At 49.2% G+C, this 70,739-nt stretch overlaps 1 protein-coding gene across 6 annotated transcripts; it reads left to right on the forward strand.

Annotated features, from left to right (window-relative positions):
* Positions 1-1,870: 1,870 nt before the first annotated feature.
* TSPAN15 (tetraspanin 15) lies at positions 1,871-51,275 on the forward strand. 6 transcript variants are annotated; one of them, XM_060126066.1, is made up of 8 exons: positions 1,871-2,068; positions 30,643-30,828; positions 32,083-32,157; positions 41,006-41,101; positions 43,687-43,803; positions 48,375-48,422; positions 49,935-50,051; positions 50,451-51,275. In XM_060126066.1, exons 1-8 carry the CDS (start codon positions 1,973-1,975, stop codon positions 50,598-50,600), a joined length of 885 nt encoding a protein of 294 aa, XP_059982049.1. In that variant the 5' UTR covers positions 1,871-1,972; the 3' UTR covers positions 50,601-51,275. The 6 variants fall into 6 exon arrangements, with proteins under 6 accessions (XP_059982049.1, XP_059982048.1, XP_059982054.1 ...); XM_060126065.1 differs by having other exon boundaries at positions 48,379-48,422; positions 49,765-50,051; XM_060126071.1 differs by having other exon boundaries at positions 48,379-48,422; positions 50,451-50,588.
* Positions 51,276-70,739: the final 19,464 nt, after the last annotated feature.

Consider the following 70,739-nt stretch of genomic DNA (forward strand, 5'->3'; position numbering starts at 1 on the left):
GCTTGGATATCAGGATACATTTGAAGATCACCACGTGGTTCGAAGCTGCAGCCAGGGTCATACTCCCACCTCTGTGTCATACTATTTATGCCACATATTCTAACAAAGTTAATGGCAAAGCCAGGCTTGGCACCAGGCCTGCTGACCCCCAGCCCAGAGGTCCTGGCAAAAGGAGAGAAAAATTGAAAATAGGTCATTACTTCTTCTGAGATTTCAGTATTTGCAGATGTGTCTGAGGAGCAGCGCATAGTGCTTGGGGTCAGGTTGGGGGTGGGAGGAACAACGAAGTTGCCCAGGAGCCCGGGAAAGGCTGTGCTAGCCCCAAAGAGCTCCAGGCTCCCTCTGCGGGGGTGTCTCAGCCTCATCCCTCAGGGCGTCATCGTTTAGGGGCTCAGGGAGAGCTGAGAGGGACCACTCAGATGTGTGTGTGTCACTAGGGAAGATTTGAAAGAGGAGAGCGTGCAGCTAGCTTGAGAGGTCAGGACTAAGGCGGGGGCAACTGAAAGAAAACCGGAGTGGGGAAGGAGGCTAGGAGGCGAACCCACAGGGAGAGGGAGACAGACAACCCCTCCTGGGGATGGAGATGAGCACCTCCATGAGTGGGTGTAAGCCTGGCTCTGTGGGGCTGGTGAGGGAAGGTAGTCCTGCAAAGAGGGGTAAAGATTTAATCTCTTCCTCCTTAAAGGACAGAAAGGATGACTTCTAATCTTGGGGTAGGATGCCTTCTTAGCCCCTGGTTATGCATTTGAAGGTGACCCTCAGCAGTTCCTGGTTCCAAGTCTCTACCCAACCTTGCAAGGCTCGCTTCCTAGTACCAGGAAGCTGGCTTCCTTTTAACTCCCTGGGCAGGGCATTGCCTCCCTCCCCACCCCCACCTTACTTTCTTCTTTCTATGGCAGAGCCCTGAGGGCTGGGACAGCCTGGTCTCTGTTTCTCTCTGGGAGGCTTGGGAGTCCAGGGCAGGGGACTGGGACAAGTGTGCCATTCCTGCAGTCACCACCAGGGACCCCACCTAGCGCTGCCGTGAGCTCACAACCTCTGGGCCACACATTTAATTCCTGAATGGCACAAACACTGATTGCCGGCCTGCCAAGTCCCAGGCTGAGCTAGGCCTGCAGGGAAAGGAAATAGCAGTGAGTCAAGCAGGGGCCGTGGGAGACAGACTCACAGACAGGAAGACAGATTCTGACCCCGGGCAGGGGAAAGGCTGGGTGCGAAGAAGCTGGGTCAGAGCTGGGCTGAGTGTGTGCAAGGGAGGGGGCTCCTGAGTTGGGGTGAGGGGGTGAGGGCTTCTCAGAGGAGGAGGCCACTGGGGCAGGGTTGGGATCTCACCTGGCCGCAGAGAAGGGGAATCTCAGAGACCTGGGGAAAAGCCTCCAAACTGTTACAAGAGGAAACTGCGGGCCTCAGCTCCACGAGGGCCCCTACCCGCACCCTCGTCTGCAGCACCTTCCTAGATGCGGCTCTCCCACCCCCCTTAGGCTGAGGAACTCCACTTCCTTATTCCATTCATGCCTTGCACACTCATTTGCACACTTTAACACCTTAGCCATAAATTCCTGCTCTTTTCCCATAGTCTTCTCTCTTGACAACAGTGGAAAGCGAGCATTTCTGTGTACCCCGAATGAAGCACTCTAGCTGTCTCCCTAGCGCCCCTCTGCACACACTCTCCCACGGCCCCCAAAGTGCCTGAGCATAGGCGCTTCCACAGCTGCACGCGACCTCTTTCGCAAAACCCTCGCCCCTGCCCCTCCCTCGGCCTCCTCTGGGTCCAGGCCGCTGCCCCGCCCCAGGCCCGCCCCCTCCCAGAGCGCCCATTGGCCCTGGGGCTGGGTGGGCCCGGGCCGGGGCTGTGATTGCGGCTCGCCGGTGTCAGTCCCCGAGTGAGCGCCGGTGGCGGGGCGGGGAGCCGGGCAGGCAGCCTCAGGTGGGGCTGCTGGCAGCGAGGGACCCAGCCCGGGAGCCCCCCAGGATGCCCCGCGGAGACTCGGAGCAGGTGCGCTACTGCGCGCGCCTCTCCTATCTCTGGCTCAAGTTCTCGCTCGTCATCTACTCCACGGTGTTCTGGGTGAGTGACCCCAGTCGGGCCCCGGCATGGGAGGGGGAGTGGGCACTCCCTTGTTCACCCACACGCTGAGCCGGCGGTGGGGGTGGGCTGGGTCCAGGCTTGTCTGCTCCAGGGAGGGGCAGAAGCGCACTCCTGGATTCTCGTCCCACTCTCCTTGTGAACTAGGAAATTATGGTTGCTCCAGCTCCGCCTGAGTTTCAGCCGCTCGGTGCGGAGCCTTAGAGCTTGGTGGCAACGTCTCAGACGAAGGAGCTCCCACGAAGGAGCTCCGCCTGGCTCACCTGTGTGCACCTGACCAGCAGTTTGGTTCTGCGAGTCCGCTGCGCTTCCGCTGGTGCCGTAGGCTGTGGTTACCACGTTTGGCCGCGCTCACCCCACCTGCCGGGTATTACTGAGTTCGTCTCTCTATCCGTCTGCGGAGAAGTGGTCGGGCTTTGTTGTCCGGAGTCGGGAGACCTGAGCTCCTTATGCTGTCCCCACTATTTACTTGCCGATGCCCCTGAGCAAGATGCTTTTCCAGGTGCCTTGATTTCCTCTTTGGTGAAAGGAGGATTCCACCAGACGTGTGGTCTCCGGCTGCTCCCAGGTGCTCAGTAACTTAAAAAAGCCCCTGCACTTAACCTTCTCTCTCTCTTGTTGGGGGCAGGGTGGTAGTGGCTGGACATGAACCAGCCTTCGAATCCTGCCACTACCTCTTTCCAGCGGCGTGATCTCGGGGAAGTTACTTCAACTCTCTAGGCCATAGTTTCCCGGTCTGCAAATGGAGACAGTAATTATACTCAACTTTCAGAATGGTTGTGGAGATTAAATGAAACAGGTCAAGTACATTGCTTAGCACAGGGACCAGTGAAGAGCTTAAGAGGTGTCAGCCATTATTATTATGGGCAAGGGAGCTGGGCCCTCCTGGTAAGCTGCCCCAATAGACTGCATTTCTTTATGGAGATTTCAGACTAGGCTGGGCCCCCTTGTAGAAATGAGGACATCTTTCTACAGGCCAGTGCCAGCCCTGCCACTCTAGAATAGCCCCCTACCCCCAGTATGCCACAGGGCAGACTTGCCCAGGTACCTGACACCTCTCCCCACAGGGCAGACTTGCCCAGGTACCTGACACTCCTCTGCCTCAAAACACATGCACACTCCTGGTCTTCTCCTCAGCCCTCATTGGGTCTGTTCTGCTGGCAGGAACTGTTAGATCTGCCATCAAGCCTGGCTTTCCTTGTGACCCCTCTGTGTATGTGACCTTACCTGGTAGTCAAGAGATCCAGATTCTAGTCTTGTTCTGTTTTGAATCACTGGGAGAGCTTAGGCAAGTCATTTCCATGTTTGGGGCCTCAGAGCTGTTAATTGACTTGCCCAGCTCCCAGTCCAATTCTCTGACTCTATGTAATGTGGAAGAGAGAAGAGCAGTATGTGTGGGGGCCGGAGGATGGAGCACAGACCCATTGATGGAGGCCTCAGGGAGGCAGAAGGTTTTATGTGGAACTGGATGGGGGTGATTTGAGCTGTCATTCAGTGGTTCTTAAAGCTGCATCAGAATCAACTACAGAATTTTAAAAACACTACAGTTACCTGGGCCCTGGCCTGTGTATTTATTTGAACTTATTTAAGCTCCCCAGGTAATTCTACTGTGTGGTCAGGGTTAAAAACGGCTGAGTTAGATGGTCTCGTAGGCCCTTTGATTCTGATTCTGGGTTTTTCTTGCCTTTTCCTTGTTCGTCTGGCCTCAGAAGCTCATTCTCTGTAGGTCAGAGTTGAAAGAAAGAAGGCTAAGGTTGATGGGTGGGGAGGTGAGAAAATAGGGGAAGACCAGGAGTCAGAAGGTGGGGATTACTTTTTTGGCTTCACCCCTTCTCTTGATATATAATCACTGACCAGTCTCTTAACCTCTTCGCACCTCCATTTTTCCATCTGTAAAATGGATAACTGATACCCTGCCCCACACTTCATTGGATTGTTTTTGGGGTTAGTGATGTGGGGAAACAGTGACATGTGGGGAAACCAAGGACTATAAAAAAGAAAGTTGCACAGTTAAAACGGAACTCGAATTTTCAAGGCCTGTCCTGTCACTGTCCCCTGCAGCCCTGAGAAAAGAGCACTCTGTGACCTTTGCTTTGTCTCTCTTGGAGCAGGGTGGGACTCAGAACTCAGAATCTTTCCTTTCCAGCCACCTGAGATTGCCTTACCAGATCGTTAACTTCCCATCCCTGCAGGTATTTGTGCTTAAAAGTCTCCCTAGGCATGCCAAGAGCTCAGCCACCTGCCAGGGCAACTCCAGGTGCCAGAATTTGACTGCAGGGTGGAGGCCCAGTTTAAGTAATCTGTCCTAGACTGGGTTTGCTGTTAATTGGAAGCCATTACAGGAGAGCCTATCGTCTCCGTCCCTTGGGAGGAGGAGTAGGGCCAAGGGTTACTTGCTTTATAAGCCCAAAGTGCCAACACTTTCATCTCAGTATTTAAGGAGCCATACGTTTTACCATAGCCATGCACCTTCTATAGGGCTTTTTGCTTTAAAACTTACTATCAAATAGGAAATGCAAGGAGACTGTACAACATTTAAAAGTATAGAAGAATCGTCATCAGTGATAAGCCTTCCTCCTATCCCTCTCTCCTGGCCTGCCCTGTCCAGAGGAGGCCTCTGTTATGAGTTTCTTATGATTCTTTTCTGAGATGCAATCCTAGGCACAGGATGTCCTAGGCACAAACATGTGCATATGTTATATATTCCTTTTTGTTCCCCCTGCATAAAGTAGCACACTATACACAGCTCTGCCCTTACCTTTTCACTTAAATTTAAATCTGTGTAAAATTTGGAGCTTTGCTAGGGGCTGCCTCCTTCTGTTTGATGGCTGCATAGAATTCACTGTAGGCTGGGCCAAAATAGACTTAATCAGTCTCCAGCTGGGGAACTCAGGTTGTTTCCAATCTTTCGTTACTGCAGACAGTGCCGCAGTGAGCATCTTCGAACGTGTCATTTTGCACATATGTGTGTATGTCTTCAGGGTAATTTCTAAAAGTGGAATTGCTGGGTTAAAGGGTATATGAATATATAATATACATACAAGAATACACTCATAATAAATGTGTACAACTTGATTAATTTTTACAAAGTGAACACCACTGTATAATCAGCCCCCAGGTCAACCAGCAGAATGCACAGAAGAAGCCAGCAACTCCCATTGTGTCCACTGCCAGTCGCTACCCCTTCTCGCCAGTAGTAATCACTATAGGGATGTCTAATAGCACAGAACAGCTTCACCTGTTTTTGTATGTGCATTAAAAATTTTGATAGATGTTCAAATAGCCATACGTAGAGGCTGTAACTATTATAATATTGTTTACATGTAATATTATATTACTTTAAGCTGATTCACTTTTTAAACTTAAGTTTATTTTTAAAAGGAGGCTTTATATCACCACTGCCATTGGGGAACCAATATTCCTCATCAAAAATAGCAGGTAGAAATGCAGATCAAAACTACAATGAGGTATCACCTAACACCAGTCGGAATGGCCATCATCAAAAAATCTACAAACAGGGACTTCCCTGGTGGCGCAGTGGTTAAGAATCCGCCTGCTAATTTAGGGGACACGGGTTCGAGCCCTGGTCCGGGAAGATCCCACATGCTGTGGAGCGAGTAAGCCTGTGCACCACAATTACTGAGCCTGTGCTCTAGAGCCCGCGAGCCACAACTCCTGAGCCCACACGCCGCAACTACTGAAGCCCGCGCGCCTAGAGCCCATGCTCCGCAACAAGAGAAGCCACCGCAGTGAGAACCCTGGGCACCGCAACAAAGAGTAGACCCTGCTCGCCACAACTAGAGAAAGCCTGCGTGAAGTAATGAAGACCCAACACAGGCATAAATAAATAAATAAATAAACAAACAAACTTAAAAACAAATCTACAAACAATAAATGCTGGAGAGGGTGTGGAGAAAAGGGAACCCTCCTGCACTGTTGGTGGGAATGTAGACTGATACAGCCACTATGTAGAACAGTATGGAGGTCCCTTAAAAAACTGAAACTAGAACTACCATATGACCCAGCAATCCCACTACTGGACATATACCCTGAGAAAACCATAATTCAGAAAGAGTCATGTACCACCATGTTCATTGCAGCACTATTTACAATAGCCAGGACATGGAAGCAACCTAAGTGTCCATCAACAGATGAATGGATAAAGAAGATGTGGCACATATATACAATGGAATATTACTCAGCCATAAAAAGGAACGAAAGTGAGTTATTTGTAGTGAGGTGGATGGACCTAGAGTCTGTCATACAGAGTGAAGTAAGTCAGAAAGAGAAAAACAAATACCATATGCTAACACATATATATGGAATCTAAAAAAAAAAGAAAAATTGTTATGACGAACCTAGGGGCAGGACAGGAATAAAGATGCAGATGTAGAGAATGGACTTGAGGACACGGGGAGGGGGAAGGTTAAGCTGGGATGAAGTGAGAGAGTGGCATGGACATATATACACTGCCAAATATAAAATAGATAGCTAGTGGGAAACAGCCACATAGCACAGGGAGATCAGCTCGGTGCTTTGTGACCACCTAGACGGGTGGGATAGGGAGGGTGGGAGGGAGACGCAAGAGGGAGGAGATATGAGGATATATATATATATACATATAGCTGATTCACTTTGTTATACAGCAGAAACTAACAAAACTTTGTAAAGCAGTTATACTCCAATAAAGATGTTAAAAAATATAGTAGGTAAATATGACAGTAAATATAGTGCAGGGAAGATAAAACAAGTTATTTAATCCTAGCTAGATACTGTGGGTGCTGTAGGCTGCAAACCTGAGGCTTGCCCTGGTTGTTCAAAAGCAGTTTGGCAAGTGTTTGAGAGGCGTAAAGACAAACTGACACCGAAGCTGAGATTTGCTCCTTGATGAGATTGGAAAGATCAGAAGGGAAATGAACAGTGAAAACTTCTCAGTCTATGAGTCAATATGAACATGACCTTGAACCCCTTACAGTGACCTCTTGTCCCACACTTGGGGGCCCTCTCATTTTTAGAGGGTGACCTCGGGGCTCAGAGGGGGTGTGTCTCAAGGTCACTGAGCAGAGCTGGCACTAGCCCCCACGTCTCCTCATTCCCAGTTCAGTGAGAAAGGAGCTCACCCAGAGGCTCTTGGAGGCTCCTCTTCCCACCACATGGGTGAATCACCCTGACACATGTGCCCTTAGCCCACTGGGGACACATCTCTAATTATAGCACCAACCACAGGGTATCCTAGAGATCCGTTTACATGACTGTTTTTCCTCACTGGACTGTGGGCTCCTGGAGGTCAGGGGTGTAGCTCATTCGTATCCTCTTCCAAATGCTGGTCTTGGAGCCGGGCACACAGTAGGTCCTCAGGGAAAGCTTGTTGCATTGGGGCAGTTGAGTCCCAACCTGCATCTTGGAAGCAAGGATTGGAGATATGGGTACCTGGATCAGAGGCTGAACTGGGTGTATAGCCAGCAGTGGTCAGGTTTGCTGACGCCTTGAATTTGCAAAGTGGGCTTTACTGGTCGTGGAGCCACTGGCTCTCTGGCAAGCACCTGTTGTCTTGACAGTGAGGTAGGGTTTTCAATTGGGTAATGGTGTCAGGGCTGAGGGGTGTTGATGATTGAGAAGGAAGTGGGTGTGGATAGGTGATGAAGGTTATAAATGCCAGAGGCAATATTAACTCTTCTTGCCCTCTCCAAGGATGGGCCCCGTTATCATAGTTTGATCTGTGATGCTTTATTTTTCCCTAAAGTTTAATGGTGAAGAGTGTGGACTCTGTACCAAGCTATCTGGGTTCAAATCCCAACTCTGACACTTATAGGTTGAGTGACATAGGCACTAACTTCCATCTGCCTCAGTTGTCTTATCTGTAAAGTGGGTGACACCAGAACCTACCTGAGAGTTGCTGAGACCATTAAATGGATTAATTATAGGAAGAGCTTAGAGCAATGCCTAGCACATGATAAACACCACACCAGCTACTTAAGGATTAGCCGTTCTTTCCCAACCTTCCTCTCTATTCTTCTTGGTACTCACTGAGAATTAGAAGGGCCCTTGAAGGAACCTCTAGTGTGACCTTTTTGTTTTACTGAGGAGAAAACAGGCCTGGAGAGAGGAAGCAAGTATCTGAGACCCCACAGCAAGTTAGTGACAGACCCAGACCAGGACCCGGTTGCCTGACTTCACTTTCTTCATGGGGTCACTGTGACCTTTACCAGCCATTGTACCCCCAGCCCCTACCCCGTGGTAGTCCCTCCACATGTCAGGGCTCAAGGTGTAGGTGGAAGACAGCATTTCTGGAAGGAGCCAAATACCTGGCTTCTCACTTAAGCACAGAAGGAATTTCCTTTTTTTTTTTTTTTGGCTGCATTGGGTCTTCGGTGCTGTGCGCGGGCTTTCTTTAGTTGTGGCGAGCAGAGGCTACTCTTCGTTGCGGTGCGTGGGCTTCTCATTGCGGTGGCTTCTCTTGTTGCGGAGCATGGGCTCTAGGTGCGCGGGCTTCAGTAGTAGCAGCACGTGGGCTCAGTAGTTGCGGCGTGCGGGCTCTAGGGTGCATGGGCTTCAGTAGTTGGGGCTCGCGGGCTCCAGAGCACAGGCTCAGTAGTTGTGGCACACGGGCTTAGTTGCTCCGTGGCATGTGGGATCTTCCCGGACCAGTGATCGGACCTTTGTCCCCTGCATTGGCAGGCGGATTCTTAACCACTACGCCACCAGGGAAGTCCATAGCAGGAATTTCTAAGTTTTGAAAAGAGCTTTGTTTGTGTGAAAATAATATGTGCACATAGTTTAAAAAGAATTCCAAGCAATTCAGGTAGGTACACAGATGAAAATAAAAGTCACCTTCGATTCTACCACTGAGAGAGAGCTCATTGTTGGGGTTACTACCCATTTGGACATCTCCTTGTACATATATGTACATATTTAACTTTTTTTTATTGTGTTTGATTGATCGGGCAGGTCTATTTCCCTCTTGTTCTAGGCAAGCATTTCAAAGAGAAAATAGTGAAACTCAAGTAGAAAGTGAGGCAGCCTTCATACTGGAGAAGCGGTTACCATGCCTCATGGGCTGTCAGAGATGACCTGGTGCTGGGCTCAGACCTCAGGCCCAGAGAGGTCCTCCCTTCCCCCAGCTTGGCCATGGGACCTTTAAAATCCAGAGAATCAGGAAGACAGTCCCGGAAGGGATTTGGAGAACCTTCTAATGAACTCGTTTTCCACATGAGCAAGTAAGGCCCCGAGAAAGTTTCTTTGTGCTTAGTCGAGGCTTCTGTGCATGAACCTGCCCCCTCCTGTAAGAGAGGGGTTGCTTTAAGTTGTAGGAGTGGGTTGGGACCTCGCTGCCTTTGGTTGTTCGTTCCTGAGCAGGAGTAACTACCTGCCCTTCTCCTTTCCCCTGCCCGGTGCCTCCTCTCTCTCCGTGAGTCACAATGCCAACCTGGGGTGGGGCTTAGAGTCAACCAGATTAGGGACTGATAATGCAATTTCCATACCAGTTGGCTGCATATACAGGGGAATGATGTCTTCTGGGTAAGCCCGGACACAGGAGATTGAGAAGATAAACCTTTCCCAGAGAGCACCTCTGGATGTGAGTGGGCTGGAATCGACATCTTCTGGAAGGCAGGAGATTCCAGTCTTGATCTGCCATTCCCTCCAGGGTGGGGACCATTTGCTTATTCAGTCAACAAAATAGTTATTTAATGCCTACTGTGTATACCAGGCATTGTGATAGTTACCAGGAAACAACTATGAATGAGACAGGTTAGTCAGACAAACCAGTAAATAAACATAGTTGTGATAGGTGCTAAGGAGGAAATTAGGGAGGAAATGGGAAGAGATGGGAGTTCCTACTTTAAATGGGGTGGTCAAAGAAGGCCTTTATGAGAAGGTCAAAGTCTGAGAAGGACCCAGCCACAAAAAAGGCCTGTAGAGAGCATCTCAGACGGAGGGAGCGGTAAGTGCACAGGCCCGAGGTAGGCAAGTATGGCTGCAGCAGATGAGGAGGCCTAAGGGCCAAATTGTGGGTGGAGAGACTCTGGTCATATGAGGAGTCTGGGGTCTGAGTGGCCCAGAGGGGAGGTTTAATTGTCAGGACCTGATGGCAGTGCCATTTGGAGACATGGATCAAGTGCTGGTTCTGCTGTGACGCTGGGAAGGACCAACTCTCTGATTCTCCTGGACGCTTCATCTGCGGGTACCCTGGAGGGCTGTGGGGAGGACCCTGCAAGATGAGAGATGTGGAAGCACCCAGCACACTATAGGCCCGGTGTCCCTGGGGGGGATGGAGACTTATCTGGGGAGCCTTACAGAGCTCAGGGGGAGCTGGGACATAAGGTGTGATGAGAAGTTCTGGAATTTGTCTTATCAGAGGAAGCTGCTTTCTGCTGGGGATTCTCTGCCTGCTTAGAGCAGATGGCTGTGGCCTTGCCCTTGGGCGGAGAAGTCTGCCCCCTTGGGAGCACATTCAGCCTCTTCTGGGGCCTGAGTTCTTCCCACCCTTTTGTTCCTAGGCTTTAGTGGTGACCAGCAGAGGCTGTGTGCCACATGATGGGCACGTGGGTCTAGGGAGGCCAAACTAGAAGTATTCTCAATGCTCTGAGAGCACCTGGAGAAGGAGGGATGGGGGAGCCCAGGGGCAGGGTCTGCCCTTGCCAGGGAATGTCACACAGGTGTACTGTTCAGCTCCAGGCTGGGCCTTCCCAGCTGGGCCTGTGGGAGGGGAGACAGAGAAGACTAGGAGGTCAGCCCACGAGGGAGCTGGAAGGTGAAATCAGGCGGCAGCAGCCAGTTGGAGGCAGCGTGTGGTTTCCTGCGGGGCTGCCTGGCCGTGACTGCAGAGGAGCCCTGGGGAGGACTTCCAGGAGGTGGCAGCCGGGCTTGAAGGGCATGGATGCCAGGCTGAGAGGAGTGGAGATGAGCTTTGGGAGAGGAGGGGGGGGGTCACTGCAGAATGGGATATTTGTTGGGCCTGGATGTTGAGGTCAGTAACGCCCTTTTTTTTTTTTTTTTTTTGCGGTGCATGGGCCTCTCACTGTTGTGGCCTCTCCCGTTGCAGAGCACAGGCTCCGGACGCGCAGGCTCAGCGGCCATGGCTCACGGGCCCAGCCGCTCTGCAGCATGTGGGATCTTCCTGGACCGGGGCATGAACCCGTGTACCCTGCATTGGCAGGTGGACTCCCAACCACTGTGCCACCAGGGAAGCCCCCAGAAACGCCCTTTGAGGGGACCAGTCCTGGAGGCGCAGCTCTACCACGCAGCAGGTTAGGAGAACGAGCACTTCTTGGTTGATGGGTGAGGAGCAGGTCTGATTGGCTACGTGACAAGTCACGGACAACTCTCTGTGCCTCAGTTTCCCTGTCTGTGGAAATGGGTAACCGTTGTACCTCACAGGGGGCCAGGCTTGGATGGGGCCATGTCTCCAGGGCTCTTAGCCGGGCGTCTTGTGCGGTAAGCATCAGCGCGGATGCCGGGAGAAGCATCGCTGGGCGCGAGCCCGGTGGCAGCTCGCTGTGTGTTGGTGAGAAGGGCTGGAGGGCGGGAGGAGCCTCCGCTTTGCGCTTGCATCACCATACATCGCTTCACTTCTCTGGGTCCTCAGAACAACCCTGTGAGCTGGGCACTTTCCCCTTTCACAGCTGCGGAGACTGAGGCCTAGAGAGGGCGACGTGACTGGCACAACCCACCATTTGCATCCATCCCTGAGACCGGAGCTGTTTCACTGTGAAAGTGGTGCTTGTTGTGTTTTGTTTAATTCTTTCCAGAGTAGACTTTCTCACCAGTGGAGGCGTTTGCATCTTGGCCTGCAGGGAAGTAAATATTTGCCCAGAGGGTAGAAGGAAAACAGCCTTGGCCTGATCATTCTCAGAGCCCTCCCCCTTCCTGCTGGAGAGCCCCTCCCAGGATGCAGCGTGTGGCCTTGGACAAGTCACAAGGCTCCTTGTGCTGTTTCCTGTCCCTACCAGAGGACGGGCTGTGCTGGGTGCAGTGTGGGGGTCCGCAGAGGTGCTTGGGGTCAGGCGGTCAGTTCCCGTGCACCCTCTGTGGGCTGGGCACTGGGCCCAGAGATGGGTGCAGCCCCCAGCCCGCCCCGTCACAGATCGGGGCCAAGTCGCCCGGCTGGAGTGGAGTGGGGTGCTGGCTTCCGAGGCTGGCACCGAATTCGGAGACTGGGTCACTTCCTGAGGTCAAAGACAGGACCTTCTGGGCCTTGGGCCTCTGAGGCCTCCCATCTTGAGGATTTCACAAGGGCATGTGTCCAAGCCCCATCTTCAGAGCTGACTGCATGGGTCTAGGGTGGGGCCCAGGCACCTATAGATTTTAAACTTCCCCGGGTGATTCTAATGTGCAGCTGGAGTAGAAACTGCAGCTCATGGTGGTGTCTGTGAGGGAATTCTGATGGGAGTGGCCCGGTTTCCAAGCTGACTTTCTCTCTACCTGAATCCTGACTGCCTTGCTGAACCTTTTCCCAACCTCGCTGCCAATCTGGACAGTGTCCGTGGGCTGGGAAGTCACTGTGCACATTTGGGAGAGGCTCACCGTGAGGGAGCCGTCCTGGAAGGGGAGGGTGCGCTAGCCAGGGGTGGAGGAGCGGGGGTGTTGGGTGGGGTATTGGCGGGGCTAGTCTAGGCTGACGGAGATGTGTGGAGACCACCAGCCTGGGGATGGGGGTGACCGTGCGGGAGGCTGGGCTTCTTCCGGGGACCCAGATGTATCCGGGTTGGGGGGTGTCCATGGTTCTAGAATTTTGTTTTCCTTTTGGTTATCTTTATAGCATCCTTTAATCTGCTCTAGAGGCAACACGTCTCTGTAGTTAACTTTGTAATTTGAAGAAGTTTCTATAGAACCAGACTTGAGTTTCTTGAGTCAGGGATTCACACACTTAGGGGGTGAGCTGTGATAATTTCTGCCCCCCTGAAGTTATGTCTCCAGTTTGAGAACTGCTGATGTGTAGGCATCATGTTGGAAAGCTGGTTGTGATCTATTGAGTGTCAGCGACCTGCAGTTCTGACTCTGTAGGGGAGGTACAGCAGGTGGTGGGGAAGCAGAGTTCCAGGTAGGTGTGATGAACTTGCATGGGGTCACAGTGATGAGCTAGTGGCCAGTTCGTGGAAGGATAGGGACTTGACTTCTGACTCTGACCAGTGAGCTCTGTAGTGGGTTGGATGGTGCCCCCCCACCCCACAAAAAGATGTGTTCATGTCCCAGAACCTGTGAATGTGGCCTTATTTGGAAAAAGCATCTTTGCAGATATAATTACGTTCAGAATCTTGAGATGAAATCATCCTGGATCGCCTGAGCTGCCTTAAATTGAATGACAAGTATTCTTGTAAGAGAAAGGCAGAGGGAGCTTTGAGACAGAAGAGAAGACACAAACACACCTAGGGGAGAGCCGTGTGAATGCAAAGGCAGACGAACCAAGGAATGCCTGGAGCCACCAGAAGCTGGACGAGGCGAGGAGCCTCTGGAAGAAGCATGGCCCAGCGGCACCTTGGTTTCAGACTTCCGGCCTCCAGAATTTTGAGAGAATACGTTTATGTTTTAAGCCGTTTGTGGTCATTTGTTGCAGCAACCCAGAAAACCAATGCAAGCCCTTTCCGCTTCACCAGGTTGCCTCGCTAGGGAGGGGTCCAATTGAACAGGTCCCTGAATATCCCTTTCCTTTCTGCGGGTGCTGAAGACAGAGGACAAGGGGTGCGGATGGGGAGAGGAGCCGGGCTGGCAGAGGGTAAGGCCCATAGTCCCACCCCTGCTGGTGGCCCCGCCCCTCCTGCAGCCCCACCCCCAAGCGGCCTGCCCCACACAGGCCCCGCCCCTTCCCAGCAACTGTCTGCCCACACAGCTCAAAGGCTGTGCTCTACAACTGGTTTCTGCAAGGAAAGCCTGATAGTAAGAGGTTAAAGCATGAGAAGGGAATATAAGTTAGCTCTCAGGAAGCACTTCCTGATTCTGAAAAGAGTTAAATTGAAACCGCTTTCCAAGTGGGGCTGTAAAATATCTGTGATTCCCTTACAACCTTTCTGAACAGGCGTATCACCCATCACTTGGGTCAGTTGGTTGGGTGGGCTTCCAGTTGGGCGAACTTCAAAGGGCCGTGGAGGGCATCTGGTGTAGCAATGCCTTCCTCTCAGAGGGGCGGAAACTGAGACCAGGCCACACGGCAAGTGCCTCTGGTTCTAATACCTCCATCGTTCAGAGGGGACAGTGGGCACTGCTCAGTGATTTCACCCCAGTGGCATGCTCTCCAGCTGGGATTATTGGTGTCCCTACTGTAAACGGGCCTGCTGCTGCACCTGGGGACAGAGGCCTGATGTGTGACTTATCACAGACTGGTCTTCTCTGCAGAGCCAGAAAGAACTCAGGCAGCGGGAACGCTTGTGCGTGCCACCGGGGAGCACTGTTTGCCTGGCCCTGTGCTGGGTTGGTGGGGACAGATGAGCCAGCCCCGTCCCTTGAGAAGCCGGCACTCACTGAGTCCTAGCAGTGTGCTCAGGACAGCTGCAGATGTTCTGTGATTGGAGTGGGGAGGGGTAGCGGCTCCCAGGAGGCTCCGGTGGGTGGGGAGGCTTAGTCAGCAGTGGAGACTTGGGCTCTGGACTCCCCACAGGGGTGGCAGCAGCCACTTGACTCTTTCCATCTTCAAGGGAGCGTGGACTCAGGATCAGAGCAGAAAGAAGGCGAGGACAGGAATTGTTCAGGGACCCACCGTCCTGAGACAGGAGCGGCCCTGTTTGTTTGTGTCTTGGTTCTCCACTGCAGTCTCCTCTGGTGCTCACCTCACTTAGAATTAAACGTTCCCCTTTGCAGTGAGAAAATCTCCCCTGGCTGCCCTCTGTCTAGCCTGGTTGTGCCTTCTGCTTCCTCCTCTTTTGTCTTTTTAATTTTTTTCTTTCAGTTTTATTGAGATATAATGGACATACAGCACTGTATACACTTAAGGTGTACAGCATAGTGATTTGACTTACATCATGAAATGATTATCACAAGTTTAGTGAACATCCATCATCTCATACAGATATAACATTACAGAAGTAGAAAATAAAAAGTTTTCTTTGTCATGAGAGCTCTTAGGATTTACTCTCTTAAGAACTCTCAGGGACTTCCCTGGTGGTGCAGTGGTTGAGACTCCGCACTCCCAATGCAGGGGGCTCGCGTTTGATCCCCAGTCGGGGAACTAGATCCCATGTGCATGCTGCAACTAAGAGTTCGCATGCCACAACTAAGGAGCCCTCGAGCCACAACTAAGGAGCCCGGCTGCTGCAACTAAGACCCAATGCAACCAAAAATATAAATAAATATTTTAAAAAAGAACTTTCATATGTAACATACAGCAGTGTTAATTATATTTATCATATAGTACATTACATCTCTAACATTAATTTACCTTATAACTGGACTCTTTGTCTTTTTAAAGCTAACAATTAATGAGCCCTTCCTGTGTGCTGGACTGAGTTGTCTCCTAGACATTCTCTCCTTAATCCTCCAGCAACCCTCAGAGGCAGTTTTAGGTTTATTGCCCCATTCTACACTGAGGTAAAGAGAGGCTCAGAGAGGTTAGGGAACTTGCAAATAAATGCAAAGCCTTATCCCCTCTCTTCTGGCAGACTTCTCGATGCCTTCCTATCCCAGGTGTTTGTTCTTAAGAGAAGGATGCTTTTAAGGGAGGTGGGCTGTTTGGGGATGGGTTGTTTGTTCATTGGTTCGGTCCTTTAGTCACTCATCTAACATTTCCCAGGCATCTGGGGGCCCTCTGGTTCTCCCTGAGGTGCTGCTAGAGGAGCAGGGGCCCTGGAGTGGGGACCAGCTTCCTGGGGCCAGGGCCCCAGGGAGGTGGGCTGACTGTCAGACTCTGTGGGAAGGACGGGAGCGGACCTGAAGTGGCACAAGGCACCTGGGCCAGGTCCCCAGCGGGCTCTCTGAAGCTGCAGGAAGTCAGAAATGGAGCCTCTATCACCGTCCTTCAGAAGCAGGTTTTTTGTTTTTCTTTTATGAGAGGATATGCCAGGGCGTGAGAACATTTTTTTCCTGATGAGGGAGGGCAGCTTGCAGTGGAGAGAGCACTGGACTGTGTGACCTTATGGGAGTGACTGGGCCTCAGATTCCCATCTGCAAAATAAGGGGGTGGGGCCAGAACAGCATCCATCTCCTTAGTTCTGGTGGGTCCACAAGACGATTTTAGGTGGTTCCTGGGGGAACATTGTAAAATGTAATACGTGTGCATTAGGTGTAATGTGTATTACAGAAAATAACTAATACCTCAGATCTATGATTTCACAGATGTGGATTAGGTTAGGCCAAGACCATATTTATTTTAGTAAGAAAAGTCAGTCAATTTAAAGAAAAATAGTGGCACCTCCTGGTGAGGTGTAGGCACTTAACAGTCTTTGTATCTGCTGGCTTTTAAAGAAAGAATGGGGATTCTCATTATGTGTTACAGCACCTTACAGTTTACGAAGGAGTTCCCCCATCTCCCCAGGTCCTTTGAGTGACCATTAGGCAGGTGTTATCATTCCCGTTTAACAGCAGAGGCAGCCGACCCTCAGAGAGGGAAGTGATCTGTCCAAGGTCACACAGCTCCCGCGTGCAGAGGGCCTCAGCTGGCACATGCTCTTTGCCAGTCCCACCAGCCCAGCCTCAGGGAGCGCTGGGTCACTCGGCCTTACCTCCTCCCACAGCTGGCACCGGCTGTCATCATATTGTTGCTTTGTCGTATGCATCTTCTCTTGTCCTGATTTCCTTAAAGCAGAGAAGGATGGGATTGAAGGTGACGAGTGACCCTCTCTGTCCCTTCCTGCAGGCCTCTAACCTGTGCACAAGGAGGAGCGTGTCCTACAGGCCCCCCGGGGTGCTGTTTTCTAGTGAGCTCGCTGGATGGATAATAGGTAGGTTCCCGTCACAGCTGATCTTTAGCCCCAGTTGGCAGTTAGCGAAACATCTGGTGAGGGCATGAATTCCAGGCCAGAGGAGGCTGCCTGCCCTGAGCCTCTGGTGAGCGAGCCCCTGGCTGTGGCCACTGAGACTTCCCAGGCCAAAGGGAGACTCAGACTGTGAACAGATCTCCTCTTAGAAGACATGGAACTCGGATCTTGCTTGCTGCTTCAACGTTTTTATTGTTAAAACATAAAACATAAAACATAAAAAAGGTTAAAGAATGATTCAGTGAACACCCATATGCCCACTCACCAGAATCAGTAATTTTGACATTTGGCCGTGTCAGAGGAAGTTGCAGACATCATGACAATTCACCCCAACTATCCTCAGATGCATCTCCTGAAACAAAATTGTCCTTGGATACAACCACAACACCACTATATACCAAGTCCATGTTAAAACTTCTCCAGTTATCCTTAAGATAGTTCTCATAGTGCATTAAAAAAAAAAGAATCAGGATGCAGAATTACAGTTCATGCATTATAGCGGATCTCATTTTGACAGAAAAGGTCCCAGTGCCTCTGAAACATGAGGGGTGACCTCTGAGGCCTTGAATGTCATAGGTTCTGGAGTCCCAGGGAAGACAGTCATGTGTCACTTGCCTGCATTTGTCTGATCCACCAAGACCTACTGGGGTCTTGCCCTCTCGTTGCTTAGGAAAATTCAGAAAGCATTCAGCTTGCTGGGCCTGGATATCCATGTGGAGCTGCTGGCCCACCCTGCATGAGCCCTCTTCCCATTGGAAGGAGAACTGCTGAGTGGCCGGAAGCCAGACCCAGGACTCCCTGAGTGCCCACTGTCAGTCACCAACGGCATGTGCTGGGCCCTGTGCTAGGCACTGTGGGGAGATGCTCTAAAGAGCTTCGAGACCCGGGGCTCACTGCCCACGGTCTGCTTGGGGACACCCAGCATGCCCTGGTGTTATCTGTTCAAAGATGCTCTGTTTGCAGACAACCAGCTTGTCTGGGATGTGTGGGGCGGAGCCTCTGTTCCTTGGGGAAGGGGAGGCGGGAGAGGCCCTTCTTTCACGGGACAGGGAGCGCTAAATAAGTAGTGCCTAATCAAGCTGTGATGGGGAAATGAACTTAAAAAAAATTTTTTAAACCCACAGAAAAGTTGAAAGAAGAGTTCAATAAATACAACACTTTTTTTTTTTTGTAGCCATTGTGACCTCACCCTTACGTACCCCAGCATCCAGCTTTCTGAAAAGGGGGTTCTCCCACATGCTGCCATTGTCTATCTGAAAACAAATCACCATTAAATAGAACATCATCTGTGCTGTCCATTTCCAGATTTCACCAGTTGTTTCCCAAATGTCCTTTGTAGTGGACATTTTATCCAATCAAGGTCCACCCATTGTTTTCACTGTGACATGGCTCTTTCATCTCCTCCAACCTAGACGATCCTCACTGCTTTGGATTCCTTTGAAGCCTCCAGGCCTTTGATCTGCAGAACATCAGCGTTCTGGATTTGCTCTATGGTTTCCTTGTAATTAGGTTCAGGCCACACATTTCCTGCACGAACGCTGTGTGGGGAGGCGGTGAGGGGGTACAGGAGGCCACCTTAGGAGGTGCGTGATGCCCGGCCTCCCGGCTGCTGACCATGCCAAGCTGGACCGCCAGCCCTATGATAACAAATGCGTAAACCGTGGGTGACACTTGCGGCTGTGTGCATATTCTGTTTGGTAAACAACTTCTGAAAGCAAATCTGAGCATGTGACTCCCTGCTTAAATTATTTCAGTGATTTCCCTAATTTCAACTTCAAAATATATCCAGTCTGCCTGCTTCTTGCTACCTTCACGTGCCCACCCTGATCCAGGCCACTCTCACCTAGCATCTAGGTTACTGCAGTGGATTCCTGACCGTTCCACCTCCATGCCTCCATCCCCCAGTTCTCAGCACAGCAGTCAGAGTAACTCATTTAAAAATCAAAGTCATATCAGATGCAAACTCGTACTGCCTTCCACTCAGAGTAAAAGTCAGAGTCCCCTCAATAGCTTCAAAGGGTCCATCTGCTCTGCAGCGCACACCCCTGCCCTCTCCCCTCCTCCCCTCCACTCTAACCCCATCAGGCTGTAGCAGCTGTTCCTTAACACATGGGCACATTCCAAGGTCTTGGAAGCTGCTTGGATGTTCGGCTGTGTATCCACGTGGATGCTACAGAGCTACGCCCACCCCTCCCCACTTCAAGTCTTCACTCCAGTGTCACTTTCCCTGGCTGTGCTATTTAAAATGACAGCCCCCTCTACCAGCCTCCCTGGCCTCCTTTTCTGTTTCTGTCTTCATAGCATTTATAACCAAGATATACCGTATACTCTTCTTATTTATTTGTTTCTCCCCGACTAGAACGTGAGCTCCACCAAAGCTGAGACTTTTGTGTTTGGGTGGTTCACTGCTAGCTGGGCCCCACTCACCACCCCGCAGCCCATGCCTAACAGCTGCTCCCAAAGTGTGCTCCAGGGATCCTTGGTGGGGGGCCTCTTTTGAGGGGTCTGTGAAGTCAAAACCATTTTCATGATAATACTAGGATACTATTTGCTTTCCTGCTCTCATTCTCTCAGGAGTGCCCCAGGGAGTATTTCAGGGGCACGTGACGGTGATGTGGCAGCAAACTGAGTGAGGAGCAGCTTCAAGAATCCACCGGTTCTTCTCATCAGCCAGACATTAACATTTGCAAGAATGTAAAGCCCATGCCACTCTTCCCCCTCAATTTTTTGGGGAAAATTTTTAACAAAAAATATTTATGTTAACATGTAAATCTATTACTGTTATTTCTAAATGAGTTAATAAATATTTAAAATATGTCTTAATTTCTTATGTAGTAAATAATTGATAGATATAATCCCCCAAAACAAAAACTCTAGGGTCCTCAAAAGTTTTTAAGAGTGAAAAGGAATCCTGAGACCAAAAACTTGGAGAACCGCTGGCTTACACAACCTCTCAGTAAAGAGATGTCAAATGAATGAATGAACTTTCTGGTTTAACCTGAGAGACCTTGCCTTGGTGGTCTGGCTTCTGCAAGCTTCCCTGTCCTCCTCCCCTCCCCCATCTGCCTGTCCTTGGCTCTGTCTATGCTGACCTGCCGTCCCTATGGCACCTTCATGGGCATCTGAAACCCCTTGTCCATTTCAGAAATTCTTACTTATCCATTACGTACATCAAATGGACTCAGTTCAAACTCACCTCCTCCAGGAAGCCTTCCTTGCCCATGATTTAACGTTTCCTATCTCTAGTGCCTCTGCACAATTACCTCTACCCCAGTGTTTCCCTAACTCCACTGCATTTGTTGGTGTGCAGGTGTGTCTTACCAGACTGAGCTCCTTGAGGGCAGGAACTAGGTCTTACCTTTTTGTTCCCAGTGCCTGGTACATACTAGGCACTTACTAAATATATGTTGAATCAGTGAATGTTGCCTTAGAATTCAGAATAGGGACTCTCTTTCCCCTGATTTATCCTTGGACCAAAGTGCCTCTAAAGGGGAAATGGTTTCTGCCATCTGATTTGAGTCTTGAAATGTCAGGGTTACAACAGTACTGCATCTTTACTGGGAAAGGAGAAGTAACATTTATTGAGCACCTGCTGGGTGCCAGGAACTTTTGCATGGTATCTTGCTTCAGGGGCATTGTGGTTCATTAGGCCACTGTGAACCGACTTGGGCTCTAACCACTTTCCGTATGGCTTCTGTGGGGGAGAATGTGGTCTGGGAGCTAAGCTAAACTTCCTGTGAACTTTTGGGACTAATGCATTTGCATCATGTATGCAGACTGTGAAGTTGTTGAGGTCAGAGATGGTATGGTATATGTGTTGCTGGGTCCTGCCACCTCGCTCTGCATGCAGTGGGTAGTAAATACCCAGAATGATCTGTTCAGTGGGCATAGTTAGTATTGTAAATAGCAGTACCAGTGAGGGCTTCCCATTGGTGATTTCATAGGTGATCACAAGTGGAGAAAGATCTCTATAGCTGGGGTGATCCAGGAAGGCTTTCCAGGGGAGGAGGCTTTGAGCTGAGCTTTGGGGGATGGGCATTAGCCTCTTTCAGCTTTGTTATTTCCAAAAAACAGTTGGTCTCCTTCCCACAGCTGCTGTGGGAGCCTGGGAGGTGTGTGCCTTGATCAGGGTGGAAAGGGCGTCTCTGTCCCCTGTAGGACCTTTCTCATGCAGGAGTGTGACGTCTCCAGGCCAGGTGGGAAAGCAGGGGTAGACCCATGGAGAAGGAGAGGACTTTGGACCACCCACGGTCTGCTCATGGCCAGGGTTCTAACAAGGGCTGTCTGGGCATGAGTTGCCATGGGCTCCCGGAGCAGTGAAGGGATTCTAGGGCTTGTGGCCAAACATCTACCTTTTGGAGCAGGGAAATTGAGGCCCAGAGAGGGGAAGGGAGACTTACCCAAGGTTGCATGGGAGTTAGCGACAGAGCTGGGATTAAAGTTCAGGGCTCCCCTCTCATCCTCCCCCCCGCCCCCCAGTTCTCCTTCCAATGTGTCATGCTGCCTCCTTTTCCCTTTTGCCCTTTGACCTCTTTGGAGTCTTGAGCCTTTGGAGTGGAGGCAATTTATATTCTTTAAGTGTCATGCCAGGCATTGACACTTGTGGTCTGATTGCCTCCTCTGCCTTCCAGCCTTCGTTCAGGGACAGAGGGCCCTGTTCAGATGTGGGATTTTGTGCAAAGAATGAACCAAGGGCCATATATATGTATCTATATATAATCAATTCGCTTTATTTTTTTCTTAGCTGTAAAACTACATCTAACATTAAAAACAAGAAACGCAAAACAGTAAGCTCTGTCATTGCCAAAATTGTGTGGAGACAGCTCTTAGTTCATATCTGCCCAGCGCAGCCAGGTGTCCCCCGGGAAAAGGCAGCCCTGGCTGTGGGGCCTCACTGCCTTCTGCACCTGCTGCTGGAATTTCCTTCATCCCCCCCTGCACCCCCCATGTCTCCTCCCCAAACTCCTGTTCTCTTTGGTGCAGCTCCCTTCTTTTTTTTTTTTTTTTTTTTTTTTTGCGGTACGCGGGCCTCTCACTGTTGTGGCCTCTCCCGTTGCGGAGCGCAGGCTCCGGACGCGCAGGCTCAGCGGCCATGGCTCACGGGCCCAGCCGCTTCGCGGCATGTGGGATCTTCCCGGACCGGGGCACGAACCCGTGTCCCCTGCATCAGTAGGCAGACTCTCAACCACTGCGCCACCAGGGAAGCTCAGCTCCCATCTTTATTGTGGCTTCTCTCAGTAGCCCGGAGGATCAGGGAGAGTTGAGATCATGGGGGACTCCACCTTCCTGCCCCCTTCCCTGAAATTCCTCTTACCGCCACTTTGGAAAGAATGGGGGATGCCTGGCCCAGTTCCTGGTGGGCAGCTGGGGGTTTTGAAAGGCTGCTGGGACCTGAACTGGAGGCTGTCTAGGACAAAGCCCCCTTGTCACCTGTGTGAGCCTGTGTCTGCTTTTAGAGGGTCTGAGGGAAGGGGAGACCTGGGCCATCTTACTCACTCCTGCCAGTGGCCTGCAGCTCTGAGCAGGGGAGCCTTAGCCAGCCCTGCTAGAGAAAGAAGGGAGGGGAGACCAGCAGTGGTTTGGCACAGGGTGTACTGCTGAGTGTACCCCAGCAGGGGGTGCCCTACCTGGGCTGAGATCTGGGAAGATAATCACCCAGGCACCGTGGGAATACAGCCCTGGGAGGTGGGCTCTGACTCTCGTGGTTCAGACACATGGAAGGTGGAGAGAAGGAAAGGGGTCCAGAGACAGACGGGAAAAGAAAACCAGGGAGAAGAGTGTGTTGGGTGGAGGTGATATGCTCTTGACTCTCCTTTGCCCCTTGGCTGTCTCTGTGGTTTTCAGATTAACCAGATAAGTCATCTTATCCTTAAGCCTCAGGGGCTCTACTCTGGAATGGCATCACTAGTTTCTTCTTTGGGCTCGTGGGCATCTGAAGCAATAGCATTTCTGATTCATTCCGCCGACAGATCTATCGGGCCAGTCCCTGTGCTGATGGAGCGTCCAGTGGTGTGAAGTCAAACTCCTGTGCATCCTCCAAGGCTCAGTTCCAATAGGCCTGCTCTGATTTCCCAGGAGGAAGTGGCTGCCAGGCCTCTTGTCTCAGAAGATTTTTACCACTTGTTTGTTACACCACTCCCCATCTGCCTGCCCCTAAACTCTTCCCAAAGAGAGTCCGGGCTCTGTCAGTTCCTACCCACAGTGTTTTATATGTTTGTGCTGGTTTGTGATTAGAAATTCCACTCTGCCCCGGCTGGGTTGAGTAGCTGGGGCTTGCAAACCTCCCAGTTTAGCTCTTTCACAGCCTGGAATGAGCTGTGTGCATGTGGGAGCCTTTTTTTTTTTCCCAGCTGTAAGAATGTGGACGATCATCTAGTGATAGAGAAAGTGACAAGGCAGACCTCTAAAAAACTTCACAATATAGAGAACAGACAACATGTGGGAGTCTTTTATTTTTTTAATTTAATTTTTATTTTATTTTGGGAATATAGTTGATTTACAAAGTTGTGTTAGTTTCAGGTGTATGGCAAAGTGATTCAGCTATACATATACATATATCCATTCTTTTTCAGATTTTTTTCTATTATAGGTTATTACAGAATATTGAGTAGAGTTCTGTGTACTATACAGTAAGTCCTTGTTGATTATCTATTTTGTATATAGTAATGTGTATATGTTAATCCCAAACTCCTAATTTATCATGTGGGAGTCTTTTTTTTTTTTTTTTTTGTGGTATGCGGGCCTCTCACTGCTGTGGCCTCTCCCATTGCGGAGCACAGGCTCAGCGGCCATGGCTCACGGACCCAGATGCTCCGCGGCATGTGGGATCTTCCCGGACCGGGGCACGAACCCGCGTCCCCTGCGTCAGCAGGCGGACTCTCAACCACTGCGCCACCAGGGAAGCCCCCATGTGGGAGTCTTTTAAATCAAGTGTTTGTAACTGTTGGTGACAGGAGGGTAGCAAAACAGACTGGTGCGTCCACTTTGCTTCTTAGAGAGATTTGTTTTCCAAAGGCCATGTTTCCCACCCTGGGCCTAGCTGGAGGGGCAGCTTGGGAAAGACTTCCACAAGTCTCTCCCCAGATCTGCCTAGACAGCCACAGAAAAGCTTGAGGGAGGTGGAGAGCACTGTTATTAGAGAGGTCATAATAAAGGTGATGTAAATAAAGAAGGAATAGATCATGCTTTTGGGCAGGAAGTCCTGATAAAGATGTCAGTTCTCCCCGAAGGGATCTATAGATTCAATGCGGTTCTAGTTAAACCTTAGCAGGTTTTTTCATGGAACTTGATACAATGATTCTAAAATATCTACACAAGAGTCAAGGTCTAAGAGTATCCAGGACACTTCGGAAGAAGACAGGAAGGAGGGATGTGGCCTAGCAGATGCCATGGTGTGTTATAAAACTGTATCACTACACTAGGGAGGTTCGTTTCGGGACCGAGTGACCCATGGGAGAGTCAGTGTGTGACAGCAGAGTCGTAGCACATCAGCGAGGACAGGAGGACCGGTTAATATGTGGTGCTTCTTACGTTCCAAACGAAAGCAGACTGTCAGCGGATGTCATGGACCAAGTGTTGCAGTTAACCAAGTTCTCTGCATTGATGTCCAGGTTTTTAAAAAGAAAGAAGTCCAGGGTGAAGGCAGAGTTGACAGCAGAATATCAGTGACAAAGACCAGAGGCTGGCTTTTTTGCTGGCGTAAGAGGCAGTCTCTGCTGTTTCCTCCAGGGCTGGCTTTCCTTTGGGGTTGGGAGGAACCCCTTTCCTGAAGCACAGGCTGCCTGGACTTAGTGCTGGGGTCCAGGGCCCCAGAGCTTAGAATACTGCCCTGTAGTCCTAGAGGTGGGTCTGGCACCTTCCCAGGAGACAGAATAGGCCCTATATCAGTTTGGGTTGGGGATGCTGGATCTGGTGTGTCCTGCTTTCCTTAGGGGCAAGAAGGATGGGATAATAGGAACTGGGCTTTCTTGGGGAAAGTGGGAAAAGAGGTTGCTTTCTCCTGAATGAAGTCAGTGAGTATGAATTGAACTTCCTCTAGCTAGTGGCAGGATGGTTAGGGCACGTGACTCTTTAATAAGGGTGGTCTGTACTATCAGAAAGGAGCAAGGTGAGAATGGTAAGGGGCAGCGTCCAATGAGAGCTGCTCTGGAGCTGTGCTGTCCAATACGGTGGCCACCAGCTACACGTGATCAAATCTAAACTACTTTAAAGGAAGTAAAACTAAAAATTCAGCTCCCCAGGCACACAAGCCACATTTCAAGAGCTTACTAGCCACACATGGCTAGCGGCTACCGTATTAGACGTTACTGTCATCACAGAACATTCTCTTGGGAGCACTGCTCTGCTACTGGAACCTTTGTATTTTGCAGAGACATTTCAGACCAGTTATCTCCCAGATCTAAGTGAAAGGCCCATCTGGTAGCCTTAGTGGCAGGCCAGACAGGTTTTGCCCACACATCCTGGCTCTGCCTCTCATAAGTTCTGTGACACTTAGCCTCACTGAGACTGGTCTGTAAAATGTGATTGGCTGTTTCTTAGACATGTAAGGATGTGTGATGGTCAAGGGAGATCATGCTGGTATAGCACTTTGCAGGATGCTGGCACAGCATAGTCACTCTGTACACAGCAGCAGCTGAAAGGTGAGGGTCAAAGAGGCGAAGTGACATGGCCAAGGGCACTGAACTAATAAAGGAAGGTCCAGAATGCCAACTCCCATCTCTTATCCTGCCTCTACTGCTCCTTCCAGCCCTAATCTGTGCGTGAGAGAAGCTGATACAGAGTGTACTGAGGAGGAGGTGGCTGTCTGCAGGGTGGGCTCTGCCTAGGTCCAGGCAGGATCGTCCTGGGGCAGAAGAGCTGATGGATGTGAAGTCCGGGGTTTCTTGGCTGGATGCCGGGGACCCGCTAGCCCCATCTTATTTAAAATCTCTCTCAGGCCTTGGATTTTAGCTACTCCCCACCTCCTTTCAAGCTCAAAACTCAGAAAAGTGCTTTGTTTGGGCCACACAGAACCCTGGAGCCTTGAGTGACCCATGAGATGGTTTCAGAGTGAAACAGTTCTTGGGACCTTCCAGGAAACACTGGCTCCTCCAGGAAGCCCACCTTGATTTTCTGATGTTTCCTTTCTCCCCCTCAGTTTTGTTCAAATTCCCAGAGCCTTCCCCATGGGAGGGATTGCAGCATGCTTCCCGTAGACCTGAGGTTCTTCTTCTTTTTTCGTGACAGGAACATTTCAGTTAAAAGCTAATGAAAGTAAAGACCCCTGAATTCCATCCGTCAGGCCATAGAGATCATTTCTAGCCTCTTCATCTCCCCTCCTCCAGACTTAGCCCATTGTCTAGTCTTGGGACCCCTTGTGACCCCCAGGGTCTGGAACACAATAGGTGCCTGGCATATGCCTTTGTGGGTAAAAATAGGCCTTGCAGGTCCCCTCAAAGTGCAGACCTGCCCCAGCTGGGGGTAAGCCAGCTGGGACCAGATGCTTCCTGAAGGAGGGGACGACGCAGGTGCTGGAATGCCTCACATGGCCTCCTGCTTCCCAGCAGCTGCGTGAAGCTGGGCCTCAGCCTACAGAGGAAGAAGCCGGTTCCAGGCTGCAGGGCTCAGAGGGGACCTTTGGGCCTGGTTCACAATGGACGACAGGGCTCCCATGCAGCCTGTTGAAGATGCCATGTGGCTTGCAAAGTCTGGGGCTCTGGTCCTGGCCCGTGGGCTACCAGCAGCATGTTCTTTGCCTCTTTGGCCCCAAATGGGCATGGCCGTGTGCCCCTCATCCCCAGCCATGTTTAGCTGAAGCTGTCCTGCTTGACAAATGGGCCATTTACTTCCTGCGCTGGAGCTGGAGTGGCTGGCCCCCGAAGAGAGACTATAATTAGCAGAGAAGAGTGGATGGGATTGCACGCTAGCATCAACAGTTAATTTTATACTCACATGGAAACATAAACTGATGTCCTCGGAGATGTAAATATCATTTGGAAATCTTGAAGTGCCTGGGAGGGGTATGCCGGCCTCTCCCCGTGCCTACTGCCCCTGGAACCCTTGAATGAGGAGCCCAGATCAGCGTGTGCTGTGTGCGAAGCCGCCCTGGGGACTGCCTGCTGGCCGCTGGGAGGGCTGGACCAGGAGACACGAACCTGTGATAGCTCAGTACACAGTGGTGCGGGAGTCCAGAAGTTTGGGTCTGCGTTTGCCACAGTAGCTTTCCTATGGCTTTAGTGGTCTGGAAATGTTGCAAGGCTGACTAGCAAGGAAAATGTGATCTTTTGTAACAGGAGGGAGATCAGACCAAAGGAAGTTTTGTTTCCTCCCGGCAAGGCTGTTCTGGAGTGTCCGGGGAGCTTATAAAAATAGAAGAAGCCACTGACTGGCCTTTACAAAGAGGGCTGGGGTCAATTCTGCTCAGAATGGAGGCCAATGACAGCTTTGGTGTTTTGGAGATGGTTTACGGTACTTTAATCCAAAAGCATAGCCTCAAGCAGGAAGGAGGGAGGGGGACAGGCTAGGGCACTGGGAAGATGTCAGGGCCTGTGTCCATCCTGCCCAAGAAGAACTTTTTTTGTTTCACAACAGGAAACATAGAACTCTCAAAAGTATATGGAATCAATCCTGAAAATATTAAGATGTTATCTTGTTGGTTCAGTGACAACCTGAGAATCATACTTTCCACCAAGATAGAGGGTGAAGCCCCACCTCTGTTGCCCCCATGGCCTTGCATGTTGGCTGCACTCCTGCCTGGGCTCTGAAGATGTCACCTCTTTGTGGGGTTCTTCTTTAACCGTCATCCCCAGGGTGAAGGGGTGGAAGGATCCCCGGGGTGGAAGGATCTCTGGGCTCTGTGTCTGGTTCAGGGTTAGGGTTGAGTGAGTGATTTCTTGTAATTGCACTAATTCGGAAGGGGAGGATTTGGCTCTCTAAAGCCGCTTGCCCTTGTTCTCAGAGGACCCGCAGGGCTTAGGCCAACCTTGAACAATGATTTCACCATGTTCTGGGGTTTGGAGCATGAACTGACCAAATAACTCTGGTTAATCTTTCCCTATCAAAGGTAGGTTTTATTTCCTGTGGTCCCCATATTCCTATAGAGGGCTGTGTGTGTGTGTGTGTGTGTGTGTGTGTGTGTGTGTGTGTGTGTATCCTGTCTTATAAATTAAAAAATTTACCCAACTGGGTCATTTGGATGACATCATTTCACTCACAGTTTTCCTGATATGGCCAACTTGTTAATAAGTGGCTCATGGCCAAGTTTGTCAATGCCTTTCGCACCTATTGGCCCATGTGTGTTGGGAAGGCATTCCTTTTAGACCAGGGGAGTGGGTCTCAGTAGTCCCAGATTATCCTTTCAAACTAAGGGGAATGGCACTTAGAAATACAGCAGAACCCTGGACCCGAGGGAGATGGCTTCCCAGTAATCCCGTTACCCGGTGTTTCTAAGTAAGGTTGGTCTGTTTGACTTTCGGCATCCCCGCCACTTGTCAAAGCTTAGGAGAAGCAGGCACTTCCCTTTACCCAGGACAGTCTTGGCGCTCTTTAGAAGGCAGTCAAGGGGATCTACTTTGACGGCACATTGTAGCCAATTTAAGGCGGGGGTAGACCAGGAGTAACTTGAGGAGTTCCAGATGTTGACTCTAGGGTAGCTGTGCTCATGGCACATCTGGCCCACATCTTGTCTGTATTATCCCTCATTTCCTTTACTCAGACCTTTGCTGACAGCACCATGGCTTCCAGCTCCTCTCCCACACTGCCTTCTGCTCTGTGAAGTCCAGGGTATCTGCTCTCGGGAATGTGTGACCCGGAAAGCCAGAATCCTTGGACGGGAAGGAGGCTGGGTAGACAGCGGCAGACTCAAACCCAAGGGGGTCTCTTGGGAAGCCTGGCTTGCATCCATTCGACAGACATTGATTGTAAATGCCTGTTGTACTTCCTAAATGTCAGGGCTGTTGTGGGTGCTGACGATGTCCGAAATGGTCGAAAATCCCTCCTAGCATGGAGCTTATGTTCTTGTGGGCAAGACAAACAATTAAAAAATAGAGCAAAAAATGTAGTATGTTAAGTACTTGCAATTACAAAGGAAAAACATAAAACAGGAAAATGGGATCGGGAGTTTCAAGGAGAGGGATTTTCTACATTTAAACAAGATGACCCCAAAGGCCTCACTGAGCAGGAAACGATTGAGCAAAGACGGAAAGGAGGTGAGGGAGGGAGCCATAGAGCCGTATGGAGATCAGGAGGAAGAGCATTCCAGGGAGTGGGAACAGCCTGTGCAAAGGCCCTGGGGTGGCACACTTCGTGTGTTTGACCAGCAGTGAGGAGCCCCATGCAGTTAAAGCAGAGTGAGGAAGTGGGGGGAGTGAGAAGTGAGCTCAGACAGGCTGCGTAGGCTGTGATTAGGGTTGTGGCTTTTACTCTTGGCGCACAGAGTACCAGCCTGCCCTGATTAGGTTTCGCCTGTCACTCTGTTGTGGAGAACAGGCTGAAGGGGGCCAGTTAGAACACTATTGCGGGTCCCAGTGCAATGTGGCGGTGCAGCCACAGACTCATCTGAGGGTTCGGGGTGATGTCAGCTGATCAGTCTCCCGGAAGATTTGGTATGAGAGTTTTCAGGCTGAGAGCAAAAAAGGGGTCCCCCAAGGGCTTTTTTTTGCCTGTTTTTTTTCTGATGGGTTGTTACAGTGATCACCTTTCCACCCTTAGGAAAGTTGATGATGAAGAATTCACCGGCAAAGCCCTCCTGCTCCGACTTTCGGCCTTCCCGATAGTCTTTCTGAAGATAAATTCCATGTTTATGGTGCTGAGTGAAATGCCCATCTCCCTGAGCAGTTCTGAAATTTCCCTTGGTGACCTGCCTGTGTAATACGCATCCCAGGGGCCCCAGGCTTTCAGACTTAACAGTGTTTCCAGTTTCCTTATCTCACAAAAGCCTTGCAAAAACCTGTGGGGTGAGCAGGGCAGAAATGATAAACTTCAGCCATTTTTCAGATGAGAACACAGACTCATGTGGTCCAAGGCCTCTCCAATGCCCAGAGCTAGCAAGTGGCACAGCTGGGACTCGAACCCAGGTTCTCTGACCCTCTAGCCAGTGGATTTTCCCTGACTCACCAGTACCTTCTTCTAAAGCAGCATTTCCAATAGGGTCTGTGTCAGTTTGCTAGGGCTGCCATAACAAAGTGCCACAGACTGGGTGGCGTAAACAACAGAGATCTGTTGTCTTGCAGCTCTGGAGACCAGAAGTCCAAGACGAAGATGTGGGCAGAGTTGGTTTTCTCTGAGGCTTCTCTCTTTGGGTCTGTAGATGGCTGTCTTCTCCCTGTGTCTTCACATGGTCTTCTCTCTGTGTGTGTCTGTATCCTAATCTCCTCTTCTTCTAAGGACAACATTTGTATTCGATTAAGGCCTAGTCATAAGACCTCATTTTAACTTAATTACCTCCTTAAAGCCTCAATCTCCAAGTACAGTCCCATTCTGAGGTCCTGGGGGTTAGGGCTTCAGCATGTGACTTTGGGGGGACACAGTTGAGCCCATAACAGTTTCCCTCACATCCAGTCACCTGGGGTGAGCCCCTCTAACGGCAGACACCACAGCCCTCAGACGAGCCCTTTGTAGGAAAATCACGCGACTGCCAGTCCTTCTCCTCTCTCACTCCTTGCTTTCTTGCCGCAGCTGATCGGGGGCCTGGTCCTGTCAGTGGGGATCTATGCAGAGGTCGAGAGGCAGAAATACAAAACCCTGGAAAGTGCCTTTCTGGCCCCGGCCATCATCCTCATCCTCCTGGGGGTTGTCATGTTCATCGTGTCCTTCATCGGTGTGCTGGCTTCCCTTCGCGACAACCTGTGCCTTCTCCAAGCGGTGAGTCCGCCCCACGCACCCCTCAGCCACTGGTGGTGGTGGGGTCCTTGGCATCCCCAGGAGAGCTGGGGAGAGCACCCCTGGGCCCTTGGGCATCCCAGTTATTCAGTCCTTGCCTCAAACCGGCTCTTTTAGAGGGTTTCCTGGGTCAGCCTGTCTGTGCACGTTGGCCCAAGAGTGCCCAGCCTCCTCCACTTCTGCGTAGAAAGGCTGATTTGAATACTGTTCTTCTTACTTAAACCCTGTGTTGGTCTGGACTGTCGGTTGGAGGTGGGAGAAAGCACACTCAAATGAGAGCAAGCAAAACCAAGAAAAGTTGTTGGTGGTGAGTCAGTAGCTCATGTAACCAGCAAGCCCACACTGGGTCCGGGGGTACAGACGGTGCCCTCAGGCTCTCTCTCTCGCCACCTCCCAGCTGGACGCCCGATGCTGTTCTCAGGCTCTCTTTGCAGTGGTGGCCAGCAGCCTCAGGCCAACAGTCCTTATGGTTCTTGATTCCGGGGAATCTTTCCTGGTAACTCTGGCCAAGGTCCTAGGACTCTGATGGGCCTGCTTGGCCAAGTGCCTGCCCTGGGGTCAGGGGAGGTCAACTCCCCTACCCCACTTACTGGCAGGAGATGGATGGCTCCCCAGAGTGTGGGGTGCCGGGTAGGAGGATCTGTTTTCTCTGCAACCACATGTGTGTTTGACCTCATTGTCCCCCTCACACGGGAAGCCCCTAAAAGCCCCTATGAGGATAGTCTCGGTGCTGCCTGAGCCTGGAAGTTATTGACATCAGTTTGGACAATGCCCGTTTCTGTGATAAAGGGGGGTGTATCCTCTAAGCCTCAGGCATCCCCTCACCCACCCTGGGGGTCTGGGAAGCCACTGTGGAGAGCCTCTGCAGGCAGAGCTGGAAATGCTGCACAGCCTGTCCCCTCTGGGTCAGCCAGAGCGAGGACCAGCTCTGCTTGTGGTGGGGGGTGGGTGGAGGGGATTGTGTTTCTCCACCTAGACCCTGCTGAGGACCCCTGGGACAAACCTCGATAACAGTCTGGCTGGGACAGCTGAGTCCCTTTTCCTGACCACTAGCTCCAGCGACAGGCTTTCCCGGGAATGTGTGTCCACATCCTGTGTCCTCACAGGAGGAAGGGGCGAAAGGCCCAGGAGCTGCTAAGAGCTCCGACAGAGATGATTCTCTTTATTGCGCTTGAGCTCGGCACAGATGGCACTTCCGCTTCCCCTCTAGGTGAATCTCTGAATTTTGTTTTCCAGTTTATGTACATCCTTGGGATTTGCCTCATAATCGAGCTCGTTGGTGGCGTGGTGGCCCTGATCTTCCGGAACCAGGTGGGCCTCTGGCGCAGTTATCAGCCATGTGTATGCTAGTCATGCACTGTGTATGCGCCCAGGGCTGCAAACTGGGGGTGCAGCAGAGAGCTGGGCAGATAATCCCTCGTGGAACATCCACTGGGCTGGGGCGATGGGCACTGAACAGGTAAACCGGAGAACAAGAAAACAAAACAGGCTGGTAACAGAGTGCCTGGGGTGGAGGTGGGGAGGATGCTGCTGAAAAGGAGCCAACCAGCTAAGGCTCAGAGGGAACAGAGGTCCAGGCGGAGGGAGCCACTGAGGCAGAAGGGAGCTTGGCGGGTTTGTGCACGGTGTGGAGGCCGCTTGGCTGAAACAGGTGAGTGATGGGGAGGGGGTAGAAGATGAAGATCTAGGGCAGATCAGGTAGGGCCTTGGATTTTTGTTTTAAAGGCAGTAGGAAGCCTTTGGAGAGTTTTATGCTGGGAAGTGATGTGATCTGATTCACATTTTACTTGCTGCTGAATGGAGAGTGGACAGTAGGGAGACCAGCTGGGTGGGCCTTAACCACAGGCATGTCTACACCCTTGGAATCCAGGGGTCTTCCTGTTTTGTGATGGAAGGGGAGATTCCCATCATATTGATGGAGTCATTGAGGCACAGAGAGGTTAAGAAGCCCTCCTAAGAGCACACAGGAAGATGGAGGCAGCTCAGGGATGCTTTCCAATCTTTTTTTCCGTTCTTTTTTTCTCCCCTGCCCTAGCTTTATGGGGAATAATTGACAAATAACGTTGTGATATATTTAAACTGTACAGTGTGATGATTTGAGATATGTATACATTGTGAAAGGATTACCACAATCAAGTTAATTAATACATCCATCACCTCAAATAGTTAACTTTTTTTTTTTTTTGGTGAGAATACTTAAGATCTGTTCCCTTTGCAAATTTCAAATGTATAATACAGTATTATTAACTATAGTCAGCATGCTGTACATTAGATCCTCAGAGCTTATTCATCTTATAACTGGAAGTTTGTACCATTGACCAACATCTCCGTATTTCGCCCACCTCCTATCCTCTGGCAACCACTTTTCTACTCGCTGGTTCTATGAGTTTGACTTTTTTTTTTTAGACTCCACATATAAGTGACTCCATATAGTGTTTGTCTTTCTCTGTCTGACTTATTTCACCTAGTATAACCCCCTCGAGGTTCACCCATGTTGTCACAAGTGGCAGGTTTTCCTTCTTTTTTATGGCTGAATAATATTCCATTATATATATATATATATATATATATATATATATATACACACACACACACACATATATACACATATATATATGCACACACACAATGGAGAATATACGTATATCTATATATCTACATAACTGTATCTCTCTCTATATCTCTCACATCTTTGTCCATTCATCTGGCAACAGACACGTTGTTTCCATATCTTGCCAATTGTGAATCATACTGCAATGAACATGAGAGTTCTTTTCCTGGCAGATAACTCTTTGAGATAGTAATTTCATTTCCTTTGGATATATACCTGCAAGTGGGATTGTACCACATATGGTAGTTCTATTTTTAATTTTTTGAGGAATCATCATACTGTTTTCCATAATGATTGTACCAATTTACACTCCCATCAACAGTGTACAAAGGTTCCCTTTTCTCCTCACCAACATTTGTCTCTCGTTTTTTGATAATAGACATTCCAACAGGAGTGAGATAACATCTCACTGTGGTTTCAGTTTGCGTTTCCCTGATGTTTAGTCATGTTGAGCATCTTTTCATATACCTGTTGGCCATTTGTATGTCTTCTCTGGAAAAATATCTATTCAGGTTCTCTGCCTGTTTTTTACTCAGATTACAGTTGACCCTTGAACAACATGGATTTGAAATGTGTATGTCCACTTATACACAGAGTTTTTTCAATAAATATAGTACCTGTATTTCATTTTACAGATCCTTAAATAACTAAGCGTGAGGAAAAGTTTATGTTCGGTTAGAGATTACAATATGTGGAGTCAAAAGAACTAGGGTTTGAGTCCTGACTCTATTTAAGCTGTTTTAGCTTCCTGCCCTTGGGTGAGTTATTTATCATTTCCTTTGCTTTTGAGGCAGAAATAGCAGTATGCAGATTTTCAACTGTGTTGGATGTTGGCATCCCTAATCCCTACAGTGTTCAAGGGTCAACTGTATTTGTTTTTTTTGCTATTCAGTTGTAAGGGTTCCTTGTATATTTTGGATATTAACCTCTTATCAGATATATGGTTTACAGATATTTTCATAGTTTGCCTTTTTACTTTTTTGATTATTTTGCCGTGAAGAAACTTTTTTGTTTGATGTAGTCCCACTTATTTATTTTTGCTATAGGCGACATTGCCTATAATGTTTGATGTCAGATCCAAAAAATCACTACTAAGACCAATGTCAAGGAGTTTTTCCCTATATTTTCTTCTAGGAGTTAGTTCTACAATTTCAGATCTTATATTTAAGTCTTTCATTCGTCTTGAGTTGATTTTTGTCTATGGTATAAGATAAGGGTCTAATTTCATTCTTTAGCACGTGGATTTCCAGTTTTCTCAACACCATTTATTAAAGAGATTGTCCTTTCCCTGTTGTATATTCTTGGCATCTTTGCTGGAAATCAGTTGACCATATATGTGTGGGTGTATTTCCAGGCTCTCTATTCTGTTCCATTGACCTGTGTGTCTATTTTTATGTCAACACCATACTGTTTTGGTAACTATAGCTTTGCAATATTGAAATCATGAAGAGTGATGCCTCCAGCTTTGTTCTTCTTGCTCAAGATTGCTTTGGCTATTGGGGTTTGTTGTGGTTCTATATGAATTTGAGGATTTTTTTTTCTATTTCTGTGAAAGATGCCATCTGAATTTTGATAGGGGATCACATTGAATCTGTAGATTGCCTTGTCCCACTGGTTGTCTTCCCAATCTAGTTTTGCTACCTGTTCCTCCCTTTTTCTCTTTTCTGCTTTTCAGACCATCTGCTCTGGGCTGGCAGTTCCAGGGTATTGGTTCATTTTTCAGCAGCCCTGAGGGGAGGGAGATGTTTATTCCATTTGCGAATGGGGATGCATTTTTGTGCAGTCAGCAGGGCTCCTGGCCAGCCCACAGCTTTCCAGAGTTATGAGTGCTTTACTGACTAAAGCCCAGGTCCAGGCCAGGGTTAGCAGCATCAGTGGTTTAATAAACAATCCCCTAAGTGAACAGCAGTTCTGGTTTCCCAGGTGCTTTCACAAAGGCGGTTGACTTATTTTCCAGTGCCGGGTAGGTCAACAGGGGCTGTGACACCACTCTTTTCCAGGGAGAGAACTAAGACGAAACCTGCAGGGACCCTTAGCTCTTACAGCTGAGGATGCCGTGGGCCTGAGGTCAGGGGTGAGAGTTTCCATTATCCCCAAACCCTGAGGGCACCACGGGGTGAAGTGTGTTCCTTCCCCTTGGGTGGGTTGTCCCCTTCATGGGGCCCTGTCAGGAAGGTCTCAGTGTGCAACCCAGGAAGGACCTTCACCTTCAGGGCTCTCAGCTCTTTGGAGGCTCATGATGGGCTGTGCTGTCATATGCCCGTGATACATAATTCAAAAAATTAAAAAATGAGATACAAAACTAAGTGCAGTAAGATCTCCACAATGAAAAACATAGGCCTCGAAAAACCTGGAAGGAAATAGAAATATTAACATATTAACATATTAATTCATATCTCCTCTGAGGGATGGGACTCTTTTTTTCCCTAGCTCCCAAATTTTCTTTTTCTTTTTTTATAATCAAGGGGGAAAATACCATATAAAGAAAAATGATGTCCCTGCCAACTGTAATGCCATGCGATTTTGTAAAACAAGAAATGGGCCAATGGCGAGGATAGGGAAGGAGCAGCCTGGCTGTTGATGGTGGCAGAAAGGGGCAGCGTATGATGGAGGAAGAGGTGAGGCACAGTCAAGGTCAGGTTGCAGGAGGAGGTGAGTTCCCAACTCCAGTTTTTCTTCACCAAGAGGAGAAGACAGATTTCTCTGAATCACAATGTAATAAGTTCAGTCTCCAGCCCTGCAGGCTACCGCTTAACTCTAAGAATCCACTTGTGGTGACAAATGAGGACAAGTCATCAGGCTCATAACTTCACACAGGGTTCTCAGGAAGGTGCACAGACCATGGTCACCACCAGGCAGTGAAAGATAAACAGACTCCAGAGGGTAAGGAAGAAACTCTCCATCAACCGCTGCCCCTGGATGAGGCTTCTGCTGCCAGGCGTGACCCAGTAGTTGGACCGAAGCAGCTTTTCTGCTTGTGCAGGGTCGAGTGGCCGTGCGTTGGAGAGCTGGGTGCAGAGCTGTTGGCCCCAAGGGCCCGGGCATTAGAAGCAGAAGTGCAGCACCTTGAACCCAGTGGGGGGCAGAGAACCTGAACGACCTCCACAGCTGTCTGGGTCTCACCGCTCTTGACCTGCCATCACCCCAGCTTGTCCTGAGCCTCTCTGGAGGGTGTCGGGGGTTTTGGAGGTGGGCAGCTCCTGACCGTGTGTTCCCAGTGAGGCAGGGCTGAGCAGGGACACCCAGAGGGCACTGGGCTGTAGCTGGTACGTCTTTACCCATCCCCGACCTCCTTCCCTCTACCACCAGAACAGTCAGGGGAGTGACCACTTTCCTGGCCTTGATCAGAGGATGCTGTGGTCACACCTAACACCAGGCCATGGAATGATGGGCAGCACCCAGCCTGTTTATCATGGCACTGCCACGAGCGGGCTCTGGGTGTGACCATGAGGGCAGGGCAGGGAGAAAGGAGACAGCATGGCCTGCCTGGCTGAGCACCTGAGCATATATATCCTTCCCACCCAGAAGAAAGTAGAGAAAGTTCTGCACTGTTGTGGACAGATTCCCATAGCTGGTGCCTCCCACTGTGGGAGTGAGAGCTGGAGCCCCAAACACCTGGGAGACCAAAGCATAACCCTCTGCCACCATGGGGATTAATCCTGTGACCTCCAGCCGGGTATTCCAGAGAACCTTGCAGAGTTTGCACCTCTCTCCTTCTCACTCCCTGGGTTCCTCTCAACCCTTGGTTGTCTGATGGGGCCCATCTCAGGGCTGGAGCAGAGGCTGGGGTGTGGAGGCAACGAGGATGAATCCCCACCTTCTGGGAGTACTGTGGGGAGCCCAGAGATGCTGGCTCAGCCCAGGCACTAAGAGAGGAAGGAAGTCCTAGGCTGAGCACCCGCCTCTGCGTTATGAGAGCTGAGCTGCCAGCTGTTGGGCCTCCCCAGCATGGGCCTCAGAAGCGGACATGAAGCGATGGAAGCCGGCTGGCAGCCTGTAGGAAACTAGGACAGCTGCGTCCCCAGAGGCCTGGTGGGAGGCTCCGGCTGCCAGCCAGCCCTTCCACCCCTGCCGTCCTGGGGGAGCTGCTGCCCCATGCCCCCCACCCCTCCAGTTCCTCATTTATTTAGGCTCAAAAAAAAGGCTTTATTGATATTTAATTCACATGCCATACAATTCGCTCATTTAAAGTGTACATTCAGATATGTGCAACCATCACCACTGTCGATTTGAGAACATTTTCATGACCTCCAGAAGCAATCTGACATCCCTTCGCTCTTCTCCTCCTTCATTTAAAAACTCTCCAAGTGCCTCCACTGAGAGCAGTGATGCAGAGGCTTCAGATATCTTTAAAACTAGATTAAAAGAAAGAACTAGAAAGGGCAGCTCTTTGTAGCTTGAGTCTGGTGGCTTGAACAATGTGCTCTGAAAATCCCATGGCCTTTGACGCTTGCTCACTCTTTGCTTAATTTAGCCCGGGCCACGTGCCTCTGAGGCCGTGCCAGCCGTTTGTGAAAGGTGGTTTTCTAGTCCTCATTGGAGCTGGCCCTGCTGTGTGACCTGGTTTAGAGCAGGGTGGGGCTGGCACTGTGTGCGTTTGGCCTCTGGACGCAGCAGAGGAAGCCAGAATTCTCTTTTCCCTTCCACGCTCCCACAGGGCGCGTCCTCTCAGCGGCTCCCCCAGTCCCTCAGGACGTTGTGGGATATAGCACCGTGCTTTACACTTAATTAGAGTTAATTAATGACCTGTATGCCCTCCACCCCCACAGGAACCACCCAAGCATTCTACACACGTCTCTGGCATGGGCATGCACGCGCACACGCACACGCACGGTGCCAAAGGCAGTGCACACGTGCAAGAACCAGCACAACCCAAAGAGCTCTCTGATGGGAACTGGGGGCAGCTGCCGCCTGTGGAGCCTGGGACCATCTGTTCCTCCTGTCCATCCCGAGAGGCCTCCAGCGGGGCCTCCCTTCCCCACAGGGTCCCGGTTCAGCTAACCAGATGGAAGGCCTGATTTGCACAAAGAGGGCTCTTTTGGAGTCCGTGCCTTTGGAAAATGCTCAGAGACTGAGCTGGTTTGGGGAGGGAGGTCAGGGCTGCTCACCAAAGAGGGAGGGAGAGCCTTTCCCCTTTGGGCCGCTGAGCGTCCCCTCTGCCGCCTGTCTTCCTCCCTGCCCTGGGCCTCCTGCCCTCATCCCACCCTGTTTCCTAACAGCATGTGACCCAGTGGGAGGGCTGAGGGGTGAGCCAATGGGCTGGGGTAGGTGGACCAGGACGGTCCGCAGTGCCTTGAGAGTGGAAGGAAGCCACCCCGCCTCCCATGAGTGGCCCTAGACATGTCCCTGACCTTGGACATCAGCCCCTGCACCTCAGTTCAGCCAAGGGCCCCTTACACCATGCCATTGAACGCTGCGAGCTCATTCCCTTGCCCTGCCCTGGGTGACAGACTGATCCTGCCTGGTGTCCTGGTACCCAAGGTCGGGAAGGCTGCAGGACCTGGGAGCCTCTGGGAAGGGTGGCCTGAGGCCAGGCAGCCTCCTGCTCTGCCCAGGTCGAGTGGCCAGCAAGCAGCTCTTCCACTGAGCCCCTGCCCTGGTTGGGATCCAGTGCCAGACCTGGGCAGGGCTGAGGGCTGGTGACTGCAGAGCCTCTCACATGGGAAGGGGGCTGGCCCTGTGCCTCCCGAGGCCTGCAGCTCCCAGGTCTGCTCCTGAGCGGCTGATTTTCATCAGCAGAGGGTTTTCCTTCTGGCCACAGAGATAGGTTTCCCTGAGCCAGTCTCCTCTGTCACCTTGGCTTTGAGCAGTGTCTGAGTTTCAGGAAGGAGATGGCTGTCACATCCTTCATTCCTCTCTTTTTGATACTGGAGATGGTTTGGGGAGATGGCCCCAATCTGAACCTTGGGTTCTGTTCTTGGCTTCTTTTTTTCCTGTTTTCCGTATTCGCTTTAATCATCGGTAAACATGATCTTTTATGAGTCTAAGACTGTTAATATTGTTTCTCATTTTACAGAGGAGTTACCTTGGATAACCTATCCCCACACAGAATTTTGTTTTTAATTTTTATTGGAGTATATAGTTGATTTACAATGTTGTGTTAGTTTCTGGTATAAAGCAAAGTGAATCAGTTATACAGATACTTATCTTGGCTTCTTAAAGTGTATCAGGCCGGGAGTTTGATGCTTTGGTTCCAGCCATCTCTCTGCCAGTGATCAGCAGGGTGACCTTGGACACGTCACGTCACCTCTTCGGGCTGCAGGGTGTTTGTGAGGGGTCCCAGGCTAGGGCCCAGCTCTTGGACAAGACTTAGGGCCTTAATTTCTTCTGGGATTAGCCATTTTCCACTGATGACGTCATGGGTATGAAGTGATACCACAGGGTATCTGTCTCCTGGAAAAAGAAAGACCTATCATAGTAACAGCAGGGCTTACTATGTGCCTGGCGTCCTGCTAAGCACTTTTGTAGATTTAGTTTATTTGAATCTCCAACCCCTCCCAGGCAGAGGGTTCTCCCCCACCGCCAGCCCCCATTCCGTAGAGGAAGAAATGGAGGCCCGGAAGTTAAAGGAAGTGCCCGAGACCAGCGTGGCTGCAGGGACCGTGAGGCCTGACAGCCCCTCGCAGCCTAGCCTTTGATCTTCAGAGCTCGGAGGTGTCTTAAACATAGGCCTGCAGGGTTGGTTCACAGGTGGGAAACTGAGGCCCAGAGAGGAGGAGTAGCTGTGATGGGGCCTGGAACCCAGGGCCCTGCTGTCCCCATGTACCCTGAGGGCACCTCCCGCGGGAATCGTCCGGCTCCAGAGCTGAGAATGCACCCTTTGTGCCAGCACCATCTCTGATGAGACGCGGGCCTCCCTGCTCTGAAAGCCCCGATTGTCGCTGCCAGTGTGGAGCTGGGCTGCCCACGCTCCCGCCCCATCCCTTCCTGCTCTGGGGCCTTTTGTGCTCCTGGATCCCGGTACAACAGCCGGGCTGTTGATCCAGAAGGCCCAGTGTGACTGGGACAGGGCGGCCTGCCAGCGCCCTTCCCGGTGGGGATTGTCCCAGCCCGAGAGGGAGGTGGGCCCTGTCATCTCACTGCAGTGACAGAGAGAGGCCCGGAGGAGAGTCAGGAGACCTGGCCGGGCCCCTCACCAGGGTTGAGACCTGCTCGGTGATCTGGGGAGAATCAAGCTCCCTCTCTGGGCCTCCTTATCTGTAGAACAAGAGCTTGGACAGGAGAGAAGAGTGGAGAGAAGGCCTGGAGGGCAAAGGGAAGGTTCCAGCACAGGCCTGTCTTTGGCAGTAGAAGGAGCGCCAGGCCAGGAACCTGAGCAGCTGAGTCCCAGCCCTGGCCCGGATGGGTTGTTTGATCTGTAAAGGAATGGGGTGCACCATTCCTGCATCCGATGGGCACTGGGGGCGTGGAAGGGGTGCTTTGTGCAGGTAGGGGCAGGGGCCACCTGGGCATGTGGGCACTCTGGTTCAATCCCGACTTTGGGGAAATCTCGGGTGGGACTCTGGGGATGTGTGCTCTTCTTCCTTTGTAATTTCTCTGTCTAAATAGACCATCGACTTTCTGAATGACAACATTCGAAGAGGCATCGAGAACTACTATGACGATCTGGACTTCAAAAACATCATGGACTTTGTTCAGAAGGAGGTGAGCCAGGCGCTTTGGGTCAGACATCTGCCTCCCATGCCCTTTGTCCCCTACAGGGGACCCTGCTCAAGAGGGTCGGGGTGAGGGTCACATGGCTTATCCATTCCCAAAGCAGGTGGCTGGCCACGTTGGGAGGCAAGAGTGGGCCATGGATGGCCGCCAAGGGTAGGGATGCCAGGGCCTGACCTTCTCAACCAGCTCTCTACCCGTGTGCTTCCCCCACAATATACTTGCCCTACCTGTTCCTCTCCAGGTACACGGGCCCTCCCCTCCCCTGGAAAAAAAAAAAAAGAACAAGGTCAGGGGTAGCTACAAGCCACCTGGCAGTGCCTCAGGGTGCCCCTCTCCAGTGGGTAAAGATCCTCCTTCTTTGAGGTGGGAGTGACCTCCAAGCCACCCAGTTCAAAGTTCCCCCTGCCAGGACCCTTTAGTGATGGGGAGCTCACTGCCTTGCCAAGTCCAGGACAGCCCCGACGGGGAGAGAGCTCTTCCCCGACTCCACTTCCCCCTGCATGGGGGAACAGCACAAGACTTCTCCTTTTCCTCGATGACGCTTCTTTGAATGTGATAATTGTCCTTTGGGGATGTCATCCCTCTTCCCAAGGTCCACCCGAATCTGTGGGTGTAATAATAATAGCAGTTGCAGGGCAAGCTGCTGCCCTCGGGGGGCTTCTACACATCAACCTCACTTAGTCCTCCTGCGCCTTATCCTCCTCATCTGCCTCAAGGGGCTACTTGGTCCCTTCCTCTTGGCGTCGTTGTGAGATTGCCTCGACCTGTTTCAGAGGTGGTTAGAGCAGTGCCAGGCAAATGACGAGACCTAGGTCGGTGTCAGCTGCAGTGGTCATCATCCTCATGTCCTACTAGGGGAGGACAAGCAGAGTTTGAGGGCTGAGGGCCCGCTCAGCCCTGGCAGCGCTTCTTTGGACGTGACCTTGGGGGCGTCAGCTGGCCTGATTCCCGTGCTAGCCCTCAGTGGGGACAAACGTCTCACCGCACCCAGGGCCACCCGTAGTGGCCACACCCTTGGCTCAGGCCTTCCATGTAGTCACAACAGGTGCAGCCTCTGGGAGGCCCTTCTTTGCCAGGGATGTGCCTGCCAGCTCTGGCCATCAAGTGGAGCAAAATGCTTTTATTGGAACCAACCTTCAGCTGGCTCGCAATTTTCATTTCTTCCAGGGTGGAATGGCGGGATGACTCATGCTCACTGGGCACCCTGCTTGGTGCTGAATGCCTCATGCATGGCTTCCCTTTGTAATTCTCAGCTCAGCTGTGCAAAGCTGACGTTGCTCTTCCTGCTTTACGGTTGAGGATCTGAGGCCCGGAGAGGGTCACTGACTTGCCCAAAGTCACACAGCATGGAGTTACCGGTAGTGTGAGGATTTGAACTCTGGCCTGTCTGATGGCAAAGCAAACGCCCTTTGCACTGTACCCCAAAGAGGCACTTCCAGATCCCTCAAACTGATAACCTAAAAGGCTCTATGGGGACTCTGAAAGGGTATCTGCTTTGTGTTTTTACTAAGACCTTGGATCATATCACTCCCCTGGTTAATAAACCCTGCAGTGACTTTCCGTCACTCAGAATACCATCCCAGCTCCCTGCTGGTTCTGGCTGACAGGGCTGTCACGGTCTGGCCTCATGTCCTCCATTCTTGCTGGCTCTGCTCCAGGCACACCTGCTGCTGAAATATAACCACCTCGTCTCTGCGTGGGGTCTTTGCATGTCTTGACCGGCTTTTTCCTGTTGTTCCTATTTCAGATCAAATGACATCTCCTCAGGCCTTTCCCGACCTCCCCGCTCCTTCCCCTGTTTGCCGTATCCCTGGTACCCAGCACTACCTCACTGTCCTTTTCACAACGCTGGTTCCTCTCTGTCTCCCTCTGCACATGTGTCCCATGTGGGCAGGGCTGTGGTGCTTTGGCTGCCCCTTGTCTCTCTGGCACACAGAACAATGCCCAGCACGCACCAGCATCTCAGTGGAGTAACTGCTTCCCCCAGGCGTTGGCATCTGTTCAGGGGGAGATGCAGGGAGGGGCTAAGCTAAGGGGAAAATGATGCCAGCTGTGCCATCGCTTCAGTCCTGAGCCCAGGCCAGGGTGTGAGGTGTGTGCCCCTTTGCTAAGGGCAGGACAGGCAGAGCTGGGGCAGGTGAGGAGAAGGTCAGTGTGGTTCAGGGACCCCTGGGTTGTGGGGCTTCCCTAGAATCCTATTCTCCGGGACCTTAAAGGCCAGCTCCTCGGGTTGAGCGCCTGCCCTGGGGATGTGAAGATGGAGTCCGGTTGTCAAGGAAGGATGTTCCCTCCAGTGTTTAGTCACCACCCTGCTATCCCACCAAAAGGCTACCCAGCCTTGGCTTGCATGCCTCTCCAGTGACGGGGCGCTCACTACCTGTTGGGCAGCCATGCCGCTTTTGGCGAACTCTGACCCCACAACGGATGCCTCATTTGCTGCCTGTAGCTCCCCCTACCAGGGTGACCCCCATCATAAATCACATCGTCCATCCCCCGGCAGGGCCCCTCCCTGCCGTCTGCCCGGGGCCCCGGCGGTGATGGCAGCTCTCTTCCCCGCTTGTTTCATCCCTCAGTTTAAGTGCTGTGGCGGAGAAGACTACCGAGATTGGAGCAAAAACCAGTACCACGACTGCAGTGCCCCCGGACCCCTGGCCTGCGGGGTGCCCTACACCTGCTGCTTCAGAAACACGGTACCCACTGCTCCTGGGGCTTCCCGGCTGGTCAAACGCTTCTCTCACCTTTCAGGACGGGTGGTGGGGATGGTTGGGTGCGGCAGGCAGGAGGTGGTGGTCATTGTCGAGGCTTCCTGAGCCTCGAGGGCTACTAAAGGGGGTGAATCTGGGAAGGGGGGCGGGGAAGTCTTGTCTTCTTAGTAGCGGTCGTTGACATCTACTGAGCACTTACCATGTGCTGGCCTTTTCTAGGTTCTTTAGTTGTATTAACTCATTTAGTCTTTTCAACAACCCTGTGAGGTAGGTACCGTTATTTCACCCACTGTACAGATGAGAAAACTGAGGAATCAAAAGGTTAGGTGCTTTGCCCAAGGTTGATGGGGCTGGGACGAAATTCAGGCAGCCATTGTCAGAGCTGCACCCTGGACTCCTGTGCAAGCCAGGCAAGGAGTAGGAGAGGGTCCAGGCCGGGGGGCTTAGCAGGGTGGCTGGCTTGACAGCCGTAGCCAGAGGACCAGAGCAGGGCCTGCACTGTGGGCATTGCTGGTGGACTTTGGGCTTGATGTCCTGGTCACCATCAGCAACAGGGTATTTGGAAGGGGTCTGGTGATGTAACCGTCAGCCTCCGCCTCTCCCCAGTGGGATCCTCTCAGCTCTGTTGCCTCCTTGGCCACTTGGGAGGCTGCCCTGTGCTGTCACTGCTAATAAATGAGAGGCTTGGTCAATCCTGTGTTTGACTAATGTGTCCCAAAACTGCATGGTTTCTGGGTTGGAATGAGGCGGAGAGCTTTGCAATTACTCACACCCTGAAGAGTCATGGAAAATTTCTCTTCTGATGCTCCACCATTCTGTGCCCACTTCCGGATTCTGTAAACCACGCAGCTGCTGGTAGGGGTGGGGGCCTCACCCAGTGAGTCAGGGAGCCAGTGCCAAGTGCATTAGCCCTAAAAAGGCTGGGCCAGGAGGGGAGGTTTGTTTGGAAATTGTAGCTGCCATTTTAGGGTAGCTTTCTGTGCAAGGGGAGTGCTGGGGAAGAGCCCGGGTTTTTTAGGGAGGCCTACGGGGGGTGACCCTGAACTTCATCACCCAAGGCAGTGGCACCTGAAGGTCCAGGTTGAGATGGGGAAGCCCAGCTTGTATTCATTCATTCATTCAACGAGTATTTATTGAGGACCTGCCAGATGTGGTTCTACATTCTGGGGATACAGAAAACACACAGAGAACTTTTGCCTGCATGGAGCTGACATTCTTTCTAGTGGGTAGAACTGACAAGAAAGATAAATAAGTAAAGGAGATAGTATGCTAGAAGATGATAAATGCTAAGGAGAAAAATAAAGCAGGGGCGTGGAGGATTGCAATTTTAGATACTGAGAAGGTAGGTTCTCAGTAAAACCCTGAAGGAAGTGAGGGAGTGAGCCATGTGTATCTGGGGATGGGAACTCCTGGCAGAGAGAACAGCAAGTGCAAAGGCCCTGAGGTGGGAGTTGCCCTGGTGAGTTTGAGAAACAGTGCAGAGACCAGTGTGGCTAGAGCAGAGTGAGTGTGGGGGAGGAGAGTGGCAGACAAAGTCAGGGAGGTCATGGGTGCCCTGATGGCCGTGGTCAGGACTTAGGTTCCCTTGAGTGACAAGCAGTCAGGTGACAGGGCTTTAGTAGCTGAGTAGCAGATCTTACTTAGGCTTTACCAGGACCACCCTGTCTGCTGTGGGAGCAGAGGTGACGTGGGGAGTCTGGTTAGGGGCTAGTGCAGTGGTCCAGGTGTCACAGCTAAGGCTGTCCGGGAAGTGGGCTCTGACACGCTGGCTAGTGAGCAGGAGGTTTAGTAGGAGGTGCGCTCAGGATTGACACCTGTAAGGGAGGTGACAGAAGCTGGGCTGGGCAGAGGGAGAGGTTGAGCAATGATGCAGGCTCAATGGGGGCCTCAGCTGCCTCTCCAGGAATGTCCTGGGATGATCCTTCAGAGTTGTCCCATATTGGGGCAAGGGGAACAGGTCCTCATACCCTCCACATGCACCAGGCATTACATGAGGAGTGTCCCACCCGGAAGGGACTTGCTGGCTTGTTCAGCAGAGAAACAGAACCAATAGGATGTGTGTGTGTGTGTAAAGAGATTTATTATAGGAAACTGACTCACAGAATTATGGAGGCAGGCAAGTCCCAAGATCTGCAGGGTGAGTCGGCAAGCGAGAGCCCCAGGAGAGCCAATGGTTTAGTTCCAGTCTGAGTGCACAGGCCTGAGAACCAGGAGAGCTGATGATGTAGTTCCTGTTTTAAGGCTGGCAGGCTCAAGGCCCAGGAAGACCCAGTGTTTCAGTTCAGGTTTGAAGTCAGGCAGGAAGAATTCTCCCTTACTTGGGGGAAGGGCCGCCCTTTTTTTCTATTCAGGCCATCGACTGATTGGATGAGGCCCGCCCACGTTAGGGAGGGCAATCTGCTTTACTCAGGCTACTGATTTAAATGTTAATCTCATTGGGGGCTTCCCTGGTGGCACAGTGGTTAAGAATCGCCTGCCAGTGCGGGGGACACGGGTTCGAGCCCTGGTTCGCGAAGATCCCACATGCCGCAGAGCAACTAAGCCCGTGTGCCACAACTGCTGAGTCCGTGAGCCACAACTACTGAGCCCGTGCGCCACAACTACTGGAGCCCAAGTGCCTAGAGCCCGTGCTCCACAACAAGAGAAGCCACCGCAGTGAGAAGCCCGCGCACCGCAATGAAAAGTAGCCTCCGCTCACTGCAACTAGAGAAAGCCCGCATGCAGCAACGAATACCCAACGCAGGCAAAAATAAATAAACTAAATAAATTAATTAAAACAAAAAATGTTAATCTCATTAAAAAACCACTCAGAATTAATGTTTGCATAGATATCTAGGTGAGTCACCCTGGGGCCTAGAGAAGAGTTCTGGGCTCTAGGGTTAGGGAGGCCTCTGCTGCTGCATGTCTGTTCCCTGAGGGGCAGGAGCTGTGGTTCTACCTCCAGGGCTGGAAGCACAGTGAAGAGTAAGTTTATTCTTGTCACCTTCTTATATACCATATAGTTTACTTATTTATTATGTTCATTGTCTGTCTCCTTCCCTAGAATAAAAGTTCCATGAAGGCAAGGACCTTTTTTTGTTCTTCTGTATTCCCAACACCTAGAACAGAGAATGGTAAATAATGAGTGCTCAGTATTTGTTTAGTAATGACTGAATGAATGAGGTAGGAAGCACCTGTTCCCATCATGCCCTCGTGCACTTGCTCCCCAGGCCTGACCTTCTCCCTGGGGGTCATGTTCTTGGCCTGGGGGGCCACAAATGACAACTGACATGAAGTGGATGCTCGGTGTTTTGGGGTCTGAGGGCTCCTGGGGGACAGTCTAGACTGAGAGAGGTTATTTTGCCCACACATCAGGCCCTGACATTTAGACAGATCTAGATGACGCCTGAGGTTCAACCCACTCTTTTGGAAAGAGAGTAGACAGCCCTCCTTGCCTTCCAGGGACTGGGATCGTGTCCAAAGTCACTCCAGCCAGCGTGTTTGTGTTCTGCCATGTGCCCAGCCCTGGGATAAGCCCTTTACGTGTATATCTCACTTTATATTCAAAACAGCTCCGTGGGGTCCATTCTTAGATCACCATTGCTTTATGGAAGAGACCAGGGAAGCTATTCATTCATTCATTCATCCAACAAATACTTATTGAGTGCCTGCATGTGCTAGTCCCTCAGCAGCCCACCTAAGGTTGGTCACAGAGCTCCTAAGTGGCAGAGCAGGACCTGGACCAGGTAACATGATGCCAGAGACCACACTGGCCACTCCGCTGTCCTGCATTACTGCTGGAACCTGTGGCACCCTGGTCCCACAGCAGCTTTCACTTAGATGTGAAGGGATGGGACCGGGACATCGAGCCTTCTCTCACCTTCTAGAAAATAGAGGAAACTATACAAGGGCTCAGGCAGTGATGGGAAGTGCCCCTGACAGTCCTGTGTTATAGATCTGCTGGGAAGAGATTTGATGGGTCTAGGGCCGACCACAGCTTCCCCTGCGCCTAGATTAGTCAGCCGCTGGGAGTTCCTGAGAAGAGCTCTCTTCCCAGGAAGGAGGTTGGGCGGTCCTTCCACTGGTGGGTGGCTGTCTGCAGGAGCAGGGAAGTGTGGTCAGAGGCCTGGCTTTGCCGTCAGGTAATCCCCAGCTGGCCAGGGCCCTGGCTGTGGTCTGGGATTTTCTTTCATAAGAGCCAGCGTAGTGGGAGCGGCCCAGCCCTGACCTCAGACAACCCATAACCATATCAGCAAAGCCTGGGCTCTGGGGCAGCTGCAGTGAGGGAGCCTGGGGCAGTGCCCTTTCCTCTGGGTTCCTAGGCTGCCACGGGTGGAGCAGTGGGCCTCCCACCGAAGCGCCATGGAACTGGCCTTCCCGCCTGTCCTCCCTGTGCATTTCTTGGAGGCGGGAGGTTAAGATGCAGACTTCAGCCAGGCTGCCGGGGTGGGAATCTCAGCTCCATCCATACTAGGCAGTGCAGCTCTCTGTGCACTATAAAATGGGGGTCCGGGGGAATAAATGTCTTCTACGGTAAACACTATGTAAGTGTTAGCTAATACACATTTCTGTTTCAGACAGAAGTTGTCAACACCATGTGCGGCTACAGAACTATTGACAAGGAGGTAACGTCTTTGAAATCTCTTTCCTCCAGAAAGGTTGCCCTTCCTGTCCCATCTCCAGGGTGACCAGAGGGGCTACCAGGGGTGAGGCTCCTGGCTGCTGAGATTTCCCAACATTCCTGGCTGTGAAAAGGAGCCAGGGACTGCCCAGGTTTTCTGCCCCACCCAGAACAGGACTCGGGGAGCCAAGAATCCCCCCAGGCTGGGAAAAGCTGGCTGCCAGGACGTGCCGAGCACCTAACGTGTGAGGCCACCGAGGCCACCGTGCCCCTGCCAGTGCCCCCAGCATGTCCCTGTGCCCGGCCGCGCTCAGCACCGGCCTGCCTCTGCCCTTGGAGCTGCCCATTTGCAGACGACGCACACGGGCTTCCTCAGCCTGGGACCCAGGAGTCCCTTGGGGAAGGGAGCCTCTGGAAGGTCCCTCCTGGCTCAGCTTCCTGGGCATTTCTCCTGGACTTGGAGACAAGCTGGGGTGGTGCTGAGAAGGAAGCTGAAAATAGTGACGACTTGAGATGCCTCTGAGCAGTGGTTCTCAAAGTGAGGTCCCCCGACCAGCAGCAACAGCAGCGCCTTCCACGCCCCCGCCCCCGACCTGGGAACTTCTTAGAAACGGGCATTCTTGGGGTGGCGCCGGCAGGTGATTCTGACCCACGTTTAACATGCAGAGCCACAGACCAGCAGTGGTTCTCCAGCCATCAAACCCAATGGCCAGTTTTTACATTAAACACTTGGTAATGCCCTATTTATTATTCCAAAGTGAAATCCACAGATAATATAACCTTCCTACACACGTAATTCCAAAACAGGTAACGTAATGATTTGAGATAAAAGGAGAAATAAGATAAAACAATTTACAACCATGTACCATATTTCAACACGTACATGCTCAGGCACTAGATAGAGAAAGCGAAGTGGTTGGGTGTTTACACTGCCAGGGGCTTCTGATACTTGGGAGGGGTGTTGTGTGGACAACTTGCATTACCATGGGCGTATTTTTGCCATTGACATGGTTTTTCAAAATGGTGAACAATTCTTGATAAAGTTGCAAACAAAATAAAGTATAATTATTCCTTACTTTATCTAATATTCTTTCTACAGAATTCAGTACCTAGTAAAAACATGCAGAAAACACTTTGGTTTTTATGTCCCTGGAGTTAGGCTTTGGGCTCAGATAATTATGGATGGGTTTTCACCCATCCAGATGCCCAGGGGACATCTAACAGGCAGGTAGTCTGGGAAGTTGTCCATGGAGTAGGATTGCCCTGAGCTCTACAGTCCCTCAGCTCCCAGCCCCGATCGCAGTGATAACCAGAAGTGCCACCACAATGTCCGCAGTGCTCTCTAGGGAGCGGTACCGCCTGCTGAGACCCAGTGATCTAGAGCCACCTTCTCATCACATTGCATACGAGAAACTGAGGCCCAGAGAGGCTGAGGGACTCGCCTGGACCTGGGGTGAGTGGCAGAGTTGGGACCAGGGCTCCCAGGCGAGTGCTCAGCCAGGCTCCTCCCCGGCAGCGCCTCAGCGTGCAGAATGTCATCTACGTGCGGGGCTGCACCAACGCCGTGCTCATCTGGTTCATGGACAACTACACCATCATGGCGGGCCTCCTGCTAGGCATCCTGCTCCCCCAGGTGTGCTGGTCCCCCCCCCCCGCCCCCCGGCCCCCAGGGAGGGGAGCTAAAGGTGGGGATGGTGTGGGCAGGCTGTGGCTTCAGATGATGTGTGGCTCGGTGATTACAGAGTGCAGAGTAGGCACAAAGGGCTGGGGTGAAGAGAGCTCTTGGACCAGCCACCTGGGCTCACCCTGGGAGGGCTGGAGGGCTGGAAGGAGGGGGTGAATGACCTAGAAAGTGAGTGACATAGCTGGGGGGGGGGAATAGGAGTCGCAGAATGGAGGGTCTCTGGGATTTCCCGGCAGGCGCAGAGGAGGGCCCAGGCTGGGGCCATTGGGGTAGTGGGGGCTCGGAACTGCCGGAGAGGGCCACCCAGATGGCCAGCAGGCTCTCACCCGCCCTGCCCGTTCTCCTCAGTTCCTGGGGGTGCTGCTGACATTCCTGTACATCACCCGGGTGGAGGACATCATCACGGAGCACTCTGTCACCGACGGGCTCCTGGGACCCAGCACCAAACCCAGCGTGGAGGCAGCAGGCGCGGGGTGCTGCATGTGCTACCCCAATTAGGGCCGTGGCCTGGGGCGGCAGCTCCAGAAGGACCGTGACAGGACATCTCTGCGCAGGCCACGTCGTGGGGGCCAGATAGGACTGTGGCCCCTCTCTCCACATTCAGCACTGACCAAAGCCATGGCTGTGTTTGCTCAGGGCTCCCAGGCCACCGCCTGTCTGGGGGGCGGAGCCCCTCCCCAGCTGCGGAATTCTGTGCGTGCCCACCCTGCTGGGCGTGGGGAACAGGGCACCCCTCCTCCAGGCTCCGGCTGCTGGGGAAGGGGGAGCTTGGCGCTGGGCTCCGAACCCATTTCATTTCTGGTAGTGCCTTGGCCTTGGTGTTTGTGCCCCTTTGAGGGCAGTTTTGTAGTGATTTGTAATCGGGGAGGGAGGAGAGCATGTGTGCCCCGAGGTGAAGGAGCAGAGGGGTGGGGTGCAGACCCCAGGCCCCAGTCCTTCGGCCTCACCCTGAGGCCATGTTGGGTCCGTTTCTCAGCCTCCCGGGTACCTTGAGACCACCCCAGGGCTGCTGCTTTGTTGACCCTGTTTTGTACCTGATTTTATAACATTCATTTTGTACACAGTTAACAGGAGTTTCCGACTAATCAAGGCTAGCTGTATTCAAAGCCCCATTCCTCTTCCCCCTCCAAGCCAGTTTATTAATCAGACAATAAAGACATGATTTTTTTTTTTCTTCTGGTTTTTTGTTTGTGCTGTTTGGGTCGAGAGTGAGGAAGACCCCAAGTTGGGCTTGGAAACCCCTTGTTGGTGCAAAGATTGAAGGGGAGCCACCCTGAGACCAAGATTTGGGACAGTTTGGGACACTGAGGCCCAGGAGGATCAACCAAGGCTGCCCGTTCCCAGCTTGGAATGGCCTCTCTCACCCTTTGGTTTGTGGACTGGGCCTGGAGCCTCCTGTGCCCATCCTTCCTGCCAGGAATTCACTTGCGGGAAACCTCAGGGAAAGAGGCAGAGATGACAACCTATTTTACAGACTGGGAAACTGAGGCCAAGCCACACTGGCATGAGTCTTCTCTTCCGGGAAGTGGGGTAGATGGGAACTAGGAAAGTCAGGGGTCCGGGAAGGAGCTGTGCCCACAGATCCACCCTCGACCTTTGGGCTATAGAACTGGAGTGACTCTCTTTTTTTTTTAACCAAACAAAACGTGCTTTATTTAGTAAAAACTGGTGAGTGTGGGCAGGACATGGCAGAAGTGCACAGGGGCTGGGGATGGGAGGGTCAGGGGTCAGCACAGGGGGGACATGACTCAGGATGGAGGAGCCAGAGGTCAGAAGCCTTGGAGGTGGGTGGGTCTTTGGTAACTTATCACCTGCTCCTCTAGAGGCTCCACGTGGCTCAAAAGCCCCTGGGGGTTCCAGAGGCCTGACCAGCAAGGGAAGGTTTGTCTCTGCAGGCCTAGGGAGGCCCTACCCGCAACATCAGCTGGAACTCTCCGGGACAGGATGAAAGCACCTGGATAGCATCGGACTGTAAACAGCCCATTGTTCCAGGGCCTGGGGTGGGGCTGGACGGTGCTCACTGCCTAGCAAAGGATGGTGCTGGTCGCCCCCTGCTGGAGACAGCAGGACCTGCGTGGATCAGTCCACCCAAGCCTTCCTGCCCCAAGAGTTGAGTTCTAGATTTGCTGTGAGGTTCTTAGTAGCCAGGGCAATAGAAATAAACAGCATGAGCCCCAAACCTGAAGAATTCTCTTTAAGAGTGTTAAAGGAACTGCCCATCACAGCCACAAGAGGTAGGATGCCTGGTTGGCCATATGTACGAGCCTGCATTTTCTGATGTGTAGGAAAGGGCAGAAGAGGGATTTTTTTTTTTTTAAAGGATAGAATAATGCAACAATAGCAAGCACATCACTGAGCACACTCTGTCTCAGAAACTTGTCTAAACATAGATATTAACTCCTTTAATCCTTACAACTGTATGTGGTAAATCCTGTTATCTCCATTTTATTGAGGAGAGACTGAGGCATATTGTGGTTAAGTAACTTGCCCAAAGCACACGGCTGGTAAGTGACAAAGCCATGATGTGAACCTGGGTAGAATCTCCCTGGCATGCAGCCCCTCTGCTCTACTGATTCTGTTGCCTCGTATGGACACATGGTACTAAGCGTGCAAAACCTGGGATGGCTGTTACTGTAGCTGTCCCCATGGGGTGGCCATGGCAGCCACTGCTGGAGCCTCTGCCTGGTCCCCATTTTGACCAGTGCATTCAAGGCCAGGTCAAACTCTGTGTCTGGCTGTTGGCCTCGTGGCACTCTGGCTCTGGCTGTTCTCTGAGGATTCTCTCTGCTCAGAGGGTGTGGCAGCTGCCTTTGGGACAGCAAGATGGCAGAGGCACCGAAGGGGCTGGGACTGCACTGAGTCTGCTTATCCAAAGTCACATTACCCTGGAACCTGGAAACTTCTGGTCACCTTGTCCTCCGTCTTCTCGCCACCACTCACCAACACCCCTCTACCTCCCACTGCTGCTTCTGTGCACCAGAGATCACAGGTTGGTGCCCACAGGAGGCTGAGTGCCGTGGACACTTAGCTCTTTTTTTTTTTTTCCAAACCTCAGCCACTCACCTCTCCCAAAAACAAACGGAACCCATGGAGAGGCCTTTCTCAGTCCTGTGGTTGGGATGCCCCTGCTTTGCACCCTTTGTGCTTCAAAAGCAGTTACATCATCCTGACCCCTTGTAACACAAGGATGGAAGAATGACCCTCAAAGTGAGTCATTTTCCCTCCCCGTGGCACACACAGAAAATGATGATATCGGTGCAGCCCACAATATTTGTGAAGCCGGGGGAGATCTGTAGGCTTTGATTTGGGACTTTTTTGGTTCTCATATATTTATAAGAAAAACAAAACAATAAAATGCATTAAGGAACCCTGGGTTAGTATAAAAATTCCAAATAGTATTCTCCAAACTTTGTTTTAACAGTATAGTGAGGTATATTCAACCTAAAATAAACCACACACATTTAACGTGACAAGCATATCACTGTCAAACCATCATCACGATAGAGATAATGAACAACCCCATCATGCTAAAGAAATTTCCTCTTGCCCCTTGGGGATTCCTTCTTTATAGCCCTTCTCACCACCCGCTAACCCATCTCCAGGTGACCATGATCTTTCTGTCTCTATACATTATATTTTCCAAAATTTTATATAAGCGGATTCATACAGCATGGACTCTTCTCTCTGTCTGCCGTTTTTTGCTTAACGTAATTATTTTGAGTTTCATTCATTTCCTAGCACGGATCAGTAGTCCATTCCTTTGTATTGCTGAGTAGTATTCCTTTGTGTGGCTTTGCCATAGTTTATCCGATCACCTATTGATGGACATCTGTGTTGTTTCCAGGTTTTGGGTTGTTTTTAATACAAATAAAGTTGCTATGACCATCCATGTACCTGTCTTTGTACAGAAGTATACTTTCATTTCCCTTGGGTAAATATCTAGGAGTGGAATAGCTGGATCATATGGTAAGTGTATGTTTAGGTTTATGTTATAAGAAACTGCTGAAGTATTTTCCACAGTGGTTGCATGATTTTATATCCTGACCAGTAGTGTAGAGTCCCTGTTCCTCTGCATCCTTGCCGGTATTTGGTATGGCCAGTCTCTTAAATTTTGGTCATTGTAATGGGTGTGTGGTGATAAATCGTTGTGATCTTACTTTGCATTTCCTTTTTCATCTATGTGTGTGTATATCTATCTATCTATATATATTTATTGAAGTATAGTTGATTTACAATGTTGTGTTTCAGGTATACAGCACAGTTACATATCTATAACTGATGATATATTGGTAATATAATATAAATCTATTCTTTTCAGATTCTTTTCCCTTATAAGTTATTACAAAATATTGGGTAGAGTTTCCTGTGCAGTACAGTAGCTCCTTGTTGGTTATCTATTTTATATATAGTAGTGTGTGTATGTTAATCCTAACCTCCTAATTTATCCCTCCTCCACTCCTGTCTTTGAGAAGATGACCCGTTCTTTGGGTGACCTCTCTCCACTGTCCCACAGAATCAGTCAGGTAACAGCTGCCCCCCTTTTTCATGCTTGTTGTGCACCGGCTCCATGCTCATCTATTTTCACCTATAATGATGGTCCATAATAACCATGTTATAGAAAAGGGAACTGGGATCAGAAGGGTTGAGGAACGTGCCTAGGGCCCCCCATCTAGTAAGTGATACTGCCAGGATTTGAGAACATGTCTGACTCCAAGGCCCTTGGTCCCCCACGTGCTAGCCTGGCATTGGAGGTCCTACCTACCATTCTGGCCTCATCCATGTCCCTTGTTCCTGTCAGCAGGGCTTACCCAGTTCATTCTTAGCTCGCACGGTTCTACCTATCATCTCGTGAGAAAGATCCAGCTCTCAACTCTTCCACATTCCCTTTCCCCATCTCCTTTGAGTTTCACTTCAATTCTGTGTGTGGAAAGACTTATTTTTATGATTGCCTATTTTGCAGATGGAGAAAACTGAGGCCAGACTAGTAAATTGTATACCAAGTGGCTCCACCAGCAACCCCAGAACCTGGTTCCTTCCAAGCCCCTGCCCTGCCTACCATCCACCTGGGGCCTGGGACGTGCACAGTAATATGGAGCTGCTGGTTCCCGGCGATGGCCTCCCACAGTCTGAGCCCTTGGAGGGAGCCTGATTTGCAATCCTGAGAGCCCAGGAAGGCAAAAAGCACGTCTCCTGGCATGGCTGCATATTGCCACTAGGTGGCGCTGCCGGTCCGCGGCTTGACGCCCAGAACGCAAACTCCACCCCCCACCCCCGCCCCACGCCGACCAGACCGCGGGCCGGCGCTGTGGCTGCCGCCGGAGTGTGCCCTTCAGACCGTACCCCAAGGAGCGGGCCAAAAGGTGAGGCTAAAATACTATAGGTATCTGCGTCTAGTAGGCACTCAATAAGTGATTGTTAACTGGGAAACGGAGGCTGGATACTAACAGTACGTTACTATTATTGACTGTCCCTAGGTGGCTGTGTGGTGTGAGGGCGTGTGTGTGGAGGGCGGAGGTACACCGTGCTTAGCACATTCTAGTCTTCATCCTCGTTAGTCGTCACAGGTGCTTTATTCCCGTTTTGCGGGTGAGGAAACTGGGGCTTAGGTCGGTTCGTGGAATAGAGGGAAGAACCAGGATTTGAAGCGCTCTGCCCACATCCTGTCGGGATCACCTGTTGGTCCAGTGCCGCCTCCTCGTCCGCCTTGAGCGGGAGCCCGGGATGAAAGCCCGCTACCCTGCTCAGCCAGCGCAGCCTCAGCCCCCAGCATCATGCGACCACCAGAGGGAGGCCTCGGCCTTCGGACAGCCGCAGAGGGGCCTCGAATGAGGCTGGGAGGGTGGCGGAGCAGTGGGGCAGCTGGGCCCTGGAGGGCAGCTTCTGGCTCTGGAAGGAGGATGAGCACCTCTGCCCGGCGACCCGCCGTGGGCTGACAGGAAGCCATGCAGGTCCACTTGTTGCTCTGTGAGGGCTCCGCAGCCAGCCCTGCCCCAAGCCCTTGCCCCGGCCCTGAGCGGGCCTGAGCAGGCCGTGTGGACGAGCAACCATCGTAACATAGCGGCCACCGCACGTGTTATCTATAATATTTTCCTGATTTGTTTTGCTGTTATCCGTCTCGCCCACTGAGCCACTGACAGGCGGGATTTTGCCTGCTCCGTGCACTGCTGTCTCCCCGGCACTCAGTGCTGGTGTTGGAGCTTGGTGGGTGCTCAGTGAGCAGGCGCTGGCGGAGGGAACGGAAGTGGCCCGGAGCACGGGGTACCTGCGCTGGGCGGGGCTCCGGGACTCAGTGGGCCCCTTGTAACCCACGTGTGAACCCCAGAGGGCCAGGCTTGGCGTGTTGCCCTGCTCTGCAGGCTGTCAGCCTGGTCAAATCTTTGTACCCCAGAGGGCCTCTCTCGCCTCCTCTCCAGAGGAGCATCTAAGGGTTTCCAGGTGTGGTGGCTCAGGGGGTGGCAATGGAATGCACCTGTTGCCCTGTCATGGCTGTACCGCCCCCTCCTTCTCCCTGCTTCTTTCCTCCATCTGCCAAAGTGAACATGCCATGGCTGCCCCTCCCCCTTCCAGTATCCAGTGAAAACCCCAGTGAAATCGCTGCAAATAGAAAAATGTCTGCATCAACTTAAGAAACTAAGCCTGTGCTTGAGGCCGCTCTTGTAGCAGCTTCTAGCAAGGACTCAGGCTAAGACGCCATTAGTGAGGGCCCGGATGGGGTTTTTATGACTAGCCTTTGCTGTCCTCCCTCCAAGGTGATGCTGGAGAGCCTCTGGCAGTGGAGGCCCCTTTAGAATCATTTGGACCCTGCTGGCAGCAAAGATGGGTCTCAGAAACTGACTCGCTTGCGAAGAGGCACCCGAAGCCTCCTGCGCCATGTTGCCTGGAGAACTAGAACAGGGTCTCACACCCAGAAGGGCAACCTGCACGTGGAGAACATTGGTCAGGGCTTGGCTGGGTACCACATAGCACAACATCTTCCACCTTAGATCTGTGAGGAAGATTCCATCTGGGTCTGGGGGCCCTAAGTGGGAGCTGGGACAATCCATGCATCCAACAAAGGCCCATAGAAAGAACTCTTCATTAGAGGAAGAGTCGCCAGGGAAAAAAATGGGCCTATGAAAAAAGATGCAGCCAAGGGGAAAGGAGGACGAGAGGGCAGCAGCTGTATCTTATAATCACTGTAGCTCTAGCACCTCACAAGACACACGCAGGTGCTCAATAAATGTCAAATGAATATGTGACTCAGAGTATAACCTTCCTCAGCAATAGATTTTACCAGCAAAGTTAGAATATTTGTACTTTAGGCTCTATATAAGGTACAAGAGAATACAGCTTCTATTAAATGACGGCAATTCATGGGAGGAGACAATGGTAAACAAAAAATACAGGAGCTGAGTTACAATTTGCATTGGTTGCAGTAAATAGTAGACCTGAAAGTGCAAAAATCAAATGAGAGGTACAAAGGACCAGAAGGATTGGCATTCGCAGGATGCAGAGGGAAAGGGTAAGGACAAAGCATTATGAGAACAAACAGGGACAAGGGCCACAGAAACCTTGTCCGAGGGACAGGCATTCTCTGCCTCCCACCAGACAGACAGACAGACAGACAGACACACACACACACACACACACACAGACACACATACAAGGAAAGAGGCAGTAAAGTTATAAAGGAAGTAAATTCTTGATTAAAAAAGAAAAAGACACAGTAAAGCTGAAAATGTGCGATTATGGCACTTGTTTCACTTTCTCCAGTGCTTATAGAGAAAGTGATAATATTTATGGGTTCTCTAGGTAAAGGGAGGGGGCACCCAGGCTCTGGGCTTCAGGGACCAGAATCTCCGCTGCCCGTGGCCCACCCACATGGGTGAACCCTAGACATGCACATAGGTGCACTAGGAATGGTGACCAGGATGTCCATCGCAGTGCTGTTTGTAATAGTGAAACATGGGAAACCGCCTGAGTGTTTGCCAAAAGGGAGCGAATCCCTACCAGGTGGTATGTTCTTCCAGTGGAATATTATATAGCACTTCAAGTGAAGGAATCAAAGCTCTATGTATCAGAGCTTAAGAATGCAATGTTGAATGGAAAAGCTAGCTGCAAAATGATACGTAGAATACGATGTCATTGTATTTCTTTTTATTTACTTTTTTATACAGTAGGTTCTTATTAGTCATCAATTTTATACACTTCAGTGTATACATGTCAATCCCAATCGCCCAGTTCATCACACCACCATCCCCACCCCCCCCCGTGGCTTTCCCCCCCTTGGTGTCCATACGTTTGTTCTCTACATCTGTGTCTCAACTTCTGCTCTGCAAACCGGTTCATCTGTACCGTTTTTCTAGGTTCCACACACGTGTTAATATGCGATATTTGTTTTTCTCTTTCTGACTTACTTCACTCTGTATGACAGTCTCTGGATCCATCCATGTCTCAACAAATGACTCAATTTTGTTCCTTTTTATGCTGAGTAATATTCCGTTGTATATATGTACCACCTCTTCTTTATCCATTCGTCTGTCGATGGGCATTTACGTTGCTTCCATGACCTGGCTGTTGTAAACAGTGCTGCAAAACTATGTTGAATAATAGTGGTGAGAGTGGACATCCTTGTCTCGTTCCTGATCTTAGAGGAAATGCTTGCAGTTTTACACCATTGAGAATGATGTTTGCTGTGGGTTTGTCATATATAGCCTTTATTATGTTGAGGTAGGTTCCCTCTATGCCCACTTTCTGGAGAGTTTTCTTTTTTTTTTTGCGGTACGTGGGCCTCTCACTGTTGTGGCCTCTCACGTTGCAGAGTACAGGCTCCGGACGCGCAGGCTCAGCGGCCATGGCTCACGGGCCTAGCCACTCTGCGGCATGTGGGATCTTCCCGGACCGGGGCACGAACCTGTGTCCCCTGCATCGGCAGGCGGACTCTCAACCACTGCGCCACCAGGGAAGCCCTGGAGAGTTTTTATCATGAATCGGTGTTGAATTTTGTCAGAAGCTTTTTCTGCATCTATTGAGATGATCATATGGTTTTTATTCTTCAGTTTGCTAATATGGTGTATCACATTGATTGATTTGCGTATATTGAAGAATCCTTGCATCCCTGGGATAAATCCCACTTGATCATGTTGTATGATCCTTTTAATATGTTGTTGGATTCTGTTTGCTAGTATTTTGTTGAGGATTTTTGCATCTGTATTCATCAGTGATATTGGTCTGTAATTTTCTTTTTTTGTAGTATCTTTGTCTGGTTTTGGTATCAGGGTGATGTTGGCCTCATAGAATAAGTTTGGGAGTGTTCCTTCCTCTGCAATTTTTTGGAAGAGTTTGAGAAGGACGGGTGTTAGGCTTCTCTAAATGTTTGATAGTATTCACCTGTGAAGCCATCTGGTCCTGGACTTTTGTTTATTGGAGGAGTTTTGTTTTTTTTTTTTTTTTTTTTGGTACGCGGGCCTCTCACTGTTGTGGCCTCTCCCTTTGCGGAGCACAGGCTCCAGACACGCAGGCTCAGGGGCCATGGCTCACGGGCCCAGCCGCTCCGCAGCACGTGGGATCTTCCCGGACCGGGGCACGAACCCGTGTCCCCTGCATCGGCAAGCGGACCCCCAACCACTGCGCCACCAGGGAAGCCCTATTGGAGGAGTTTTAATCACAGTTTCAATTTCATTACTTGTGATTGGTCTCTTCATATTTTCTGTTTCTTCCTGGTTCAGTCTTCGAAGGTAATCTTTTCTAAGAATTTGTCCATTTCTTCCAGGTTGTCCATTTTATTGGCATAGAGTTGCTTGTAGTAGTCTCTTAGGATGCTTTGTATTTCTGTGGTGTCTGTTGTAACTTCTCCTTTTTCATTTCCAATTTTTTTGATTTGAGTCCTCTCCCTCTTTTTCTTGATGAGTCTGGCTAATGGTTTATCAATTTTGTTTATCTTCTCAAAGAACCAGCTTTTAGTTTTATTGATCTTTGCTATTGTTTTCTTTGTTTCTATTTCATTTATTTCTGCGCTGAGCTTTATGATTTCTTTCCTTCTGCTAACTTTGGGTTTTTTTTGTTCTTCTTTCTCTAGTTCCTTTAGGTGTAAGGTTAGATTATTTATTTGAGGTTTTTCTTGTTTCTTGAGGTAGGCTTGTATAGCTATAAATTTCCCTCTTAAAACTGCTTTTGCTACACCCCATAGGTTTTGGATCGTCGTGTGTTCATTGTCATTTGTCTCTAGGTATTTTTTGATTTCCTCTTTGATTTCTTAGTGATCTCTTGGTTATTTAGTAACGTATTATTTAGCCTCCATGTGTTTGTGTTTTTTATGGTTTTTTCCCCTGTAATTAATTTCTAATCTCATAGCTTTGTGGTCAGAAAAGATGCTTGATATGATTTCAATTTTCTTAAATTTACTGAGGCTTGATTTGTGACCCAAGATGTGATCTATCCTGGAGAATATTCCGTGTGCACTTGAGAAGAAAGTGTAATCTGCTGTTTTTGGATGGAGTGTCCTATAAATATCAATTAAATCTATGTGGTCTATTGTGTCATTTAAAGCTTCTGTTTCTTTATTTATTTTCATTTTGGATGATCTGTCCACTGGTGTAAGTGAGGTGTTAAAGTCCCCCACTATTATTGTGTTACTGTCGATTTCCTCTTTTATAGCTGTTAGCAGTTGCCTTATGTATTGAGGTGCTCCTATGTTGGGTGCATATATATTTATAATAGTTATATCTTCTTCTTGGATTGATCTCTTGATCACTATGTAGTGTCCTTCCTTGTCTCTTGTAACATTCTTTATTTTAAAGTCTGTTTTATCTGATATGAGTATTGCTACTCCAGCTTTCTTTTGATTTCCATTTGCATGGAATATCTTTTTCCATCCCCTCGCTTTCAGTGTGTATGTGTCCCTAGGTCTGAAGTGGGTCTCTTGTAGACAGCACATATGTGGGTCTTGTTTTTGTATCCATTCAGCGAGCCTGTGTCTTTTGGTTGGAGCATTTAATCCACTCATGTTTAAGGTAATTATTGATATGCATGTTCCTATGACCATTTTCTTAATTGTTATGGGTTTATTTTTGTAGGTCCTTTTCTTCTCTTGTGTTTCCCACTTAGAGAAGTTCCTTTAGCATTTGTTGTAGAGCTGGTTTGGGGGTGCTGAATTCTCTTAGCTTTTGCTTGTCTGTAAAGCTTTTGATTTCTCTGTTGAATCTGAATGAGATCCTTGCCAGGTAGAGTAATCTTGGTTGTAGGTTCTTCCCTTTCATCACTTTAAGTATATCATGCCATTCCCTTCTGGCTTGTAGAAGTTCTGCTGAGAAGTCAGCTGTTACCCTTATGGGAGTTCCCTTGTATGTTATTTTTCGTTTTTCCCTTGCTGCTTTCAATAACTTTTCTTTGTCTTTAATTTTTGCCAATTTGATTACTATGTGTCTCGGTGTGTTTCTCCTTGGGTTTATCCTGTATGGGACTCACTGCGCTTCCTGGACTTGGGTGGCTATTTCCTTTCCCATGTTAGGGAAGTTTTCGACTATAATCTCTTCAAATATTTTCTCTGGTCCTTTCTCTCCCTCTTCTCCTTCTGGGACCCCTATAATGCAAATGTTGTTGCATTTAATGTTGTCCCAGAGGTCTCTTAGGCTGTCTTCATTTCTTTTCATTCTTTTTTCTTTATTCTGTTCTGCAGCAAGGAAGTCCACCATTCTGTCTTCCAGGTCACTTATCCATTCTTCTGCCTCAGTTATTCTGCTATTGATTCCTTATAGTGTAGTTTTCATTTCAGTTATTGTATTGTTCATCTCTGTTTGTTCTTTAATTCTTCTAGGTCTTTGTTAAACATTTCTTGCATCTTCTTGATCTTTGCCTCTATTCTTTTTCTCAGGTCCTGGATCAACTTCACTATCATTATTCTGAATTCTTTTTCTGGGAGCTTGCCTATCTCCACTTCATTTAGTTGTTTTTCTGGGGTTTTATCTTGTTCCTTCATCTGGTACATAGCCCTCTGCCTTTTCATCTTGTCTTTCTTTCAGTGAATGTGATTTTTGTTCCACAGGCTGCAGGATTATAGTTCTTCTTGCTTCTGCTCTGATGTCATTGTATTTATTTAAAAATGATATATTGCAGATGGATATCTATATAAGAAGTAAAAGTATAAAAATGAGGAATGGATGGAGATAGGTCAAAATCATGAGACTCTGTAAGGGGACAAGGGAAATGGGGCTGGGGACTGAATAGAATTCAATCTTATCTGTATGGCTTATTTATTTTCTTTAAAAGTTGTAAAGGGAAATGTTCAAATGTGAATATTTGTCCATTCGGGATACTGGTTGAGACTCTGTAAGGGGACAAGGGAAATGGGGCTGGGGACTGAATAGAATTCAATCTTATCTGTATGGCTTATTTATTTTCTTTAAAAGTTGTAAAGGGAAATGTTCAAATGTGAATATTTGTCCATTCGGGATACTGGTAGATGAAAATTTATGTTATGTTATATCTGTATTTTTTTGGTTAGTTTTTTTTTTAGTTGAAATATCGTTGATCCAGAATGTTGTGTTAGTTTCAGGTGTACATCAAAGTGATTCAGTTATATATATATATATTTTTCAGATTATTTTCCATTATAGGTTATTATAAGATATTGAATATAGTTCCCTGTGTTATACAGTAGTTCCTTGTTGCTTATCTATTTTATGTAAAGTAGTTTGGATCTGTTAATCCCATACTCCTAATTTATCCCTCATTCCCCCTTTCCCCTTTGGTAACCATAAATTTGTTTTCTGTCTGCGAGTCTGTTTCTGTTTTGTTTTGTTTTTTTTAATTAACTTATTTATTTTTGGCTGTGTTGGGTCTTTGTTGCTGCGCATGCGGGCTTTCTCTAGTTGTGGCGAGTGGGGGCTACTCTTCGTTGCGGTGCGCAGGCTTCTCATTGTGGTGGCTTCTCTTGTTGCAGAGCACGGGCTCTAGGTGCGCGGGCTTCAGTAGTTGTGGCTCGCGGGCTCTAGAGCACAGGCTCAGTAGTTGTGGTGCACAGGCTTAGTTGCTCCGCGGCATGTGGGATCTTCCCTGACCAGGGCAGGAGGACTCCCAACCACGGCGCCACCAGGGAAGTCCCTGTTTCTGTTTTGTATATAGATTCATTTGTATTAATTTTTAGATTCCACGTATAGTGATATATTTGCCTTTCTCTCGCTGACTTACTTCAGTTAGTATGATATTCTCTAGGTCTATCCATGTTGCTGCAAATGGCAATATTTCATTCTTTTTTTTTTTGGCTGAGTAATATTCCATTGTATATATGTACAACACATCTTAAACCAGTCATCTGTTGATGGGCACTTGGGTTGTTTCCATGTCTCGGCTATTGTAAATAGTGCTGCTATGAACACTGGGGTACATGTATCTTTTCAAATTAGAGTTTTCGTCTTTTCTGGTTATATGTCCAAGAGTGGGATGGCTGGATAATATGGTAGCTCTATTTTTAGTTTTTTAAGGAACCTCCATACTGTTCTCCATAGTGGCTGTACCAATTTAAATTCCCACCAACAATGTAAGAGGGTTCCCTTTTCTCCACACCCTCTCTACCATTTATTGTTTGTAGACTTTTTGATGATAGCCATTCTGACAAGTGTAGGTGATACCTCATCGTGGTTTGGGTTTGCATTTCTCTAATAATTAGCAATGTTGAGTATCTTTTCATGTGCCTGTTGGCCATCTGTATGTCTTCTTTGACGAAATGTCTATTTAGGTCTTCTGCCCACTTTTTGATTAGGTTGTTTGTGGGTTTTTTTGATATTTAGTTGTATGAGCTGTTCATATATTTTGGATATTAACCCCTTGTTGGTCGCATCGTTTGCAGATATTTTCTCCTGTAGGTTTTCTTTTCATTTTGTTGCTGGCTTCCTTTGCTGTGCAAAAGCTTTTAAGTTTGATTAGGTCCCATTTATTTATTTTTGCTTTTATTTCTTTTGCCTTGGGAGACTGATCTAAGAAAATATTGCTAAGATTTATATCTGAGAATGTTTTGCCTATGTTCTCTTCTAGAAGTTTTATGGTGTCATTTCTTATATTTAGGTGTTTAAACCATTTTGAGTTTATTTTTTGTGTATGGTGTGAGGGATATTCTTTTGCATGTGGATATCCAGTTTTCTAAAAATAAATTGTTGAAAGATTGTCCTTTCCTTACTGAATGGTCTTGCATCCTTGTGGAAAATCTATTGACTATATATGAGAGGGTTTTTTCTAGGTTCTCTACTTTATTGCATTGGTCTGTATATCTGTCCTTCTAGTACTACAGTGTTATGATTACTATAGCTTTGTAGTGAGTTTTGAAATCAAGAAGTGTGAGTCCTTCAATTTCGTTCTTCTTTTTCAAGATTGTATTGTGGGGTCACTTTTCTGTACTTTTTAACTTATCAAAAGAAAAGGGACATTTGCTGTGTAAAAGCTTTTAAGTTTCATTAGGTCCCATTTGTTTATTTTTGTTTTTATTTCCATTTCTCTAGGAGGTGGGTCAAAAAGGATCTTGCTGTGATTTATGTCATAGGCTGTTCTGCCTATGTTTTCCTCTAAGAGTTTTATAGTGTCCAGTCTTACATTTAGGTCTCGAATCCATTTTGAGTTTATTTTTGTGTATGGTATTAGGGAGTGTTCTAACATCATTCCTTTACATGTAGCTGTCCAGTTTTCCCAGCACCACTTATTGAAGAGGCTGTCTTTTCTCCATTGTATATTCTTGCCTCCTTTATCAAAGATAAGGTAACCTAAGTGTCCATCAGCAGATGAATGGATAAAGAAGATGTGGCACATGTATACAATGGAATATTACTCAGCCATAAAAAGAAACAAAATTGAGTTATTTGTAGTGAGGTGGATGGACCTAGAGACTATCATACAGAGTGAAGTAAGTCAGAAAGAGACAAACAAATACTGTATGCTAACACATGTATATGGAGTGTAAAAAAAAAAATGTTCTGAAGAACCTAGGGGCAGGACAGGAATAAAGACGCAGATGTAGAGAATGGACTTGAGGACATGGTGGGGAGGGGGAAGGGTAAGCTGGGACGAAGTGAGAGAGTGGCATGGACATATATACACTACTGAATGTAAAATAGATAGCTAGTGGGAAGCAGTCACATAGCATAGGGAGATCAGCTCAGTGCTTTGTGTCCACCTAGAGGGGTGGAATAGGGAGGGTGGGAGGGAGACGCAAGAAGGAGGAGATATGGGGATATATGTTTATGTATAACTGATTCACTTTGTTATAAAGCAGAAACTAACACACCATTGTAAAGCAATTATACTCCAATAAAGATGTTAAAAAAAAAAAAAGAAAGAAAGAAAAGAAAAGGGACAGGGGAACTTCCCTGGCAGTCCAGTGGTTAAGACTTACGCTTCCACTGCAAGGGTCGCGGGTTTGATCTCTGGTCTGGGGACTATGATTCCGCATGCCAGCATGGCCGGAAAAAAAAAAAGAAAAAAGAAAAGGAAAAGAAAAGGGACAGGGCTGATGGGTAGACTCAGAATTTACTCCTTACTAGGCAAAAATTTAAGAAGGAAATCCACAGCCTGGTGGAGGTTTTAAGTGCAAGTCATAAGGAATTCTCTAAGAATAGAAGTAAAAAATAAAGGTTATCCACAAATTAACAAAGGCAGGGTGGCTTCACTTGATGGTTCAGTATTAGGAGATTTAGTTATATTGTGTCAATAGATCAAATCCAATACCCATCTCTAGAAGAAAAACTTCTTCCTCACAAGGAACATAAAACAGTCATTGGGCTTCCCTGGTGGCGCAGTGGTTGAGAGTCCGCCTGCTGATGCAAGGGACACGGGTTCGTGCCCCCGTCCGGGAAGATCCCCCATGCCGCGGAGCAACTAGGCCCGTGCGTCACAGCTACTGAGCCTGCGCTCTAGAGCCCGTGTTCCACAATAAGAGAAGCCACCGCAAGGAGAAGTACACGCACTGCAACGAAGAGTAGCCCCCGCTCGCCACAACTAGAGAAAGCTTGCGCACAGCAACAAAGACCCAGTGCAGCCAAAAATAAATAAATAAATAAATTAAAGAACAAACAAACAAAAAACTATGACTTACAAACGCATCAGGTCTAGATGATTTTACAGTTGATTATGATATCAGTAGGCATTACTAACTGCTATAACTTCCCTCCTTAAATCTTAGGGGCTTAACACAACAGAAGTTTATCTTTTACTCACATAGAGACAAAAACAGGCGTTCCTCATTGGTTGTTGGCTGTTTCCCAATGGTAATTCAGGAATCCATGTTTCTTCCATCCTGTCTCCACCATCTTCAATAGATAGCTTCTGAGGTCATTGCAAAAGAAGATGGTACAAGGAGGGTGGAAAATTGGAGGTTTTTCTGGCCCAGGACTGGAAGGGGTCTGCTTTTGCCCCATTCCATTAGCCAGAACTTAGTCACATGGTACCCTAACAACAAGAGAGGCTGAGAAATGTGGTCTAGTGTGGGCCCAGGAGGAAGAAATGTTGAGTTCTAACCAAATTTTTAAACAATGAAGGTTTCTGTTACTCAAACTATTCCAGATTATTAAAAAAGATCGAAAGCCCCTCCAATCCACTTTGTAAGCAAGCATGATCTTAATCATGAAACTTGATGAATATGGTACCAAATAACTATAGACCAATTTCACTTAAGAATATAAATGCAAAAATTCTGAGTATACAAAATTTAAAATTAGGAAATTTGTCAACATAAGTGAAGAATAATTTAAAAGACAAAGATCACATAATTTGATCAATAATTGCTAAAAATACTACTGATAAATTCCATAGAGATCCCTAATAACAACTCTAACATTTGTTAGAGACTGTCACTAGACATGATAAAGGCCTGGGGTGGAATAAAAATTGTTCAGGACAGGAACAATAGAGATGAAGTAAAGAGCTGATCCAGGGAAAAATGGAGTGAGGGAAGCAGAGCTAGAAAATCTGAGTAAGCAACCCACCATATTTTTAACACTGTGTAAAAACAATAGAAGAGAGATTTGTGCAGTAGTAAAAAACATCTTGAACCATACCTTCTTCATATGGTTCAGGAAAACTTAGTTCACATAAAAACAAACAATCAAATATTGAGGTCAAATCTTACTCAAATTTATTATAAGAAAAAAGAGGAACTAAGGAGCAGAATACCGTTGCTACATCAATGAAAGCATAGCAGAAAGACAAACCTACACCGAAAAGTATCAAACTGTAACCTATTATCTCAGTGGTAAAAAATACATTAAGAAACTGATATAAAACATGAAAGAGTAACTTAAGAATTAGAAAAATATGAAATGTGATGGCAGAACTCCAGGAAAGAATTAGAAATAAAAGGAAAAACATCACTTCATAAATTAAGACTAAAACAGAAGGAACAATGAATAAAAAAAACAGATAATGTGTTAAGAGAAACAGAAATGACAAATATGGAAACAGAAAAAGAAGATCCAACATATCCCTGAAGAAGAAAACCAAAATAAGGGTGCAGAATATTTAAAACTATTACTCAAGAAAACTTTCTTGAAATAAAAAAAAGATTAGAAGCTATGTGTGGGAAAGAGTACACCACACATCTGAGTGTCAACCCGGAATGAACTATACCAAAACATACTCTAAAAAAATTACTGAATTTGAAGAAAAAGAAGAATGATCTGGTCAACTAGGCAAAAAAATCAAGTGCGTTAGAGGGAAAGAAAATTAGATTATTATCAGATCCTTAGACAGCAAAACTTTAGGACAGAAGAAAATTCAGTACCGTATTTAAGATACTCAAGGAAAGAAAACGTGAGCCAAGGATTTATATCCAGCAAAGTTGACTTTAGAGTCTTAAAGCAGAGACGAACTGTTAACAACATGCAAGAACTCAGAGAGTATTGTTCCCACGACCTCTTCCTGGGAATCTGCTAGAGAATGAGCTTCAGACAAGCAGAGTGACCAGAGAGGCATCAGGTCAGCATAAGGACTGTTGGTGAATGTTAAATACATAGTTATCTGTAGAATGCAATGGCTTTATAATCTGACTGGGTAATTATAGTGCAGTCTCCAAAATAATGGGCTGGAGGAGAATGGGAGAGTGTAACCATTTTCAATAATTATCTCAGTTGTGGTAGTATTAGTATTGCTATTCTGATACTGTTTGTGTACCAAGTGGGGTAAAGCAAATGAGTGTTTATGGAGTATTCTAATCTTTTCATAGCCTGGTATTGGTAACCAGGTATCTCGATTCGAAAGAAAGGAGGTATAGATGTAATATACTAGAGGTTACTTAAAAACTCTGTAGGGACTTTCCTGGAGGTCCAGTGGTTAAGAATCTGTGCTTCCACTGCAGGGGGCACGGGTTCTATCCCTGGTCGGGGAACTAGGATCCTGCATGCCTAGGATCCCGTATGCCGCGTGGTACAGCCAAAAAAAAGAAGAAAAAGAATTTAAAAAAAAAACCCTTTGTAATATTGGACTTGAATTGGAAGACCCAGAATGAACTGTTGAGGTATTTCGTCTTAAAATATTTATATATTTTTATTTATATTTTCTATCCCTGCCCACTGAGAAGACCTAGAAACAACGACTTATCCAGCAGCAATGAGTATTCCTAGGAGAAATGCTAAGAAAATCCCAGATTATTAAAATGTTGTAGTGCCATTTCCCATGAAAGGAAAACAGAAAAAAGTAGAAGATTCCAGTTTGGGACAGGAAACATCTAAGATTAATCTGGAACGTCTTCTCATACCAGATAGAGAGGAAGTTATCAAGCTACTAAAGTTGTGTCCTATGGACCGAGGAGCCAACTTAAAGAGGCTTCCACTGGCCAAAGTGGGACAATTTGAGCTTCAATGAGGATAATATTGATAATGAATTCAAATCTATCAAGTGTTTAATGCATGAATTCATAAGGATAATAAAAGAAAAAACTCCACAAAACTAATTTGTCTCTTTTGGATGACAGAGAAACAATTTATTGTCTTAAAACCTGATAAATAAAGGGAAAGAAGCATTCATACTGCTTTTCTTATATAACCAGTACTATGGAGTAACCAAATAATACATGAAAGGAGTTACTGCTTTATAAAATTATTCCAGCTGATAAAATGGAATATCTGGTGTGATCTGAGGGCCTCCTCCCCACAGAACATTTTTCCCATTAGCTTGCTCAGTAACCAAAATGCCTCCATAAGAAACCAGCCCTGGGTCCAAGGTACCAGAGCATTTGAGGGAGGCTGGCACATGCCCTGCAGAATCCACAGGCCTGGAGATACCCAGAATATGGCCCCCAGGAGAGAAAGTCTCAAATCTGGTGGATATGGTGGGCTGGGGTCAGTAAAGGAACATGCAACTGGGGAGAGGGGCTTGGGGCATCATAGTGGCCAATGAGGATGGGAGAGACCTTGAGACCAGCCTCCACCCCACTTCAGAAGAGGGTAAACCCCAGCTGCACGGTATGCAGCACCAAGGCATCAACCCGCGAATCAAGCCTGTTCAAGAACTGCTTCCACCAGGGAGCCTTTCCTGATTCCAGATTTCTCCTCTCTGGCCTCCTGCCCCTACCCCAGAGAGCTGGGCATACATGGGAGCCAGAAGGATTCTAGGACAATTGACAATGGACCAGCAATTCAGTGTTTACTGTGGTACAGTCCTAAGCATATTACTTGTTTAACTCTGCTTTAATTATTCTTTGCTGTATAACAGACCATCTGGAGATGTAGTAGCTTAATTACCTAATACACTTCCATAGGATGACTGGGTTCAGCTAGGCAGTTCTTCTTCTGGTCTTCCTTGGAGAAGGAAGGCTCAGTTGGTGGCTCGACTGGGACACTCAGATGTTGGGATGGCTGGTCCTCGTTCCCTCTCCATGTCGTCTCAGGGCCTCTCTTCAAGTGACCTGTGTGCAGGTGGCCTCTCCTCCAGCAGGACAGCAGGACTTCTTCCATGGCAGCTCAGGGCCATGCCTTCCAAGAGGGGAAAGCAGAAGCTGCTGGTCCTCTTAAAGACTAGGATTGGGACCAGCGCAGCAACCCTCCTTCCACATCCTCTTAGTCCCAGGCCTGCCCAGGTTCAGCACTGCAGGGGGACTGTCCAGAGCTGTGGATCGTTGGCAGCCATCTTCAGAGACCAGCTACCACCAATCCATTGGCTCCTCCAACAATGCCTTGGTGGTGATTGCGATTATTTGCCCACTTTACAGACAAGGAAACAGACATAGAGAAAAAGTAGAATAAATGGAATAAAGGCATAGACACACTGCGGTGGGGTCCAGAGAGGGAAGTCTTGGCAAGTTTCCCAAAGGAGGGACACTAGACCAATGAGCAGGTGTCTTTCAGGAGAACAAGTGGCCGCAGCAGTGGGGGAGCTCTGTAGCCTTGCAGACACTGATGTATGAAGAGCACCATAGCACATGCAGGATGTAGCTGGTGGCTGAGGCACAGCGTGTGAGGAAGGGGCCAACAGTGGATGGTGCTGGAGCAGCAAGCCGGGCTAAATCATACTGTGGAATTTGGACTTGAGGGTGGTGGGAACACCAATGAGTTTCCAGGCAGGAGGTGACAATGCCGGGTCTATGTTGCTGCCCATCCCTCTGGCAGCTGTGAGGAGATGGATTGTAGGAGCAAGGTGTGGGCAGGGGAACCAGTTAGGAAGTGTATTAGTTTGGCAGGGCTG

Source organism: Lagenorhynchus albirostris, chromosome 16 (genome assembly GCF_949774975.1).
Source record: "Lagenorhynchus albirostris chromosome 16, mLagAlb1.1, whole genome shotgun sequence".
NCBI lineage: Eukaryota > Metazoa > Chordata > Mammalia > Artiodactyla > Delphinidae > Lagenorhynchus > Lagenorhynchus albirostris.

Bases quoted from the DNA above. Each gene is read 5' to 3' on its own strand.
- TSPAN15 (XM_060126065.1), top strand. From the start codon at position 1,973: ATGCCCCGCGGAGACTCGGAGCAGGTGCGCTACTGCGCGCGCCTCTCC. The intron at 2,069-30,642 runs GTGAGTGACCCC...TTCTTGCCGCAG, and splicing joins TCTACTCCACGGTGTTCTGG to CTGATCGGGGGCCTGGTCCT. The intron at 43,804-48,378 runs GTACCCACTGCT...TGTTTCAGACAG, and splicing joins CCTGCTGCTTCAGAAACACG to AAGTTGTCAACACCATGTGC.